The sequence below is a fragment of the Procambarus clarkii genome, chromosome 25, assembly GCF_040958095.1.
Source record: "Procambarus clarkii isolate CNS0578487 chromosome 25, FALCON_Pclarkii_2.0, whole genome shotgun sequence".
In the NCBI taxonomy this organism is placed as follows: Eukaryota; Metazoa; Arthropoda; class Malacostraca; order Decapoda; family Cambaridae; genus Procambarus; species Procambarus clarkii.
In genome coordinates, this window is record NC_091174.1 from 24,599,109 (window position 1) to 24,663,406 (window position 64,298).

A 64,298-nucleotide genomic window follows, 5' to 3' on the forward strand; every position below is an offset into this window, starting at 1 on the left:
ATATATATATATATATATATATATATATATATATATATATATATATATATATATATATATATATATACATATGTGGCTGACCTGTTAAGGTAATTTGGTGAATTTGTGGTGAAGAGTGAGTAACGTCGCTGTCAGGAGTGACAGCTGACAGTTACTATAGAGTAACGTAAATTGACGGGAGTAATTATCGTTCCGTGGGGTCGCTAATCACTTGCCCAAGTTGACCGACAGTGTGTTATCTCCCTAATGTTGCACATTAGTGTTTAATAGCTGAGAGCTACAGGTGAGGTTAGCAGGTACGATCTATAATTATAGTGTCACGATGCCTAGATTGTTTTTACTGTAGTTTCAGTAATTTGTCATTACAAATGGGTTGTAAAGTACTGGGCCGTGTTCTAATTGACTGTTATTTAACCACCGTGTGTGTCATTGCAAATGGGTTGCAAACTGTTGGGCCATGAGTATTAATAGTGTTATGTGATCACCGTGTGTTATTACTGTAGTTCAGTAAATGGTTTGGGGCCGTGTTTTAATGGCTTAGACCACCGAGTGTGTTATTTAGTGGTGTTCTGCAGTAATTGTAAATTGCAAACGGATTGTAATCTTTTTTAAATCATCGAGTGTTGAATTATTGTGTCATGGGTGAACTCGTCATTGGGACTAGTACTTTTTTTTTTTTTTTTATAAATTACACAAATACAAGAACACACAAAACAACGAAAATCTGTACACATCAAGTATACCAATGAAGGAAGAGTACACAGGGATAAACAGTCTGTACACTAAACAATAACAGTAACCGCAAAACAAACACAAGCGCTGAACAAAATAAAAACGCATTGAAGCAATGGGCTAAACAGTACAGGGAAATAAGTGCTAAAACAGTACATGGAACCAATAGGCTAAACAGTTCATATCTACATAGCAACACAGAACATGGCAAAGAAAATTACATGAAAAATAAAGAAAACAATAAAGTACATAAATAACATGTAAACACACCTGGAACCAATAACATAAAACATACACAGACGTGGATACAGAATCACGGGCACAAAACCACGCCTACCACACACACAGAAGAACAAAGGAGCATAGGACCATACACGCGCTCCCCAGGAAAATGACATACACTAAATGACAAGAAAGTATGTACACACACACACTAAACACACTCTAAACAACAAGACAAACACACTCATACCACCCACACCACCACGGCACACCACACAGCACCCAAGCACGCAAAATAACGGGTCACAGGCCAAAGCGAAACACGGCCACAAAAAGAACAGTAGAAAACAGTACAGCAGAAAACCCAGGCCCACCCACGCAGGAGCCAAAACCCCCATCAAAACCACACACCCACACGCATACGGACACAACCGGCACCCGGAGGTACGGAAACACACCACACACACACACAGGAGCAGCAGCATCTCAAGGGGGGAGACACACAATCACACGCAACCCCCGCCAAGGACACCCAAAGAAGCGGAAAGGGAGCGCATAGCAAAGCAAACCCCGAAACCCCGCAACCCCTCTAAACCCACATCGAAACCCCAACCCCACCCAAGACGAGAACATCACCTTCCCACCAAGGCACCTACCGACCCAAAGGCAACCCCACGAACATAGGCATCTGTGAACCACCGACCAAACTCCGGAAAAGCGCGCTGCAACCACCACCAGGTAAACCGCATGCGCCCCCGCAAAAATCCTAAAATTCGGGCAACCCCAAAACCCTCCCGCCTCCCAACCCACACACAAAACACATAATCAGCAACCAAAACACATAATGTATTACGCACCCACTGCGAATAAGCCGGAAAATACAAAAACAAAAACTGCAAAAATCACCCGACAACCCGGACCACAAAACACCTCCAGGACATCCCGAAACCAGTCCACCAACCCCTGTAACCGGACATAAAAATAAAATACATGCCCCTGCGATTCACTTAAACCACAATGAACACACGCCCCAGAATCACGCAAGCCAAGCATACACAACCGCTCATTTGTCGCCAGCGACAAATGCAGAACCCGAAACAGCAATTCACGCTGCTGAGGCGCCAAGAACCGTGCCCCCAAACACGACCAGATACCACCCCAATCCCAACACGGGAATAAGCCCTCCACTCGAGGCCGCACCCGGGGCAACAACACCCCATACACAGCCTTGCACGAGAAGAACAGAAACCCAGGATGGCGGCAGAGCTCCCGAAGAATCCCCACGGCCCAAGAATAAACAGGGGGGGGGGGGGTATACAAGGCCACCTCCTGACAAACCACCAAATCAACCAAAAAACTGAAGCGAAGCGAGCAGAAGAAAAACACCCAGTGTATTCAACCCACCACCGAGAACCAGCCCCTGACGCAACGAGACCCAGAAGAGGGCCTTGGCCATCATGAAGACGTCAGGAATGCCAACACCCCCCTCTCTCACCCCCTAACACCAACGTCGAACGGCGCACCGGTTGATAATGCCCACACCATACATATCTGTACACCACACTCTCCAAACTCAAGGCCTTCCGACGATCCAACGGGAAACATCGAGCCACAAACCAGACACGCGACAAGACCTTACACGCAACAAGCAGTCCCCTCTGATAAATCGTCAAAGGACGACGCGACAAAAGGCCAACCGCAACACCAACCGACCGAGAGACAGCACCCCAATTCCACTCCAAGGAGTGGTCATAGGAGGCAAACCAAGTAGCCCCAAGAACCCGAATCGAGGAGACCACCGGAAACCACGACCTATCCCACACCAGGCGGGAGGCCCACTCACCGATCCCCATCAACCCCGACTTCGCCCGATTAAGAACGGCCCCCGTAGCGGACTCAAACCGCAGGAGAACGTCCTGGACAGCTCCAACAGAACCCTCAGAAGCTACAAACAGAACGGTGTCGTCAGCATACCCGCAAATGGGTAGCCGGAGACCGGATGGCAGACAAGGAGGCACAATCAAGGAACACGCTTTCACCGCCCGGAAAAGAGATTCCTGAAAAATCACATACAAAAGCATGGACATGGGACACCCCTGACGAACGGAACGGCTAATAGGAAAAAATGAACTAAAAACCCATTCACACAAACGCGACTGCGACTCCGGACATACAACAAACGGACCCTCCCCACAAACACCACCGGAAAACCAAGCCTCTCCATAGCACTAAAAACAAACTCTAAGGACACCCGATCGAAGGCCTTGGACCAGTCCAAGCTGATCATAGCCGCCGAAAGCCGATACACGGACGCATAGAGAAGCACGTCACGAAGTAAGGCATTGCAATGCATCAGGGCACGGCCAGGCACACCACGAAATTGCTCCATAGAGACCACCGACGCAACGACACCCCGACATCGACGCGCTAAAACCTTAGAAAGAATTTTATAATCAACATTTAAGAGCGTTATAGGCCTCCAATTGGAAAACAACTGCAAATCGCCCGGCTTTGGAGCAGCCGCACGATCCCGTCACAAAAGGAATCAGGCAGAGCACCCAAACGCAAACACGCCTGCACCACTTCCAAAAGCACCTCCCCCAACACATCCCAAAAGGTAAGGTAGAACTCAATGGGCAGGCCATCCGCACCCGGCACTCTCCCAGAACGAAACGACCGAACCACCTCCAGGAGCTCCACCGTGGAAACATCCTGCACCAACCGGTCACACTCCGAACGCGACAAACCGGGGAAGCACCTGTCCAAAAAGGAACCCACGAGCACACTATCCCCACGCACCTCCCCATAGAGTGCCTCCAACTCCTGCCGCGCGGTAAGCAGAACACCCTCCGTGCTAGAAATCACAGACCCATCAGGCAGCCGAAGGCCCTTGAGAAGAACGGAACCCCTAGCAGCCTTCTCCCTCCCTCAAAGAAAGGGAGAGAGCCTCTCCCCATCCACCCGCTCAGCTACACGAGGACGCACGCGAACACCGTCAGTCAACACCGCACGCAAATCACAAATACGCTCCTTACACTCAGCAATCTCACTAAAGCAGTCAACCCCAGCATTCAACTGCACATATAAAGAAGACAAACGCGCCTGAAGTAACCGCAGCAGACCAAACTCCCGGCAGCCTCCCGCTTAGCAACAATCCAAAAAAAACCTCCGACACTCCACCTTACACCACTCCCACCAAACGAACAAAGAGGAGAAATCAGCCTTCCGGGCAACGATGCCAACCCACCAGGCCCGAAACTGCGCACAAATACGTGGACAACACAATAACCGACAATTTAGTTTCCACCACCCAGGCCCCACCCGCACCAGACTCCGGACACCAACCCGGACAACCACCGAACAATGATCCAAGAAAGCCACCGGGACCGTGCGAAAATAAAAAACCGAACACTCCCCACCAGAAACATAGAACCTATCCAACCTAGAACTCGCCCCACGCGCAGCGAAGGTATACTCCAACGAGCCGCCACACAAAACAGCCGCATCGCGAAACCCGCACGCACGCAAAACCTCAATTAAAGCGGCCGAAACATTCCGAGGGTGAGCACTAGAGCAATCCCTCACACACGTAACACAATTAAAATCCCCCCCAAAGATCAAATCCCGCGTATCATGCCGCAGGTTTGGCAAAAGCCCCTCCCGAAAAAACAGCTCCCGGTCCTGACGATGCGCCACCCCAGAAGGGGCGTACACCGTCAATAACAGAATCACAACCACCAAATACTCAGCCCGAACAAACAAGACCCGCCCTTCTTCATCCATTTCCGTGTTAAGCACGGAAATAGGTGCCCTCCGCAAAAACAACATCAGCGTTCCCCCAAAGGACGTCCTCGGCGGGTTCAACACAACATGATACTCAGCACACAACCCCTGCAACACAGACACATCCCGAACATTGTGCTCTTGGATCAGAGCCACATCCACCCGCTGCTCCTGAAGCACATCCACAAGGCCCAATTGGACCGTCAAAGCATTCAGACCACGAACATTCAAAGACGCACAAACAATAGCGGGCACCATCGAACCAATTAAAGACCCCCAGCCCCTCCAGGACCACCCGAGGGCACAGAGCCACCCACTGCAGAGGCGCCGTCATCATCCTGAGGCTTCAACTGCCGCCGGCTCACCGTCGGGGAATCCACCATAATGCTGGGCCTCTGATCCCGCAGGAAGCGGACAGTGCCGGCATCACCCAGCGAAGCACGCCGAGACCCCGCTGCCACTGACCAGGTATCACCGACGTCCACCATCGACGAGGAAATCTTGCTGCCATCCGGCACTGCATCACTTCCGGAATCCATATCAGACACAGGAGAATTAGGAGGAGGAGGGGGGGCACCACCCAAGGCACAACTCTGCGAAGCCTCAATCCGTTTGCCAGGGGGCTCTCTACTGCGTGAGCATGCCCCCACAACGCGCTTCCGGCGAGGAGCAAGGGAGGTCAACGCCCCCTCATGGAACGCACCCTCAGGGGGAGCAGAAAGCGGATTCGCAATGCATGCAACAGGAATGCCGGCACCAACGACGCTTCCATCACCCTCAGCGAACGCACCGCCCACAACGGGAGGCACCGAGACGACACTCCCAACACCAACGAAGCACCAGGAACAGGATGCACCTCCACATCCACCGGAAGTAGAAGATGGGAATCAGGAGCAGCCACGTCCTCCACCACAGCCGGCACAGGAGACACCACAGGCACAGACGAACCAGCAGGCACAACAGTCGCAGGTGCACCACCAGGCACAACAGTCGTAGGTGCACCACCAGGCACAACAGTCGCAGGTGCACAAGCAGGCACAACAGTCGCAGGTGTACCACCAGGCACAACAGTCGCAGGTGCACCACCAGGCACAACAGTCGCAGGTGCACCACCAGGCACAGCAGTCGCTGGTGCACCACCAGGCACAGCAGTCTCAGGTGCACCATCAGGTACAGCAGTCGCAGGTGCACCACCAGGCACAACAGTCGCAGGTGCACCACCAGGCACAACAGTCGTAGGTGCACCACCAGGCACAACAGTCGCAGGTGCACCACCAGGCACAACAGTCGCAGGTGCACCACCAGGCACAACAGTCGCAGGTGCCCCACCAGTCACACCCCCATGCCGAGGACCGTCCAGGGATGCACCATTCTCACGGAGGGGGGGGGGGGGGGAAATCCCCCACACTGAATACAGAAGCAGTCTCCATTCGAGGAACCTCACACTGGGCAGCGTCATGGCCCTCCTCCTCACAGCGGAAGCACGTGCGGGCCTGCCCTGGATAGAAAACTCGGAGCGGAAGACCACAGCACATAACCTTAGAGGGGATGGACTCCTTGAGGCGCATATGTAGCGTGCGAGTACCTTGACAGAGGCCCCGCAGCCGCCCGGCACTAAACAAGTTATACCGATGACGCAACACCGTACCATACCTCGCAAATACAGAAGAAAGCTCCACCTCAGGAAACGTAACAGGTACCCCGTGCACGCTCACAAAGGTCAGTGGACCCCACGGATCAGAGACAGTCACAGACACAGCCAAATGAGGAAGGGGAGTCGTCCGCTCGTTCCAACACCCCACAAACCGCTCGTATCCAGGTGACGTGGCAAACGTCACCGCCACGTGAGTGGGAGAAAATTTCTCGAGACCGAGGAGATCCTTAATATCCACCTTCAGGACATCCAAAAGCGCAGCCGCCACAAGTTCCCAATCCACCGGCGCAGAGAACTCCAGCCGAGCAGTATTCACACGGCGGATGCGGCCACCACCGGCCGCCGCCATATTGCTGACCCCCGCCCCAGTCAGCTGGCACCCCACATCAACGAGCAACCACCACCAGTCAGCGACAAACAGCTACTGGCAGCCAGAGCCCGACGTCCACGCCCCCCAGAAGCAGAGGACGGAATCTTGGGACGAGTACTTGGTGTTATTATTCTGTTTATTTGGTTATCATCGAAGTCCAGTATTCAGTGAACGTTGATTGAGAGGGCAATTAATGTAACGTCACCAAGACAACACCCATTGCTTAGGAGGAATTGTCCATAAGACAAATTGAGTTAACGTAAGATACGTTTGGGTTCATTATTTCCAAGGAACAGCTGTTTTGGTCTGTGAGGGAGCCTAGCCAAGCAGCCACTTTCGGCGAACTGGTGTTGATGTGGCGAGCTTTACCATGGAGGATATCTTCCTCCTATTGTGCGGGTAAACTCCGTGGGTCTGGAGTTCACTGGTCGTGATGGATATGCGGACATAGAAATGGTTATGTGCGACATGCTTGGTATCCCTGTGATGGCCATCTACGGTGTTGAGCTTGTAACTGCCCACCGGATTGTTATCAAGTTCGTGTTGGAGGAGGAGTACCGTGACTTCCTCCGTCGTTATGAGGGGCATTCGTTACCGTTGCCGGGTGGTGCCATCTCTGTGTCCATCTCGGATCATAGTGGTGCCCTGACTTATGTCAGTGTGCATGGGGCGCCCCTGGAGTTTCCCGAGGACCTCCTCCGACGTTACTTTCAGAGGTTTGGAGCAGTCATCAGTATGCGGGTGAACACGCTCTCCTCAGGGGGGTATGCAGGTAGGCGGACGAACATTCGCACCTTGCGGATGCGCCTGCGGTCGGATATTTCATCTTTGGTCCGGCTTATGGGGTACTATGTCCGGGTGTACTATGCCCGGCAACCCCGTACCTGTTTCCGGTGTGACCTGATGGGGCATCAGGCTGCCGGGTGCAATGCGGCTCCAGTTGTTCCCGTCAAATTGTTCCGAGAAGAGGATTTCCCGCCGCTCCCTCTGGAGGAGGACTCCGGGGGTGAGCAGGTGAATGTCCCGTTAGTTGATGAGGCTCCCCCAGCGTCGCCTGCCGTTCACCCGGTTATTGCAGACCCTCCGGATGTTGCGGTGCCGTTGGATGATACTCCTGCTCATGTCACTGGCCCTGCTGCTCCCGTGGGCCTTCCTGGTGCTCCCTGTGAGGCATCGCCGTCTGCTCACTCGTCTTCGGCTGCTGAGCCTGGCCCTGCATCCTCACCTCGGGTCCCGGCTGTGCTAGGTGCTGGGGTGGCTGCGGAGCCTCCTGCTGTGTATGGTACGGTTCCCCCTGTGGTAGAGGCTGCTGCCGTTCTGCGTCGGGCGTTGGTTTGTCCGGCTGGTGGTTCCCGTGTTTCTGTGTCCACTTCCGGTTCTGACAATGTCCGGCCGGTGCCCAAACGTTTCCGGCGTTCGTCTTCTGCCTGGGCCGATGTTGGGGAATTCAGTGACTGTGGGTCTTCGGGTGTTGACGGTGTGGTTCTGGATACGTCGCTGTCTTCGCAGTTAGTAGTGGCGGAGGTCCATGTGCCTGGTGGTGCTGGAGCTGGTGTCTTTGACGTGCCTTCGGTTCTTTCTCCTCCAGGGGACTCTCCGAAGTCGGGGGTTGGTGGCTTTCGCTGCCAGGGATGGTGTGGATCCTGGTGCTCGGCATGGCCTGGTGGTGATATTACGGAAAGATGCACGCTGTCACGTGAGGGTGCGCATTGGGAGACCAGGGGACGTGGTGCCGGCGTCCGTGATGTCATCGGGTCATTGGTCAGCAATTGCTGAGTTGATGCTGGCTGACGGCCCGGAGAATTTTCATGGTGAGCAGGTTTCCTGTATGTGTGCCCGAGTGGCAGTTTCTCCCCTCCTCAGTACTACCATCTGGGTCCCATGTTTGCAGGTGTTTTGTTGCCAATGTTCCGGATGTTACGGCTTCCCCGGTGGATGGCCGAGACGCTTGGTGGTGGATGGTGATGACGCTTGGTGATGGTGGATGGTGGACGCTTGGTGATGGTGGGAGGCATTTAATGTGCAGTTCCCGAGGACCTATTTTCCAGAAAAGTATGTCTACTGATTTCTTGTTTATGTGCTTTATGACGTGATGTATGCCCCTCTGGCTGTTTGCTTGCCCTACTGTGTTTTTGTTTTTGTTCATGTATCTGTTGTGTTGTTACTATGCCATGTGTGTTATTTTCTGCCTTGCATGTTGTATTGTTATGATTTTCTTGTGTTCTGTTTCATGTCTGTTTTGTTTTCATATGTTACAATGTTTTGTTGTCTTGTCATTATTTGATTGATATGATTGCTTGTTTTCTCTTTTGTGTTATGATCTTGTCTTGATGTAATGCTGTGTTATGTTGTTTTATTGTGTTTATTGTCTTTAACTTGCATGCTTGCATGTAAAAATAAAAAAAAAATAAAAATTCAGGCGAACTCAGATAGTATTGCAGGAATTCCGGGAGGGTTGAAGTTTTGCATTTAAGTACTGTCTGTTGCATACTATCTGTCAGTTGGACAGGTAATTAAGGGTTCACGGAAGTCAAGGTAGTTAACTCCGATCAAGGTTGATCGACTCACACGAAGGCTAAAATTGTTTCATTAATCTGACGTCGGTTATTAATATCTGTCAGTTGGACAGGTAATTTGATTGACTCGTGGGAGAGTAAAGTCATTGTTAAGTAACGTAGACTTAGTGATTAGTTATCGGTCTGTGGGATAGTTAACTAGTCACCTGAGATAATCGAGGTATGGAAAGCCCCAGAGGGAATTCATTTCGTTGATGTCATAATTGTCGAGCCAGTGTGAAAGGTAACGTATTTGTGTATAATTAACTATTGATCTTCGAGATAGTAATTAATTGCTCGAGGGAGTTAAGGGTGATTGCCGTCCTCTTAGCACTTTGGATATAGAAATTGTTGTAAACTCTCGAACTGACGATAGTAACCGATAACGTAACTCGTGCTGTGATTAATCAGCTGTCCGTTGTATAGGGATTAATGGGGGTTACTCACTAAATGTTTGACGTGTAAAGTATTTGTGTAATTCCAAGTTACAAGTGACAGTTGTACAGTTTGCCTTGTCTGTGGTAGACAAGATTTAGTTAACGTAAAAGTTATTATTAATATTAATGTAATCAATTAGTCATTGATTGCTGATCGTCCGAGGGACGAAGTGTTACCATACGAATTGAATTAAGGAGATTTGCTGGAATTGCCAATAACCCCATTAATCATTGTAATGTCATGGATAGGATACTTTTTTTATTGTATTGCAACTGTTATTGCAGGGAAGGGCTGCAAAGAGTGTAAAGTAACATATAGGTTACTGGAGGCGTGTCTCCTAACCTACCTTGTTGTTGTTGTTGTTGCATTAGTGATTGTACACTTAGTATGTTTTGCTTGATTGATTTCACTGTGAACACTTAGTATGCTCAAATGAGTTCATTTATGCAGCACAACGCAATTGCAGGTAGGATCCTGTAGTCATATTCGTGGCTGGTTTCTAGTTTTTGTAAAGATATCACAGGAAGGATTTCGAGTAACGTTAGTGATATGTTTCGTTGTTGTAGTAGTTAATACTTTGTTGAATAAACTGTGTTGTTATGTTGAACGCTGTCTTTCGTTACACCCCACACTTTATTAATTTACATTTGTTCTGCCATGGTGCCTGAAATTAATAAATTTGGGTCATTCCATGTGAATTCACCAAAGGCCTCCCACTCGACCCTTTCTAAATCTAATTAAATTTTGTAATAAAGTAGCTCTAAACCCCAAATGAAATTGTGCAAAATATTAGAGCTCAGTCTGCTTTGATTCTTAAATAATAGGTCCATGTTCAATGGGCTCTCATCCTGTTAATGCGTATATATCATAAAAAGAGCCAAATTTTACCCTTTATCAAATCACGTCTAGGGCCCAGAGAGGTGTGAAATTTGGCCTACCAGGGCAACGTTTTGTGCAGAATACAGCAGTGTAATCAAAAAAGTAGTTTGGTAGCCATTCAGCTACCAATCCATGCTAAAATCACTGCCAAATTTTGTCGTGAGAAATTTGGATCCCAATTTGGAGACCGCTTACTCATCACCAAAAGGTCTAAACGCCATGATCTTTTATAACGATGTATAACAAGCATAATATTATGGAGTGATGCAATAGCAACTCTGTTGTATCCATATGTCCAGAGGTGGCCCACTTGAAAGTTGGCCAAAAAAAATTTGGTGCAAAACTAGCCAACTTTCGAGGCTAAATACCTTAATATGCGCTATTCCCAATTTGGTTTTGAATGACACCATTAGATAGAGCAGATTTTTCTATACAAGGGTAACTTTTATTTAAGAACATAAGAACAAAGGTAACTGCAGAAGGCCTATTGGCCCATACGAGGCAGCTCCTATCTATAACCACCCAATCTCACTCATATACTTGTCGAACCCGCGCTTGAAACAATCGAGGGACCCCACCTCCACCACGTTACGAGGCAATTGGTTCCACAAATCAACAACCCTGTTACTGAACCAATATTTACCCAAGTCTTTCCTAAATCTAAACTAATCAAATTTATACCCATTGTTTCGTGTTCTGTCTTGTGTTGATATTTTTAATACCCTATTAATATCCCCCCTGTTATGTCCATTCATCCACTTGTAAACCTTTATCATGTCACCCCTAACTCTTCGCCTTTCCAGTGAATGCAACTTAAGCTTCATTAGTCTTTCTTCATATGAAAGATTTCTAATTTGGGGAATTAACTTAATCATCCTACGTTGGACACGTTCAAGTGAATTTATATCCATTCTATAATACGGCGACCAAAACTGAACTGCATACTCTAAATGGGGCCTATCCAGAGCAAGATATAGGTTAAGAACCACACCAGGTGTCTTGTTACTAACGCTTCGATTAATAAATTCCAGTGTCCTATTCGCCTTATTACAAACATTCATGCATTGATCCTTTTGTTTTAAATTCTTACTAATCATAACTCCCAGATCCCTTTCGCAATCCGACTTCGCAATCTCAACGCCATCTAGCTCGTATCTTGTAACTCTATCATCATTACCTAGCCTCAGAACTTTACATTTATCAGCATTAAACTGCATTTGCCAATCCTTTGACCATTTCAAAACCCTATCTAGATCAACTTGAAGTGATAGTGAGTCCTCCTCCGAATTAATTTCCCAACCGATTTTCGTATCATCGGCAAATTTGCAAATGTTGCTACTCAAACCTGAATCTAAATCATTTATATATATTATAAACAACAGAGGTCCCAGGACAGAGCCCTGAGGTACTCCACTAACATCATTATCCCACTCTGACTTAACCCCATTTATACTAACTTTCTATTTCCTTTGGAATAGCCATGCCCTAATCCAACTTAATATAGCACCCCCAATACCATGAGCTTCTATTTTTTTAATTAGTCTTTCATGTGGAACTGTATCAAAAGCTTTGCTAAAGTCAAGGTACACAACATCACAATCCTTACCACTATCAACTGCCTCAACTATGCTGGAATAAAAAGTTAGCAAATTTGTTAAACATGAACGGCCATTTGTAAAACCATGTTGCGACTCATTTATTAATTTATGTTTTTCAAGATGGAGACGAATTGTATTTGCAATTATTGATTCAAGTAACTTTCCCACAATAGACGTTAGGCTAATTGGCCGATAGTTTGACACAAGTGATCTATCTCCTTTCTTAAAAATTGGTATCACATTAGCTACCTTCCATGACTCTGGCACTCTGCCTGACTATTGATTTATTAAATATGGTAGACAGTGGCTCGGAAAGCTCCTCTTTGCATTCTTTAAGCACCCTGGCAAACACTTCATCCGGCCCTGGGGATTTGTTTGGTTTTAGTTTTTCTAATTGTTTAATTTCATCCTCCCTGGTAACTGCTAGACTAGTCAACCTGTCCTCATCCCCACCCACATAGACTTGTTCGGCTGAAGGAATATTGTTAAGTTCTTCTTTAGTAAATACAGATATAAAATATTTGTTAAAAATACTACTCATCTCCTTGTCATTATCCGTTATTTGACCTGTCTCAGATTTTAATGGACCTATCCTTTGCCTAGTCTTAGTTCGATATAACTGAAAAAGCCCTTTAGGATTTGACTTTGCTTGCTCTGCTATGCGAACTTCATAGTTTATTTTTGCTTTCCTAATCTCTTTTTAACATTTCTAACCAGTTGTATGAATTCCTGTTCTAAACTGACTTCCCCATTCTTAATCCTTTTGTACCAAGCTCTCTTTTTACCTATAAGATTCTTTAAATTATTTGTTATCCACTTTGGGTCATTAGTATTCGATCTATTCAATTTGTATGGTATACTACGTTCCTGTGCTTTGTTCAGAATATTCTTAAATAAGTTATATATTAAATCCACATCGAAATCCCCTTTTACGTCACCTATCGCTGGGTTCATGTCTCGCTCCAAGACCGGCCCACACCCCATACCCAAGACTTTCCAATCTATTTGACCCAAAAAAATTCTTAGGCTATTAAAATCAGCTTTTCGAAAATCTGGCACTTTAACAGAATTTTCTCCTACAGGTCTATTCCATTCTATGCTAAATCTGATTACTTTGTGATCACTGTTCCCTAGCTCACTCCCTATTTCGATGTCATTAATTTGTGTTTCCCTGTTAGTTAACACTAAATCTAAAATATTATTTTCCCGCATTGGTTCCTTAATGTGTTAATGTATTAATGTGTTGCGTAAGAAAGCAATCGTCAATTAATTCTAGAAAATCTTCTGCTTCACTATTCCCTGTTTTGTTCACCCAGTTTATTCCACTAAAATTAAAGTCACCCATGACATAAATACTGTTAGATCTAGATGCTCTAGATATTTCATCCCATAGATGCTTTGCTTCCATTCTGTCTAAATTTGGTGGCTTATATATAACTCCTATTATAATATTATTTGCTTTTTCGTTTAATTCTATCCAAATAGGTTCTGTGTGTGGCTCAGTTTTGATTCCCTCTGTGAGACTACATTTCAAATTGTCCCTAACATATATGGCTACTCCCCCTCCTCGTCTAATATATCTATCTGTGTGAAATAGTTTAAATCCATTTATTTGATATTCAGCTAATAGTTCTCTATTTTCTACATTCATCCACGTTTCGGTAAGTGCAATAATATCTATTTTTTCTGTGCAGACAAGAGCATTTAATTCGTTAATTTTATTTCTTAGACTTCTACTGTTAGTGTAATATATCCTAAGTGAATTGTTATTTTGAGGCCCTTTTTGTTTCCCTGATCATTTTGCCAATTCTTTTCTCCCACGAACACATACTTTTATTACCTCCTTCCTCCAAATCAATTCCCATACCTCTATCTACTAACAGTTTAAACCCAAACAAACACCTCTAACCACCTCAAAAACACCTCTAAAACGCCTCAACTTAAATAACCAGATTTAAGTTGGGATCTGAATTCCTAGTTCAGCCAGAGGACTCTGAAAATGACATACCTTGGTGCGATATCGAAAAAATCAAATTATGATTCTCCATCATCTTTGTGCACTGATCATGACTTTTTTTCTTTTCATTTTTTCCGGGACACATTCGACTAAATTTGTCACCTTCAAAAAACTGTACTACCCTTTCCTTCATTTCCTCAGCAACTGACTGGCACTGTATTTACTTAGGAATTGCTAATATTCCTTGTTCATCTTTCAGCTTCCTAGTTTCGTGAACCATATATTCTGAAACTTTGAGTTGAACGTTATATATGCCAATATAGGATATATAACAATGAAAACCTCTTCATGGTTGAAGTCTTCCGTGTTCCCAAAGAAGAGCAGATTTTTCTAAATATTTTTTAACATTTTTTATTTTCGTCAAATATTTTCGGAACTTACGACCCCTTAATATTAACATTTCCCCACACCTCAGCCCAGTTAAACATAGGAAATGCCTCCTCTACCGCAGGGAAAGCAAAAGGCAACAGTATTTCATAAACTCGGCTACACGACAGCATCACATAATCCTTTTTATGGCAAATGGGTCGCAATATGTCAGTTTTACATGAATAGCATGAGGGATCACATAGGTGACGTATGCAGGTATTTGCACGCAGTTTACAATAATAAAGCCCCCATTGTGCTCAAACCATTCCAATTAATCATCTCCTTTAGAAATGTGACACTCAGAATAGTCAACGACTTGTAAGACACATTTTGGATGCCAATCCCTCCTCTCGTCTCATTCAGACATAGTGTCCACTAGGCTGGTACCTTCTATACCGTATATAACTAAAAAACACTTCATCAAAACAAGTGTTTAAACAACAATTCTGGGATGCTCTCGGATGCAGGTTCGAATCCTCATCACGGCCTTTGTGGATTTGTAACACTTCATCAATTTTCATCCTCACCATCCTACTCAGCAGCAGACAGTGAGCTACAAACAACACTTTTGACAGCACCTTACAATTCACCACCCACTGCCTTGTGGTACTGGGTCTGTACCATGTCTTCTCTTGCTGACTAGATAGACATCGTGTGGGAAAATTTCCCCACATCACACTTAAATTCTTTGGTGCAACATGTAGGAATGAGAAAACCTACTGTTGCTGTGACAATTCAATATAAATAAAAATAGTTAAGTTAGTCGACAGATGGTGAATGTGGTAAACCTCTTTCAAGAAAACAAGATTATTATATACTGCATCGCTCACATCTCGTACCAAAATAATATTACTTAGTTTAATATAAAACCCCACAGTTGGATGACTGAAACTAACAAATTACACTTTCTTAAACTCTACTGAATTATCAGTAACTAGCACCTTCTAGTTACACAATTTCAGCAAAATTTCTCTTTCCGAATCCCATAGAGAATCATGCCGTGAACGGGAGGGGGAAGAGGGAGTTGGCCATATTACTTATAGAACACATAACTCTAGCCAGCATAAGTCAATTATTGATTGTGATACACAGAACATACCGCTGTATTAAAATTAAATGCCCATGAACACGGAGCCCCTTTGACCATAACAACAACAGGGAAGTGCTTGCTATATCTGTCTATTCCTTTATCTTTGCTCATTTTGGCCAATTAGGGAAGTTGACAAGGGTTTGGTGACCAGGCAGCATGAACCCCAGCCCTACAGAGTAAAAAAATAACTCGAGATGATTGAGTTACTCAATATATATCAATCTTAAATTATTGCATGGCTTTAATGTAACCTCTCAGCAAGCTGGAAATCAGGACAACACTTGAAGTGATCGGGCTCACCATAGCCCATGCTGCTTGGGACTTTTTGTTCCAGGTAGCGAATCTTTAACAACAACAACTAGAAGTGAGAAATTGTCCTACATGTTGAGGTGGTATCAGCAAACGAGATGACGCCATTAACTCTGCAGTGAAAATCCATGTGTATCTCATCTGACTCCTATGACAGTCGTAGCCTTTAAGTCAGATAAGCTAACCATTTAATTATTTTCTAACCATTCTTCCTGAATTACATAAAATTATGGTCCTTTGAACTGAGATAATCTAGGAACTAGACTATTCTTAAGAAATTTACCAGTTCATTTCCCCCAAAAAATATAGTCCTCGACAAAACAGATGAACCAGAAATAATACTTGGTTCATAAATTCCAGAAAATGACTGGTTTTTGAAACACAAATAAAAATTATGGTCCATTAAACCGTGATCCTTGTGATCAATAAATGAGCGAGAGCAATAAATTAAGCAAATAAAAATAACCAGTCAAAGCATATAGCTAAATACCAGTAGCCTAAACTCATAAATTCTCAACAATATCAGTGCATGTAGTAGTGTCACAAAAATTCAATAAATGTATTATTATTGCTCCAAACCTCAATACAGGTAATAAATACAGGCTGAAATATGTGTACCAATAAACAGTATGCATCATATGTACTTACAACCAAAATTACTACTTCATTTCACTGAGCTTTATTCCCCAAATTCGTGGTGTTTAATTTTGCAGTTGTAGCATATTTGTAAATTCCAACCAAATTGTGGCTTCGCTTTCACAGTTTATCCGCTGAATTTGTGGTGTTTAATTTCATGGAACATTAGGAAATCAATTAAACTCTAACCAAATAATAAAAAATGGGTACTGCTGCAAAAAAAAAAAAAAATTGTACTAATGTTCAAGGTAGCTATTGTAGTATATAGTCAAATACCTAGACGAGGTAAGAATATTCAGGTCCCCTAATGCTATGGCTCATAATTTCTATAATAATCCAATTTCATCTGCATCTCTTAACTGGTCTCATCACTTAACAATTATCTACCTGGGGGTTATGACATAGATCCATCATGAGCACTAGCCGAGAACATAAATGATCTCAGAGTATAGTAAACTCCTTTAAAGAAAATAATTCCATTGTCATGTTTACTCCATTTGAACCCCGCCAACTGCCGGAAAGTAACTATTGAGGGGTGAGCACCGAGTTTTATACACGTACTGCCAATACTATTAATCATCGTCTTAGAAGACGAGTGTGTATTGGTGCAACTTATATCCACCTTACTGCTCGACCATTCCATGATAATTTACCTCCAGATGAAGTATAACTCTCACAAGAATCTCAAGCATATGTCGCTAACAAAATAATAAGCACTATAAAATATCACCAAATGTTTGAGAGGCTACCAAGCTTAAGTGAATATTTATATTTCTGTAAGTAAGAGAAACATTTAACTTAAAAAATAAAATAAAATAAATAAAATAATATTGCACTTTGTCCTATTGCACAACATTATATTGTTGCCAGGATGTTGATGGTGATGTTATGGCATAGATGGTAATGTTACACAACATTAGCTAGTTGCCAGCCCACATTGGGGTAGGATATATTACCATTGACTGGTGTTGTAATAAATAGTGAACAGCCTAGTCTCATTTAATTATTGTGAAGACTCTTATAGGGTGGGACTATTGACAACATGAGTTGTGTTGTACATACTTATATAACCCTTATATTATATTACCATATACCATTATCTAATCGTGTATATATATTTCTATATAATCATATCAACTTTGAGTGTTAGTAAGTATCACTATACCATCCAACATCAGTAAAGAAAAGGTATTCTGAGGAATTTCATCAGTGGCACTAATTACCACTCAGTGTAACCCATATATAATTATATAAAATTTCCATTTAATTTTCCAACCTCAACGGAAGTAGGATTATAGCCTAGTGAAAGAAAATTTAACCCTAGGTTACTATTATTAATACTTGTTCATGATTTATGAGCAAATATCCCTGTTATTTATGTTTTGGAATTATGAGACCATCAAAGCCTAACCAAGCAGCCAGGATGCCTAGTTCAGATACAAAACTGAAATGGACCGTGACAGGACTTAAGAGTAATTTAACTGGACAGATCAATAAATGCCATGATCTATCTCAACAATCTCCAGTTGATTATGTTCAACAGGAAACCTACTTTCAAGTACCATCAAGTAAATTTGAGCAAATCAAACAACATAACAAATTATCTGGCTGAACTTGCCAACACCAACTTAACAACGGAAGAATTAGATGATATTATGGGTGATCTGGCTCGTTATGAGGATGACACTCATGTCAGGTTGCCAAGAACAGCTTCCCCTAATACTACTCAACTAGAAGTTAAACGGTCTTTCCCACATTCTCTGGATCAGAGGACGAAAATTGGAACAATTTTGGGAATGAATTTGTTGACACTGTGGATTTGAAACCTGCAATCCCTAAAACCACCAAATTCACATACCTAAAAGGTCAACTTAAGGGTGAAGCTGAAATGGTAGTAGCAAATTTAACTTTAAATAGTGATGGCTATGCTCTTTCAGTTCAGCTCCTTAAGGATAATTATGCGAACTATGAGAGAGCACATATAGTCAATAAATTGCTAGAATTACCCCTAACTAATCAAAACATTGACAAAACCAGAACGGGACATTCGTCCTGTACAAACTGCTACACAGCAGTGCAAATTGAAATTGATCCAATATTTTAATAATTCTGCTGTGGAGTAATGAAGTGTTCGGTTAGTCCTAAACAGTGGACTCCAACCCTTGTTTCCCCCCTCACGGAATTATGGGGGGAAAATTCCCACACATTGCACTTAAACTCTTTGGTGCATCATGTAGGAATGAGAAAACCTAAGGTTGCTGTGTCAATTCAGTATAAATAAAAACATTTAAGTTACTCATTAAAATAGATGGGGGTTTGTGGTAAATATCCTTACAGAAAGCGAGATTATTATGTACCACATCGCTCACATCTAGCACCAAAATGATATTACCTATTTAATATCAAACCCCACAGTTGAATGACTGAAACTAACATATAACACATTCTTAAAATATACTGAATTATCAGTAACTAAAACCTTTCAGCAAAACTTCTTCCAAAACCCATAAAGAACCGTGTTGTAGAGGCATCTTCTGAAAGGGAGGTGGAAGAGGGAGTCGCCCATATTACTTTTAGAATGTGTAACGTAAGCCAGCACAAGTTAATTCCTGATCATGATACATGGAGCGTACTGCTGGCATTAAAAGTAAACGCCTATGAAAACGGACGTCTTCGACCAAGACAGCAACAGGGAAGTGCTTGCTATATCCATCTATTCCTTTATCTTTGCTCTTTTTGGTCAAATACAGAGGTTGACAAGACTTTAGTGTTCAGGCAGCACGAACCCCAGCCCTACAGAGTAAGTTCACCAAATAACTCAAGTTGATTGAGTTATTTAATATATATCAATCTTAAATCAGTGCATGGCTATAATGTAATGTTTCGGAAGGCTGGAATCAGGACAACACTAGAAGTGAGAAATTTTCCTACATGTTGAGGTGGTATCAGCAACGAGACGACGCCATTAACCCTGCACTGGAGACACACACATGTAACACACCTGACTCCTATGACTATCGAAGCCTTCAAGTCAGATAAGCTAATCATTTACTTATTTTACTAACCAATCCTCTTGAATTAACCTATTTACTGTTTAATTATGGTTTAATATAAATAATGAATGATTAACCGTTTAATAACGGTGAAAATAAATATAACATAACCCCCCAATTTTGCGTGAAGAAAAGTTTACTAGTGAATTCAATTTGAAATCACACAGTCTGCTTTTGAAGAAATCAATTAATAATAATAAATAAATAAATACAGTCTATTTAAGTAAATAATTAATAAATAAATTCCCACCAATAGATATTCCCACACGTCACTACACTTTCGCCTCGCAGGATATCCTCCCAATCTCTCCTCAATGTCTACTCATAGGGCTGACACCATTTCACCCCAAGGATCTTAAGAAATGCAAACCACCCAAATCTAAGCACCACCCTAGTGGGGCTTAGAAACAGGGACTGGGAAAATTGTTGAAGAAATACAATGGAGCTAAGGAGAAGGTGCTAAATGAGAGATGAGAGAACTTTTTAAGCTTTGTGAAGAAGTACGAAAAATTCAATTAAAGGTGGCAGGAAATAATGACAATGTTAATAAAGGTTAAAAACTACAAAAGGTAAATTAAAGGTACTGAGCCCTGGAAATATGAATAAATGAACCTAAGTAGTCACAGAAAATTAAAAAAAAATAAAGAAAAAATGGTGGGCGTAGCGAAAACATGAAGGAGCAGACAAGCAGGATTATCCAAAAAGAGAGAGAATATTATTCAATGTCTTCCAGATACTCACAGGAACAATGGCTGAGTGTTTATGAAAAGAAAGGTAATCAGCTAAATGTATCATTGGAATACTATGCCTATACGAGGCTGAAAGAGATTTAGTAGAAGTTTACAGACTGGGTTCATATGCAACAGACAACAATATAGGAATTAAACCACTCAAAATGTCATTTGTAAATGAGGTGGCACCAAGAATCCTGATGAAATTTCAATGTAACCTGAGAGGTATGAAAGGCTACAACAAGGTATACTCGAATATGCTATGAATAAAGATGAATTACAGAGGAAGATAAAACAGTGCAAGGAAAAAGCAAAGAAGGAGAGAGAGAGAGAAGTTAAAGGTGTGGGGGGAAGAGAGAAAAGGGCAGCAGGGGGGAAGGAACATTTCCCAGCTGCCTCACAAGTAATGAGTCTAAAGTCATGGCATGAGGAGGAGGAGGAGGGCGTACGATAGAATACACCATGAACAACAAGGAAGTCATACAGTTACAACCAGTAACAGTGTTAACAATAAGTAATTTGCCTCGGTTCTACACCTATAGCTTTCCCTCTAACCCCTCAACTGCCATTTACCATTTCATGAATCCCTTTTTCCACACTCATTCATAACTCTTGAGTCTTCACTTCCTTAATTCCTGCCCTACAGCACATATCCATAGTCTAATCTATACCAGCAAATCCCTTTCCTTTCCCTTTCCTTTAACAATTATCCCATTGAGCATCACTACCTCACTACCCTCCACTCCCAAACACTCTCATACAACCAATCTTTCCACCCTTTCCATACTTTCTGCAGAGTATCATTAAAAAGCCATAAATCCAGTACACTCATGCAGATGGAATGTTAAACAAAATAAATGAGCTATAACAAATTACTCATGAAACAATCGCTGATGTAATAGCAATAATAGAAACTAAAATAACTGATATGCTCACTAATTCACTAAATGATCCAGTCAGGCACCGGCAGTCTCAGTTAGGCGCAGGTAGTCAAAATGATAAGGTGTATCAGCTGTAGCTTCGATTGTGTCTTGATAATAATAATGGAAGGGGTAGTGAGGGAACTAATGGATTTATGTGGAGCTCTGAAGACCGAGTTTGATTTGCTGTAGGAGGAGCTAAGGCAAATGAAACAACGTGTCTACCCTCAAGTGGAAGCAAAAGAGAACAGCATTAGGAAGGCTTCTTCTTGAAGTGTCACAAAGGACAGGAGAATTAAGAAGACTGTGACAAAGCTCCCTACAGCTGTCCCTAAATGCCTCCAACTCATTCGCCGTGCTGCAAGACGAGTGCTGTAAGAAAACTGCAGTTTACCCAAAAGGCAAGGAAGGGAGCGCCGGTACAGGAAGTAGGAAAACGAATTTTGGTTGTGGGTGATTCACAGGAGAGGTATTTGCATAGAATTTTTTGCCATAGATAGGGGGGAACAGGTTTAAGGTTCACTATCCGGGAGCAGGAATTGAGGATATTTGTAAAAAACATGAATGATAATATGGCTAGAAATGAGAACAAACCCTTTATTTGTATCAGTGCCGGTGGAAATGATGTAGAACGAGTTAGGAGTGAGGCACTGATACAGAGGTTTACGACAGCCAGAGAATTAGTTAGGAGCAAGGGAGGAATCACGATCATATGTTGCATTCTTCCAAAAAAGGGAGTTGGAAATGAATGTTTGTGGAGGGCACTTGGTGTCAATTGTCGACTGGACAAATATTGTAAATCAAATGCAATATCATTCATTGATAACTGGGAACACTTCTATGGAAGGAATGACATGTATGCTCTAAATGGGGGTTCATTTATCTAGGGCTGGGGTTCTTGCTGTTGCCAACTCGTTGGAATCTCTGGTTGGAGGGGATTGTTTGGGTTTACATTGTTAGTAGATAGTGGTATCGGAATGTAAATTGGGAAAGAAGGCAATATAAGTATGTGTACGTGGGGATTCAAATGACTTTTCAACAATATATGTTAAACTAATTGGCCGATAGTTTGACGCAAGTGATCTGTCTCCTTTCTTGAAAATTAGTTCCACATTAGCAACTTTCCACGACTCTGGCACTCTGCTTGATTCTAATGATTTATTAAATATGGTAGACAATGGCTCGCAAAGCTCCTCTTTGCATTCCTTAAGCACCCTGGCAAACACTTCGTCCGGCCTTGAGGATTTGTTTGGCTTGAGTTTCACTATTTGTTTAATAACATCCTCCCTGGTAACTGTTAAACTAGTCAACCTGTCCTCTTCCCCACCCACATAGACTTGTTCGGCTGAAGGCATAATGTTCTGTTATTATTTAGTAAATTCAGAGATAAAATATTTATTAATAATACTATATATCTCTTTGTCATTATCAGTTATCTGACTTATCACAGTTTTCAATGGACCTATCTTCTCCCTAATCTTTGTTCAATATAACTGAAAAAAAATTAGGATTTGCTTGCCCTGCTATACGAACTTTGCAGTTTCTTTTTGCCCTCCTTATCTCTTGTTTAACATTTTTAACCAGTTGGACGAATTCTTGTTCTAAACTGATTTCCCCATTCCTAATCATTTTGTACCAAGCTCTCTTTCTACCTATAAGGTTTCAGATCCTTTGTTATCCACTTCGGGCCATTATTATTCGATCTATTCAATTTGTATGTTATACTACGTTCCTGTGCTTTGTTTAGATTTTTTCCAATAAGTTATATTTCGAATCCACATTAAAATCCCTTTTTACATCACCCAACGCTTGGTTCACATCTCCCTCCAAGACCAGCCAACCCCCCCCCCCCATGCCCAGGACTTTCCAATTTATTTCAACCAAAAAATTTCTTAGACCATTAAAATCAGCTTTTCGAAAATCTGGCACTTTAACAGAATTTTCTCCTACATATCTATTCCATTCAATGCTAAATCTGATTTCTTTGTGATCACTGTTCCCTAGCTCACTCCCTATTTCGATTTCAATTATTTGAGTTTCCCTGTTAGTTAACACTAAGTCTAAAATATTATTTTCCCACTTTCGTTCCTTAATGTGTTGCAAAAGAAAGCAAGTAAGTTAGTAATTATCAAAAGAAGGCACCAAACTGGGAAGGCTATGTAGCACCATCAAATGTGTGGGATAATCAGAGGGAGATAAATATCACCAAGGATGCCAATACGAGAATAAAAACGCATAAGGCGAACGATATCAAAAGTATCCGAATCACGAAGAATTCTATCGAGGGACAAGCAACCATGGGGGGCAGTCGGAAAACAAGACACACGCTAGTCCCGGAAGTCAGGACATTCATCAAGGATATGCACGACTGTAAGAGGGACAATGCAATATGAACAAGAAGGAGCAGGGCAGCACTCCATTAAGTGACCATGAGTTAAGTGAGTATGGCCAATACGCAACCTCACCAGAGCCGTTTCTCATCGCCGGTTACGGTGGTAGGAGGACGACCACAAGGACACACAACTCTTAATAGTATGCAGTTTGTTACCAGTAACAGAAGACCAACAAGCCTGCCAACGGGTAAAGATAGAGGAATGGATAACTGGGAATAAGGAATACCTTTACGAGAGATGGGATTAAGAAAGCAATCGTCAATTAATTTTAGAAAAACTTCTGCTTCATTATTCCCTGTTCTGTTAATTCAGTTTATTCCACTAAAATTAAAGTCACCCATGACTCAAATACAGTTTGACCTAGATGCTCTAGATATTTCATCCAATAGATGCTTTGCTTCCATTCTAAGTTTGGTGGCCTGATTACAACTCCTATTATAAGATTTTTAGATTTTTCGTTTAATTCTAGCCAGATAGTTTCTGTGTGTGTGTGGCTCAGTTTTGATACCCTCATTGATAGTACATTTCAAATTTTCTTTAACATATATATCTACTCCCCCTCCTAGTCTAATATATCTGTGTGAAATAGTTTATATCCTTATAAACAAATCCACACGGGTCGTGGCGAGGATTCGAACCTACGACCAGGAGCATCCCAGACACTGCCTTAATCGACTGAGCTATGACATGGTAAAAGATTTGAAACCGAAGTTCTTCTGAACTTACTTGATCCCGCAGCTTCTCCGAAACACAAACCAGGGTTTTACACAACTCCCCCCATGCACTCGAGCTGTGTCAATAGGCCATACTCCATCTTCGCCCTTACATCATTACACACAGAAATCACAATAACGTGATGCATCAAATGAACAAATCCACAAGGGCCGTGACGAGGATTCGAACCTGCATCCGGGAGCATCTCGGACGTTTGTTATTTATATCCATTTGATTGATATTCGGCTAATAGGTCTCCATTTTCTACATTCATCCATGTTTTGATAAGTCCAATAATATTTTTTTTTCTGCTCAGACAAGAGCATTTAAAACGTTTATTTTGTTTCCTAGACTCCTACTGTTCGTGTAATATACTTTAAGTGTATTGTTATTTTGAGGCCCTTCTCTTTCCCTGTTCATTTTGCCAATTTGTTTCTTCCCATAAACACATACTTTTATTACCTCCTTTTTCCGTATAAATTCCCATACCACTATCTACTAACAGTTTAAACCCAAACAAGCACCTTCAACCACAGGTTCCAACGAGTTGGCAATAGCAAAAACCCCAGCCCTAGATGATGAACCCCATCCCGAGCTTACATGTCATTTCTTCCATAGAACATCTATGGAAGAAATGGTATCACAAGTATCTATGAATGATAATGCATTTGATTTGCAATATTTGTCCAGACGGCAATTGACACCAAGTGTTCTCGACTACCATTCATTTCCAACTCCCTTTCTTGGAAGAATGTAACATATGATCGGGATTCCTCCCTTAATCCTAACTAATTATATGGCTGTCGTAAACATCTGTATTAGTTCCTCACTCCTAACTCGTCCAACACCATTTCCACCGGCACGTTCACGTCCTGTATTCGAATTGTACCTTGGTAAATACGTCACTCACGTACAACAAATTCAAATAATTCCTTAAACAACCTATACATCTTATAAATCCCGATCTAGGTCTAATTGTAAATCAAATTCTGATAAAAAATAATAATATTTTCGTCATAAAATCGACCTTCTTGTGTGAGAGAGAGAGAGAGAGAGAGAGAGAGAGAGAGAGAGAGAGAGAGAGAGAGAGAGAGAGGGAGAGGAAGGAGAGAGAGAGAGAGAGAGAGAGAGAGAGAGAGAGAGAGAGAGAGAGAGAGAGAGAGAGAGAGAGAGAGAGAGAGAGAGAGAGAGAGAGAGAGAGAGAGGGAGAGGAAGGAGAGAGAGAGAGAGAGAGAGAGAGAGAGAGAGAGAGAGAGAGAGAGAGAGAGAGAGAGAGAGAGAGAGAGAGAGAGAGAGAGAGAGAGAGAGAGAGAGAGAGAGAGAGAGAGGGGGAGAGGAAGGAGAGAGAGAAGGGGAGAGAGAGAGAGAGAGAGAGAGAGAGAGAGAGAGAGAGAGAGAGAGAGAGAGAGAGAGAGAGAGAGAGAGAGAGAGAGAGAGAGAGAGAGAGAGAAGGGGAGAGAGAGAGAGAGAGAGAGAGAGAGAGAGAGAGAGAGAGAGAGAGAGAGAGAGAGAGAGAGAGAGAGAGAGAGAGAGAGAGAGAGAGAGAGAGAGAGAGAGAGAGAGGGGAGAGAGAGAGAGAGAGGAGAGAGAGAGAGAGAGAGAGAGAGAGAGAGAGAGAGAGAGAGAGAGAGAGAGAGAGAGAGAGAGAGAGAGAGAGAGAGAGAGAGAGAGAGGAGAGAGAGAGAGAGAAGGGGAGAGAGAGAGAGAGAGAGAGAGAGAGAGAGAGAGAGAGAGAGAGAGAGAGAGAGAGAGAGAGAGAGAGAGAGAGAGAGAGAGAGAGATAAGGAGAGAGAGAGAGAGAGAGAGAGAGAGAGAGAGAGAGAGAGAGAGAGAGAGAGAGAGAGAGAGAGAGAGAGAGAGAGAGAGAGAGAGAGAGAGACTCTGACTGACTGACTGACAGAGAAACAGAGATTGCCATCGCCAGGTGTCCCTAACTAGTAAATACTAAAGCAATCAATTAATTGTAATCAAAGTATCTTCTGTTATGGCATACCACCATCTCTATCGTTTTATTAATTACTCCACATATTTATAAGAACCTATCAATACACACATCTCTATATTATTATCTCCCAGTTGCTGTCGTGTCCGTCATCGTAATAGAAACAAAAATTCTTTCGAAATTAATAGACTCTATGGAAGTATTAAAAATAAATCACTCATGTTAATGGAATCATTTGAAAGCTTACTTATATGCAATAAGAACGCTGTGTTTTTTTATTTTCTCTCTCACCTTGATAAAGATGACAGGTATCTGAGGATGGAGTTCCTTCAGGCGAGAGTCAATCAGGATGGAATTTTCAACGTCCCATGAAGCTCCCTCTAAGAAGAGCCCATGCACGTAGGCTCCCTCCCTGGGCGCCGACCTGCAGGGATGAGACATGTGTACACCTGCTCGTTGCTGAGCTCACAATAACTAAACAAGATGCAGTATATGAGAGGTAAAAGGAGTGCAGACCACAAAGTAACCAGAATTGTAGTGAGGTTAATTATGGTGAGAGTGGCCAGCCGCACCTTACAGCAACGGCCAGAGTGAATGTTCTCTAGGGCGGGGTGGCCAACTTTTCGTCAGACGAAAACCATATTTTACTAAGTGATGATTTCACAAGACCCGACACTGTATTATGCACAGTGTACACTCAATTATATCAAGAATAAACTTACAGATTGTTTCATTAATTGAATTGTTTAGAAGACAGCATTCAGTAGCATAAAAGGGAGCAGGTTCCTCACTCATTCTTTAGAGCGTCTGTTACACAATGTCGTTATGCTCATAATATATAACAAATACAAATAAATTAATACAGAACTTTAACAATCAATAAAATTTAAAGAAAACTAATTTTAAAGCGAAAATTAGAAAACCAGGTTAAACGTACGTGAAGTCTTCCTTGGTCTTCTTGGTGACGTCGCACTGGAGGCACATCTGGTCGAGGGGCATCTCGGACTTGCGCGCGGTGCTCTGCATGATGGCGGTCAGGAAGCTCTGGGGGTTGAAGAAGCCAGCCAGCCACACCGACGGCGGCACCTGCCACACCCACCACAGGGTAAGTTCTCTCTCCGCACTCCTCACCCATCATCATCTTGAGGTTATCTTGAGATGATTTCGGGGCTTTTTAGTGTCCCCGCGGCCCGGTCCTCGACCAGGCCTCCACCCCTAGGAAGCAGCCCGTGACAGCTGACTAACTCCCAGGTACCTATTTACTGCTAGGTAACAGGGGCATTCAGGGTGAAAGAAACTTTGCCCAATTGTTTCTGCCTCGTGCGGGAATCGAACCCGCGCCACAGAATTACGAGTCCTGCGCGCTATCCACCATGCTACAAGGCCCCCCCCCCATCATAGTCTTGTTTTCACACTATCCCCCGTGTTTACTCTACATTATCCCTTGTGTTTACTCAACATCATCCCTCGTGTTTAAGTCAACATATCCTTAGTGTTTACTCAACATTTCCTCGGATGTTTACCCAACATCACCCCTAGTGATTACTCAACATTATCTCTATTGTTTACTCAATATTACCCTAGGTGTTTACTCAACATTACCCCAGGTGTTTACTCAACATTACCACAGGTGTTTACTCAACATTACCCCAGGTGTTTACTCAACATTACCACAGGTGTTTTACTCAACATTACCCCAGGTGTTTACTGAACATTACCACAGGTGTTTACTCAACATTACCCCAGGTGTTTACTCAACATTACCACAGGTGTTTACTCAACATTACCCCAGGTGTTTACTCAACATTACCCCAGGTAATGTTGAGCAAATCTTTTAGTGTTTGGTTTGGTCAACATTATCCCTAATTTTTTACTCAACATTTCTCAAGATGTTTACTTAACATTATCCCTGGTGATTATGTGGCAATATCTCTGGTGTTTACTCAACATTATCCCTGGTTTTTACTCAATATTAACCAAGTTGTTTACTCAACAATACCCTAGGTGTTTACTCATCATTACCCAGGTGTTTGCTCAACATTACTACAGGTGTCTACACAACATTACCACAGGTGTCTACTCAACATTACTCCTGGGGTTTGCTCAACATTACCACAGGTGTTTACTCAGCATTATGTAACGGTTGATTCCCGATTGATTCAGCCAGTAACGGCTGATTGATTCCACAGGTGTTTACTCAACATTAACTCTGGCGTTTACTCAACATTATCTCTATTCAGATGATGAGTCACATTAAGGTGGCTTAAGAATGTTGACCAAACCACACACTAGAAGATGAAGAGATGACGACGTTTCGGTCCTTCCTGGACCATTATCAAGTTGATTGTGATAATGGTTCTCAATCAACTTGATTATGGTCCATGATGGACCAAAATGTCGTCTCTTCATCTTCTAGTGTGTGGTTTTGGTCAACATTATCCCTATTGTTTCCTCGACATTCCTCAAGAAGTTTACTCAACTTTATACTTGGTGATTATGCGAACTTATCCCTGATGATTTTGCGACATTATCCCTGGTGTTTACTTATCATTATCCCTGGTGTTTACTTATCATTATCCCTGGTGTTTACTTATCATTATCCCTGGTGTTTACTTATCATTATCCCTGGTGTTTACTCAACATTATTCTTTGTTTTTACTCAATATTTCTGTGAGGGGATGGAATTTTTCAGCTAAGCTTCTAGACTGTGGGAGTGCAAACCGTTGCTGTGCACCCTGATACAGTGCACAGTCGTGCACTCTTTTCTAGATTTCCGTACTTCTTCCACGAAACCTCTCTTGTTTGGTGTCTATGTGTAATCTAGCTCCAGACCATTCCACTGAGACTACAGGGGCCGCTGTAGCTACTCTGTGAGCAGAATTACAGACATAGGCATGTTTTACATGAAAATATGTACAGTGAGGAGCAGGCAGGATGTTTGCGGTCATAAGCCAACGGTTCCTAACTGGTGTCAAGCAATGACTTGTAAGTGCCGTGATGTCACGTGACCCAAGGGGAAGCCCTGGTTGGTAGAGGCATCTTAGGCCGAGCTGGCGCATTTCCCTGTGAATGGTCATGTCAAAGACAGAGGGGAAGAAGCGGGTTGAGTTTCCGCCGCGTCTCCTCAAGCATTCTGGACGTGGTGTTGTCAAGCTAACACGTGCAAGATATTGTGTGTGGCCGGCCACCCACGACAATCTCTGTCATCGTGGCGTCAACAGCCATCTTATTATCCGTCTGATACCCACGAGAATGAAGCAAAATCTGATTTGCACGAGTGTGGGATTAATTTGGGATTGATGAGATCAGTAAAGTAGAGTCGTGACCACGTGATCTCAAACAGGGGCAACGGGACTGTTCTGTGTGATCTGCATGTATTGTCAGCACTTGGGGTCATCCATTCTGATGACTAAGATACCTGATATGAGGTGGGATTGAGGAAGGTTTCTCAAGTGTTGAAGAAGCTTTCTGTGGTAATTTTAGTGAAATTACAGTCCACCTAGGAGGACATTGTCTCCCACCTCACCATGTCCCCATTTCCCACGACATCACACCCGGTACGAGTGCAGCCCGCTCGTGTGTGTATGTGTTCGAGCCATCCAAAATGAGTCTTGGTGTGAGGCTGCCAGCCTCCAGCGACTCGCTGTGCCGCCACCCTGTCGTCGCGTCACCGTGTTCACCATTCACCACCCCGTATTGAAACACCAAGTCATTCTCTGTTGTCTCCATACCCACGTGCAGGAAGTTTGGGTGAATCTTCAACTCTTCAGTACTATAGCTTCAGTGCATGAAAGGGAGTGGATGGAGAATGAGAGAAGACTGGTTAAGTGAGTACTCATATTTCTGTAGTGGTGATGATGTCTAAACTGATTCGTAGTCAGGGGTGTGGCTAGCGTTCTCATATTAAGTACTTAATTAAGTGAGAGGAATCTCTGTGTGAGATTGTACCTGTAAATGAACGACAATCAGAGTGTTCGGGGGTGGGAACGGCTGTCAGTTAGGTCGTCAGAGTGTGTATGAATTACACCTGGGAACAACTGAGAGTCTGAGCTAGGAGTATTGTGTATAAATTTGTGCAGTTTAATTATACCAGACTGTATCCAGTTTTTGCCTTGTATGTGTTTATCTCATTGCAGGTGTATCCAGTATCTGGCAGAGGTAAGAGGTCGGTAGTGACACCCTGTTCTGTAATTACTGTGTTAATTGACACATTACAGTGTCGGAATTATTGTTTGGGATCATTAATTCTATGTGTTTTGTGTGATTTTGGGCAGTGATAGTTATATACATATATATTTTATTAGTGAGCTGTGTAACCCATGTACCTGGGTACTGTGTTTGCTTGTCTTTGCGACAAGGACTTGGTGTAACCATTAATTGTTCATTGGAGATTCAGTGAGAGTTAATTAGGGGGTAATTAACGTCACCAAGGGAATTCACGTTATTGTGATGAGAGCTGTCGCGAGTGGCAGATTGAGTTAACGAGAGTGTTCAGTATTAATTTCCTGTCCGGTTGACAGTAATTAATTACTCAAGTTAATTTGGGGTAATTAACATCATCAAAACATCATCATCATTAACATCATTTCCGCGAGCGCTTTGTCATGGGTTCGTATCCTGCCGGGGAGGATTTACTGGGCGCAAATCCTTAACTGTAGCCTCTGTTTAACGCAACAGTAAAATGTGTACTTGGTTGTAACAACGATTCTTCGCGGCGGGGATCGTATTCCAGGGACCTGCCCGAAACGCTACGCGTACTAGTGGCTGTACAAGAATGTAACAACTCTTGTATATATCTCAAAAAAAAAAAAAAAGTTTCTACATAGTTTAAATTCATATGGTTGTTGAACGCTGTTTTTGCGGATAACAGTGATTGAGTTAATATCAGTCGTTCAAGTTGATTACCTGTCCTTGAGACAGGTAATTAATTACGCAAGTTAATTAGGGGTAATTAACGTCATTAAAAGTGAATTCACAGTGTTTTGACTAGCTGTCGTGGGCGACAGTATTGTGGTAACGTAAATCATTTTGGATTAATTATGTATGTTGCATGATAATTAGTCACTCAAGTTAATTAGGGTAATTAACATCAAATGAATTCATATAGTTTGATGCTATCGGTCGTGCGTGACAGTGAGTGACAATGCGTGACAGTGAGTGACAATGCGTGACAGTGAGTGACACTAACGTAGTGCATTCTGGATGTAATTATCTGTCCGTGGGACAGTAATTATTCACTCAAGTTAATTAGGGGTAATTAACATCATCAAGCAAATTTGACATAGACATGTTTGGAAAGCTGTCAAGAGTCACAGTATTGTTAACGTAAATTCGTTTTCGATTAATTAGCTGTCCGTTTATAGTAATTAATGTAATTACTCATGGAATGCTGGATGGGTCAAGTGATTGAGTAATTATGATTAGTGAGTTATTGTGTTGATTGTTTGACTGATCTGAGGGAGACTAGGTTGTAATTAACGTAAAATGCTTTGTTGCTAACTGACAACTGACAGTCAATTAACGTAATTAATCACTGAGATCAATTAGTGTAACTTTTATACTATTGTTTGATAGTCATCTTGAGAGACGAGTGATGGGGTAACTAATGGGGTTACCGGAGTTTGTCTCATGACCTGCCGTGCTTTGATTTCACTGTAATTTAATTGCAGAGTGCTGCAAGGGTTTTAATTACAATTTGCATCCTAAGTGAGCACGCTGATTGTTTGTGTCCTGGTTTGGGTCTCGGAGAGGCTGCAGGATCCAAGTAAATTAAGTAAAATTTCCGGTTGCAATTCTTATACCATGTCGTAGCTCAGTCGATTAAGGCAGCGTCTTGGATGCTCTCGGACTTAGGTTGGAATCCTCAAAACGGCTCGTGTGGATTTGTTCATTACCACTGGTGTCTACTCAACATAATCTCCGGAGTTTACCCAACATTACAAGAGGAGTTTACTCAACATTACCCCTGGTGCTTACTCAGAATTACCCAAGGTGTTTACTCAACATTACCCCTGGTGTTTACTCAACATTACCCCCAGGTGTTTACTCAACATTATCCCTGGTGTTTGCTCCACGTTACTACAGGTGTTTACTCAACATTATCTCAGGTGTTTACTCAACATTTCACTAGGTTTTTACTCACCATTACTCCAGATGTTTACTCAACATTATCCAAAGTGCTTACTCAACATTGCTTCAGGTGTTTACCAAACATAGTAAACCTTCACATAGATATCAGGAATACCAATTCCATCCTCTGACACCCTGAGACATAACGTAGACTGACGAATTGGATGATACCGGCCACACCACACATAACGATACACTAAACCCTCCAAAGCACGAGCCTTCCGCCAATCCAAGGGAAAACACTGTGCCACAAACCAGACCCGCGACAAAACCTTACAAGACACGACAATCGCCCGCTGATAAATAGTCAGGGCCCTTTGCGACAACATCCCTACAGCCACGCCCCCCCCCCCCCGCAAAACTGCCTCCCAATTAAACTCCAAAGATTGCCCATACGACCTGAACCACGTAATCCCCAGAACCCGAATGGACTGAACCACCGGAAACCACGATCCAGACCACACCAAACAAGAGGCCCAACCCCCTAACCCCAGAAGACAGCACTTCCCATGATTGACCAAAGCCCCTGTAGCAGACTCAAACTGAAGCACCAGATCCTGAACTGCAGTCACAGAACCCTCAGAAGCAACAAACAAGACTGTGTCGTCCGCGTAACCACAAATCTTGAGTGACAAGCCATTCAGCAAACACGGCAAAACAACTGAATGACAGGCACGCATCGCCCGAACAAAGGGCTCCTGAAACAGAATATAGAGAAGCATCGACAGAGGACACCCCTGTCGAACCGAAGGCCGAACAGCGAAGGGAGCACTAAGGAACCCATTGACACACACCCTTCTACTACAACCAGTGTACAACATCCGTATCTTGCCCACAAACTGGGGCGAGAAACCAAACCTTTCCAGGACCCGCAAAACAAACCCAATTGGCACTCTATCGAAAGCCTTGAACCAATCCAAGCTGATCATGGCTGCGGGAACACCATACTCCTCCACATAGAGGAGCAAATCCCAAAAGGGAATTGCACTGCACCAAGGACCTACCCGGAATGCCACAAAACTGACCCCAAGAAATTACCGACCCCACCACCGAGCGCAAACGTCCTGCCAACAACTTGGAAACAATCTTGTAGTCCACATTTATCAACGTAATAGGCCCCCAATTCGCAAAAAAAAACGTAAGTCCCCCGGCTTTGGAAGAAGCTGCACAAGACCATCATATTGCGAATCAGACAGAGACAAACTCCGAAGACAAAAATCGAACCACCTCCAAAAAATCGGCACCAGGCACATCCCAAAACTTGACATAGAACTCAATCAGAAACCCATCCGACCCCGGAACCTTACCACGACGAAAGGACTGTACAACCCCCCAAAGCTCCAAAGAGCTAACCTCCCGCCCAAGACCCACACAATCCATTTCCAACAACCCTGCTGTACAGTGTTGGAGGAAGGACCCCATCAACCCCTCATCCCCCGCAACCGTCCCATACAAAGACTCCAATTGTCAGACCACCCGTGTTCGACAAAACCGAACCATCCGGCCGATGAAGACCTGCCAACAGAACAGAGGCACGACCCACCCGGTCCCTTCAGTCCCTTCTCAGTAAAAACTGTGAGAGCTTCTCACCACAGAACTGTTCCTCCACCCCAGCCCGCATATGTACCCCCTCAGCCATCTCCTCCCGCAGCCCACAAATGAGATACTTACACACCGAGAACCTATCTAAACCCTGATTTAGCAACCCATACAGGCGAAATAACTGTGCCTGCAAGACCCGGAACAGACCAAACCTTCCCGCCGCCTCCCGCTTCGCCAGCACCCGAAAAAAGACCGACATTCCACCTTAGTCCACTCCCACCATTCCAGAACCGAGGGAAACGCCCCCTTCCGAGCGGCCAAGACAGCCCACCGGGCCTAGAACTGGGCACATACAACCGGGCAATTCAGCAACCCACAATTCAGCTTCCACCAGCCACGGCCAACCCGCACCTGGCTGCGAATCCCCACCTGCAACACCACCATGCAATGGTCCGAGAACCCCACGGGAACCGTCTGCAACGAAAAAACAGACCCCACCCCCAGTAGGCACAAAAAACCGATCAAGGCGAGAGCAAGCCCCACGCGAGACACAGGTGTACTCCAAAGGATCCTCTAGCAACACAGGTGCATCCCGAAACCCGCAACTCTTCAAGGTAGCAGCCAAAGCCGGCGAGATATTTACCAGACGAAGACTATTGTTATTCCGCGCCGACGTAATACAATTAAAATCTCCCCCAAAAATCATCTCCCTCGTATCGTGCTGCAAAAAAATGCAGTACGTCATGAGAAAAGAAAACCTCCCGGTCCTGCCTCTGCGCAGTCCCAGACGGCGCGTACACGTTCAAGAGAGAGACCTCAGACCCCAAAAAGAATACCCGAACCAACAGCACCCAACTACCCTCGTCCATCTCGGTGTAAAGCACGGAAATCGGGGCCCTCTTAGAAAGCAGGATCAACGTACCCCCACGCAAACCACGCGAAGGGTTTAACACCACCGTAAACCCCTCAGTCAACACATGTAACAACCCCACCTGCTGCACATTGTGCTCCTGCACAAAAGTCACATCCACCCTCCAATGTTGTGCTGACTGCACATAATATGTTATGCTGACAAGACATAGGTTTTGTTGACTGGCCTTTATGTGTTGTGCGGAATGAACATTATATGATGTGCTGACTAGACATTATATAGTTTGTTGACTGGACTTATATGTTATCTTGACTGGACATAATGTTGTGCTGATTCGTCATTAGCTTTTGTGCCGACTGGGTATTATAAGTGGTTCTGTCTGGAAACTAAAATGATTTACTGACTGGACATTATATATTGTTCTGACTGGACATTATGTGTTGTGATGACTGGACATTATGTGTTGTGCTGATTGAACATTATGTGTTGTGCTGACGGGATATTATATACAATATGGTGACTGGACATTATATGTTGTGCTAACTGTATATTATGTGTTGTGCTGGGAGTTGCTCCTGAGCTACCGTGCAGTGAGGACGTGTCGCCTGCTCGCTCCGGTAGTTTGAGGTGGTTGCCGTTTTCGCCAGCAGGGGGTGTGGGTGTCTCTACCCTCCCTGCTGTTCCTGGTGGTGTGGACGTGGCGCTTTTACGATGGGCGGCCCTCTTCCCCCTGTCGTGAGGGTAAACTCCATTGGATTGGAGTTTACTGGCCGTGCTGGATACCCGCTGGTGGACGTGGTATTGAGTGCCATGCTTCGTGTCCCGGTTGGGGACGTATATGGCATTGAGCTGGTAACTGCTCACCGTGTTGTTGTCAAGTTTGTGGGTGAGGCGGTGTACCGTGCTTTCTTACGGAGGTACGAGGGACGTACTTTGCAGCTACAGGACGGCACCGGGTCTGTGACAATTTCAGACCGTAGTGGTGCTGTGACGTATGTCAGTGTTCATGGCGCCCCCATGGAGTTTCCTGAGACTCTCCTCCGGCGATTCTTCCAGAGGTACGACTCCGTCGTCAGTGTGCGGATGAACTCACTGTCGTCTGGCACATATTCGGGTGTGAAGACCAACATTCGGACCCTCGGGATGCGACTGATGTCGGACATACCGTGCTCTGTCCGGCTGTTGGGGTACTACATGCGTGTGTTTTATGCCCGGCAACCCCGTACTTGCTTCCGGTGTGGCTTGTTGGGGCATCAGGCTGCCGGGTGTACTGCTGTTCCGGTCGCTCCTGTGAACTTGTTCCGTGAGGAGGATTTCCCGCCGCTCCCTCAGGAGGAGGACTCCGGGGGTGAGAAGGTGAGCGTCCCGTTCGCTGCTGCGGCTCCCCCAATGTCACCCGACGTTCCCCCGGTTGTTGCAGACCATCCTCCGGGTGTTGCGGTGCCGTCGGATGTTCCTCCTGACCATGTCTCTGGCCCTGCTGTTCCCGTGGACCTTCCTGGTGATCCCTGTGGTGCGTCGCCGTCGGCTTCCTCGTCTTCGACTGTGGACCCTGGCCCTGCGTCCTACCCTCGGGTTCCTCCTGTGCTGGGTGCTGGGGTGGCTGCGGTGCCTCCTGCTGTGTGTGGTCCGGTTCCCCCTGTGGTAGAGGCTGCTGCCGTTCTGCGACGGGCGTCGGTTCGCCCGGTTCGTGAGGCCCGTGGTTCTGGGTCCGCCTCCGGCTGTGAGGATGTGCGGCTAGTGCCCAAGCGGTCCAGGCGTTCTTCTACTGCTTGGGCTGATGCGGAGAACTTCGACGCAGGTGGAGCTTCGGGAGATGATGTGGCGCCTCCCGGTGCTTCGCGCTCTACGTCGCTGGTGGTGGCTGACGTCCATGTGTCTGCTGTTGACGATGTTTGTACCTATGATTTACCTCCTGTTCTTTCTCCTGCAGAAGGTTCTCCGCAGTGGGGGGTGGTCGCTCCTCCTGACGTCGATGGTGAGAGTTCTGGTGCGCGCCGAGGCATCAAGCTGGTACTGAAGAAGGATGCCAAGCGTGGGGGGTCCCGGCAGGAACAACGTCCGGTGGTTGACACGGAGCGCTGTGGGGCGGCCGTGGAGGCTCCCAGTGCACTGCCCACTGCCCGGCCTCGTGGGAAGGTGCCTCTCCCTCTCGTCTTGGCCTCCGGCGTGGTGCATAATGCTCAGCATCCTTTGCGGTTTGACATTGTTGACCGCGTGCATCCTGTTCCGTGGTGCCCTTCTTCCATCTGGGTACAGTGGGCTCGGTGTTTTGTTGTGGGTGTGCCGGAGTTGATGCCTGATCCTCGTACTGTTAATACTGTGCCTTTTCCGGATGACGTCATGTTACTGTTGGAGGCGTATTGTGTTCGGTTCCCGGCGGCGGAGTGGCCGGATAAGTATGAACAATTTGAGTAGTCTGTGTGCTGGCTGTGACCTGTGGTTTGTTTGCAATGTATTGTACCTATTGTGCGCCCTTCAGGCCGGTGTTGTGTTTTTCATGACTGTTGTTTTGTTGTATTTATTGTATTTCCGTTACCCTTCTGTCCAGTATTGTTGTTTCTTTTTCCTGTGTTTCATTGTGTTAATTTTCATTGTTGTGATTTTGTTGTTGGCCCTTCAGGCCGGTATTTAGTGTATTTGTGTTACTTTGTGTTAATTTGCTTTGTGCTTTTGTATTTTTTTGTTGTCTGATTGTTTGTTATTGGTTTCTTATTTTATTATATTTATTGTATTGTATTTATTCGCATGTTCGCATGTAAAAATAAAAAAAAAAAAAAAAAATGTGTTGTGCTGACTGGACATTATATGTTGTGCTAACTGTATATTATGTGTTGTGCTGACTGGACATTATATGTTGTGCTAACGGTATATTATGTGTTGTGCTGACTGGACATTATATGTTGTGCTAACTGTATATTATGTGTTGTGCTGACTGGACATTATATGTTGTGCTAACTGTATATTATGTGTTGTGCTGACTGGACATTATATGTTGTGCTAACTAGATATTATATGTTTTGCTGACTAGACATTATATAGTTTGCTGATTGGACTTAAATGTTTTCTTGACTGGACATAATATATTGTGCTGATTGGTCATTAGCTTGTGTGCATTCTGGGTATTATAGGTTGTTCTGACTGGACACTAAAATGTTTTACTAATTGGACATTATATATTGTGCTGACTGGACATTATGTGTTGTGATGACTGTACATTATGTGTTGTGATGACTGGACATAATATTTTTTTTGACTGGATATTATGTGTTGTGCAGACTGGGCATTATATGATGTGCTGACCGGACATTATGAGTTTGCTATCTGGACATTATGAGTTGTGCTGACTGGACTTTATATATTGTCTTGACTGGACATTATATGTTGTCCCGACTGGACATTATATGTTATGTTGGCTAGACTTTGTGTTGTGCTGACTGGACATTATGTGTTGTGCTGACTGGACATTATGTGTTGTGATGACTGAACATTATATTTTGTGCTGACTTGACAATATATGTGGTGCTGACTGGAAATTATGTGTTGTGCTGACTAGACATTATGTGTTGTGATGACTGTATATTATGTGTTGTGGTGACTGGACATTATGTGTTGTGATGACTGTACATTATGTGTTGTGGTGACTGGGCATTATGTGTTGTGGTGACTGGACATTATGTGTTGTGATGACTGTATATTATGTGTTGTGGTGACTGAACATTATATGTTCCACTGACAGGACATTAAATTTTGTGCTGATTAGACATTATATGTTGTGCTGACTGGACATAATATATTGTACTGACTGGACATTATGTGTTGTCTTGACTGGGCATTTAATGTTGGGCTGATGTAACATTATACGTTGTGCTAACTGGTCATATAATGTTGTGCTGACTGAATATTGTATGTTGTGCTGACTGGAATTTATATGATGTACTGACTGAACATTAAGTGTGTACTGATTAGAAAATACATGTTGTGCTGACTGGATTTAATGTGTTTTGCTGACTGGACATTATGTTTTTTTCTGAGTGGACAATATATGTTGTGCTGACTGAACGTTATAGGTTGTGCTGAGTGGACGATATAGGATGTGTTGACTGGAAATTATATTTTATGCTGACTGGAAATTATATTTTATGCTGACTGGATATTATATTTTGTGCTGACTGGTCAATATATGTTTAGGTGACTGGATATTATGTGTTTTGCTTAAGTTACATTACATGTTGTTCTGATTGTTCCTTATATGTTGTGCTGATTGGACATTATATGTTTTGCTTACAGGACATTATATATTGTGCTGACTAGACATTACATGTTGCGCTAAATGGCCATTGTGTGTTATGCTAATTGATCATAGTGTGTTGTTCTGACGGAACATTATGTGTTGTGTTGACTGGGCATTATATGTTGTGCTGACTGGATAATATATTTTATGCTGACTGGACATTTTGTGTTGTGCTGACTGGACATTATGTGTTTTGCTGACTGGATATTATATACGATATGGTGACTGGACATTATATGTTGTGCTGACTGCACATAATATGCTGTGCTGACAGGACATTATAGGTTTTGTTGACTGGACATTATGTGTTGTGCTGATTGAACGTTATATGTTGTGCTGACTAGACACTATGTTGTTTGCTGATGGGACATTATGTGTTTTGTTCTGAATAGACATTATATATTGTGCTAACTGGATATTATAGGTTATACTGACTGGACATTATATATTGTACTGACTGGACATTATGTGAGGTGCTGATTTGACATTGTGTTTTGTCCTGGCTGGACATTTTAAGTTGCGCTGACTTGACATTATATGACGTACTGACTGGACATTATGTGATGAACTGACTGGACATTATGTTGGTGTGGACTGGACATTAAATGTTGTGCTGACTGGACATTAAAGGTTGTGCTGAATGGACATTAAAGGTTGTGCTGACTGGCAAATATGTGTTTTGCTGATTGTACATTATAGGTTGTGCTTATTGCACATTATAGGTTGTGCTGACTGGACATTTTATGTTGTGGTGATGACGTTATATGTCGTGCTGACTGGTCATTATATGTTCTGCTGACTGGACATTATATTGTGTGCTGATTGGACATTATATCATGTACTGGACGTTTTGTGTTGTGTTGACTGGTTGATATATTGTGCTGACTTTGACATTATGCGATGTACTGACTGGACATTGTGTTGGTGTGGACTGGACATTAAATGTTGTGCTAACTGGAGGCTATATGTTGTCCTGACTGGACATTTTATGTTGTGCTGACTGGATATTATAGGTTGTGCTGACTGGACATTATAGGTTGTTCTGACTGCATATTATATGATGTACTGAAGAGATATTTTTTATTGTGCTGACTTGATATTATATGTTGTGTTGACTGGGCATTATATGATGTACTGACAGGACTAATTGTGCTCTGCTGACTGGAAATTATATTTTATGTACTGATTGAACGTTATGTGTTTTGCTGATTGGACATTATATGATGTGCTGACTGGACATTATGTGTTGTGCTGACTGGACTTATTATTTTGTGCTGACTTGGCATTAATGTTGTGCTGACTGGATATTATGTATTGTGCTGACTGGATATTATATGTGGTGATGACAGAACATTATGTGTGGTATTTACTTGAATATATGTATAGTATTTAGTGTAGATTATATGTGTTGTTGCCTGGACAATATATGGTGCCGACTGGACAATACATGTGGTGATTATTGGATAATGCATGTGATGTTGAATGGACAATTTATGGGTTGTTACTAGGCATTATATTTGATGACATTACGGTACATGTGGTACATATTGAACATCATATGTGATGCTGTTAGTACAGTACATGTGGTACATATTGAATATCATTTGTGATGTTGTCTGTTCAGTACTAGTGGTACATATTGAACGACATATGTCATGCTGTCTGTACAGTACTTGTGGTACATATTGAACATCAAATGTGATGCTGCTGTTTGTACAGTACATATGGTACATATTGAACATCATATGTGATTCACAGTGAAATCACATTGATGTGAAGTATCAATGAGACAATCAGTAAGAGCCATGAAGAGGATTCGAGCCCGCACACCTTTTATACCCCCCAATCAAACACTCTTGACCACTACACAATGACATGGTCAAAAGCAATGCAACCTGGGATTCAACTGAGTCTTCTAGGGGGTCCTGAGGCTTCCAACTGAACCCCAATCAGGTTTTCATGCAATGCCCCCCCCTCATGCATCCTCGTTTATAGTCCACAAGTCCTACCGCCGATGCTCCTCCAACTCCAGAGAGCACGGGGAGCAATGCATGAAACCCTGATTGGTCTTCAGTTGGAAGCCTCAGGACTCCTAAAGTATTAATTGGGATCCAAGGTTATAATGCTTTAGACCATGTTGTAGTGTAGCACTCTAAGGCGTTTGCTAAAACCAAAAGCAAAACAAATAAGAACAGAGTTCAGAAACTGCTGGAGCAAGACAAAACCTGCAACAATGGAACTACGCTGAATAAATCAACACACCAGCCCGCCTCACCACCTCACACTGCCACCCAGCCACATCCCCTGCCGCTCCAGATCTTGGAGCAACCACTAAAGATCTTTCCCCTGCCGCTCCAGACGTTCTCGCTCTTGATGTTGCAGGGCCCAGCACCTCTCTTGATGTTGCAGGACCCAGCACCTCTCTTGATGTTGCAGGACCCAGCACCTCTCTTGATGTTGCAGGACCCAGCACCTCTCTTGATGTTGCAGGACCCAGCACCTCTCTTGATGTTGCAGAACCCAGCACCTCTCTTGATGTTGCAGGGCCCAGCACCTCTCTTGATGTTGCAGGACCCAGCACCTCTCTTGATGTTGCAGGGCCCAGCACCTCTCTTGATGTTGCAGGGCCCAGCACCTCTCTTGATGTTGCAGGACCCAGCACCTCTCTTGATGTTGCAGGACCCAGCACCTCTCTTGATGTTGCAGGACCCAGCACCTCTCTTGATGTTGCAGGGCCCAGCACCTCTCTTGATGTTGCAGGACCCAGCACCTCTCTTGATGTTGCAGGACCCAGCACCTCTCTTGATGTTTTGGCAACTCCCAACTTTCCCACAAAGCGTAAAGGTACCCAGAGCAGTGCCACAAAACGAATGAAGTTATATAAAGAAAAAAATGCCAGTGAAAATGACAATGACAGTGACAGTGAGAGAGAAATTAAACGGGTATGGATGGCCAATACATAACCTCGATAGAGCCGTTTTCCACCGCCGGTTACGGTGGTAGGAGGAAGGCCATGGGGGCACACACTACTCTTAAGAGCACACAGCTTGTTACCAGTAACAGAAGACCAACGACCCTGCCCCTGCCAATGGGCATGGTTTGAGAAATGAATAACTGGGCAGAAGTCGAAATAATGAACACCTTTGTGGGAAATAGGACAAGTGCGGATAGCCTCCATAGCGGCAGCATTCGCACGTTCATTTAAGGAAACACCAATATGGCTGAGAACCCAGCAAAACTCTACTTTCTTAAATCTGCTGGAGATAAGAAAGAGCAAATGTTGAATTTCGACTACCACAGGTTGGACTGGATTAAATAACTCTTAGAGCCATGAGGGCATTGCAAGGGTCAACGACAAAAGAAGATTGACAGCGAGAAAGAAGTTGATGAAAAACATACAAAATTGCATAAAGTTCGGCCGTGAAGATGCTAGTCTCCGGGGAAAAGCGACACATAAAGGTGTGGTCAGGAAATACAATGGAGTAGCCTGGTTGATACCTGGTTGATACCTGGTTGATACCTAGTTGATACCTGGTTGATGGGGTTCTGGGAGTTCTTCTACTCCCCAAGCCCGGCCCGAGGCCAGGCTTGACTTATGAGAGTTTGGTCCACTAGGCTGTTGCTTGGAGCGGCCCGCACACCCACATATCCACCACAGCCCGGTTGGTCCGGCACTCCTTGGAGAAATAAATCTAGTTTCCTCTTGATGATGTCCACGGTGGTTCCGACAATATTTCTTAAGCTTGCTGGGAGGGTGTTGAACAACCGTGGACCTCTGATGTTAATACAGTGTTCTCTGATTGTGCCTATAGCACCCCTACTGTTCTTCACTGGTACTATTCTGCATTTTCTTCCATATCCAGTATCTTCCATTTTCTTCCACTCCAGTACGTTGTTATTTTACTATGTAGATTTGGTACTTGACCCTCCAGTATCTTCCAGGTGTATAATATTTGATATCTATCTCGTCTTCTTTCTAGTGAGTACATTTGGAGGGTTTTGAGACGATCCCAATAATTTAGGTGCGTTATCGTGTCTATGCGTGCCGTATATGTTCTCTGTATTCCCTCTATTTCAGCAATCTCTCCTGCTCTGAAGGGGAAAGTGAGCACTGAGCAGTATTCAAGTCGGGACAACACAAGTGACTTGAAGAGTTCAACCATTGTGATTGGATCCCTGGATTTGAAAGTAGGCCGAGAAGTGCATTCTGGCTACTAGGTACGACATATATATATATATATATATATATATATATATATATATATATATATATATATATATATATATATATGTCGTACCTAGTAGCCAGAACGCACTTCTCAGCCTACTATGCAAGGCCCGATTTGCCTAATAAGCCAAGTTTTCCAGAATTAATATATTTTCTCAAATTTTTTTCTTATGAAATGATAAAGCTACCCATTTCATTATGTATGAGGTCAATTTTTTTTTATTGGAGTTAAAATTAACGTAGATATATGACCGAACCTAACCAACCCTACCTAACCTAACCTAACCTATCTTTATAGGTTAGGTTAGGTTAGGTAGCCGAAAAAGTTAGGTTAGGTTAGGTTAGGTAGGTTAGGTAGTTGAAAAACAATTAATTCATGAAAACTTGGCTTATTAGGCAAATTGGGCCTTGCATAGTAGGCTGAGAAGTGCGTTCTGGCTACTAGGTACGACATATATATATATATATATATATATATATATATATATATATGTCGTACCTAATAGCCAGAACGCACTTCTCAGCCTACTATTCAAGGCCCGATTTGCCTAATAAGCCAAGTTTTCAGGAATTAATGTTTTTTCGTCTACCTAACCTACCTAACCTAACCTAACCTAGCTTTTTTTGGCTACCTAACCTAACCTTACCTATAAATATAGGTTAGGTTAGGTTAGGTAGGGTTGGTTAGGTTCGGTCATATATCTACGTTAATTTTAACTCCAATAAAAAATAATTGACCTCATACATAGAGAAAAGGGTTGCTTTATCATTTCATAAGAAAAAAATTATAGTAAATATATTAATTCATGAAAACTTGGCTTATTAGGCAAATCGGGCCTTGAATAGTAGGCTGAGAAGTGAGTTCTGGCTACTAGGTACGACATATATATATATATATATATATATATATATATATATATATATATATATATATATATATATATATATATATATATATATATATATATTCTCTACTTTTTTTCTTATGAAATGATAAAGCTACCCAATTCGTTACGTATGAGGTCAATTTTTTTTTATTGGAGTTAAAATTAACGTAGATATATGACCGAACCTAACCAACCCTACCTAACCTAACCTAACCTATCTTTGTAGGTTAGGTTAGGTTAGGTAGCAGAAAAAGTTAGGTTAGGTTAGGTTAGGTAGGTTACGTAGTCGAAAAACAATTATTTCATGAAAACTTGGCTTATTAGGCAAATCGGGCCTTGCATAGTAGGCTGAGAAGTGCGTTCTGGCTACTAGGTACGACATATATATATATATATATATATATATATATATATATATATATATATATATATATATATATATATATGTATATATATATATATATATATATATATATATATATATATATATATATATATATATATATATATGTCGTACCTAATAGCCAGAACGCACTTCTCAGCCTACTATTCAAGGCCCGATTTGCCTAATAAGCCAAGTTTTCCTGAATTAATATATTTACTATAATTTTTTTCTTATGAAATGATAAAGCAACCCTTTTCTCTATGTATGAGGTCAATTTTTTTTTATTGGAGTTAAAATTAACGCAGATATATGACCGAACCTAACCAACCCTACCTAACCTAACCTAACCTATATTTATAGGTAAGGTTAGGTTAGGTAGCCAAAAAAAGCTAGGTTAGGTTAGGTTAGGTAGGTTAGGTAGACGAAAAAACATTAATTCATGAAAACTTGGCTTATTAGGCAAATCGGGCCTTGAATAGTAGGCTGAGAAGTGCGTTTTGGCTATTAGGTACGACATATATATATATATATATATATATATATGTATATATATATATATATATATATATATATATATATATATATATATATATATATATATATATATATATATATATATATATATGTCGTACCTAGTAGCCAGAACTCACTTCTCAGCCTACTATTCAAGCCCCGATTTGCCTAATAAGCCAAGTTTTCCTGAATTAATATATTTACTATAATTTTTTTCTTATGAAATGATAAAGCAACCCTTTTCTCTATGTATGAGGTCATTTTTTTTTTTATTGGAGTTAAAATTAATGTAGATATATGACCGAACCTAACCAACCCTACCTAACCTAACCTAACCTATATTTATAGGTAAGGTTAGGTTAGGTAGCCAAAAAAAGCTAGGTTAGGTTAGGTTAGGTAGGTTAGGTAGACGAAAAAAACATTAATTCATGAAAACTTGGCTTATTAGGCAAATCGGGCCTTGAATAGTAGGATGAGAAGTGCGTTCTGGCTATTAGGTACGACATATATATATATATATATATATATATATGTGTGTATATCACGAAAATAAACACGTGATTAAGAATGTGACAATGTCAGACCACGGAGGAAAAATGAAACAGGAAATTTCCTTAAGTACTTTCGTATATTAAATACATCTTCTAAAGATGTATTTAATATACGAAAGTACTTAAGGAAATTTCCTGTTTCATTTTTCCTCCGTGGTCTGACATTGTCATATATATATATATATATATATATATATATATATATATATATATATATATATATATATATATATATATATATATATATATATATATATGAAAATGAAAACTCACACCCCAGAAGTGACTCGAACCCATACTCCCAGAAGCAACGCAACTGGTAACTACAGGGCGCCTTAATCCACTTGACCATCACGGCCGTCAAAAGGAAGTGATAGCCGAGGCTATTTGAGCCACTTCCCCGACGGCAACTCGGATGGTAATCTTGGGCATAGCATTTCACCAAATCACCTCATTCTTTGGGGCACACGTGAGGAACACAAATGCGAACAAGCCTGAATGGTCCCCAGGACTATATGCGAATGAAAACTCACACCCCAGAAGTGACTCGAACCCATACTCCCAGAAGCAACGCAACTGGTAACTACAGGGTGCCTTAATCCACTTGACCATCACGGCCGTCAAAAGGAAGTGATAGCCGAGGCTATTTGAGCCACTTCCCCGACGGCAACTCGGATGGTAATCTTGGGCATAGCATTTCACCAAATCACCTCATTCTTTGGGGCACACGTGAGGAACACAAATGCGAACAAGCCTGAATGGTCCCCAGGACTATATGCGAATGAAAACTCACACCCCAGAAGTGACTCGAACCCATACTCCCAGAAGCAACGCAACTGGTAACTACAGGGTGCCTTAATCCACTTGACCATCACGGCCGTCAAAAGGAAGTGATAGCCGAGGCTATTTGAGCCACTTCCCCGACGGCAACTCGGATGGTAATCTTGGGCATAGCATTTCACCAAATCACCTCATTCTTTGGGGCACACGTGAGGAACACAAATGCGAACAAGTATGGGTTCGAGTCACTTCTGGGGTGTGAGTTTTCATTCGCATATAGTCCTGGGGACCATTCAGGCTTGTTCGCATTTGTGTTCCTCACGTGTGCCCCAAAGAATGAGGTGATTTGGTGAAATGCTATGCCCAAGATTACCATCCGAGTTGCCGTCGGGGAAGTGGCTCAAATAGCCTCGGCTATCACTTCCTTTTGACGGCCGTGATGGTCAAGTGGATTAAGGCGCCCTGTAGTTACCAGTTGCGTTGCTTCTGGGAGTATGGGTTCGAGTCACTTCTGGGGTGTGAGTTTTTATTCGCATATAATCCTGGGGACCATTCAGGCTTGTTCGCATATATATATATATATATATATATATATATATATATATATATATGTCGTACCTAGTAGCCAGAACTCACTTCTCAGCCTACTATTCAAGGCCCGATTTGCCTAATAAGCCAAGTTTTCCTGAATTAATATATTTACTATAATTTTTTTCTTATGAAATGATAAAGCAACCCTTTTCTCTATGTATGAGGTCAATTTTTTTTTATTGGAGTTAAAATTAACGTAGATATATGACCGAACCTAACCAACCCTACCTAACCTAACCTAACCTATATTTATAGGTAAGGTTAGGTTAGGTAGCCAAAAAAAGCTAGGTTAGGTTAGGTTAGGTAGGTTAGGTAGACGAAAAAACATTAATTCATGAAAACTTGGCTTATTAGGCAAATCGGGCCTTGAATAGTAGGCTGAGAAGTGCGTTCTGGCTATTAGGTACGACATATATATATATATATATATATATATATATATATATATATATATATATATATATATATATATATATATATATATATATACATATATATATATATATATATCCAAGACATGAGGGTGTCAGTGATTAACCCCCAAACGTTTAGTAGAATATTCATACAAAAGGGGCTTACCAAAGAGCGACAAGAAGGGACGAAGAACGACCTGCTTCTGAGTAAAAGTCATAACACAAATCTTAGATGTAGAGAACTTTAAGTCAAGATTGGTGGCCCAAGACGACACGGCATCAATCGCAAATTAATGCCGCCGTTGGAGGAGAGGCAAGTCATCACTTTGGCAGCAGAGGGTAAGATCGTCAACATAGAGAGTTGAGAAAATCCCAATGTGAAGGGAAAAAAGAAGACCATTGGGTAACTAGGAAAAAATAGAGTAGTGTTCAGAACACTATCTTGTTGTATACCGTCGTATTGCCGAAAAGAGGCAAAGAGAGAGGGTGGTACCAAGCTTTATTCTAAAGGAACGACTAGAGAAAAAGCTCTGGAGGAAGAGAGGGAGAATGCCATGTAGGCCAAAAGAATGGATTTGGAAGAGAATATGGTATCTCCAGGTGGTGTCATACGTCTTTTCTAGGTCAAAAAGGACAGCAACAACGGAGGTCATCGCAGCAAAGGCAGTACGAATCCACCAAGTTCACTAAGACATCAGTTGTGCTGGGACACTTGCGAAAACCAAAATCAGAAGAGGAGAGGTGGTGATAGCGTTCCAAGAACCACATCAGATGGACATTGACCCTGCATCCAAAAAGATTGCAGACGCAACTAGCTAGGACAATAGGACGGAAGTCCTTATGGGATATCCTTAGAGAACCCGGTTTTCAAATAGGAAGAACAACCGCCTCAAGTCAATTCTCGGGGACTGACGACGACTTCCAGATTAGGGTATAAAAATTCAATTAATGCTGAAAGGTGCATTGGAGGGAAATGGTGAAGCACCTCATAATGAATGTCATTATGTAGGTTCTACGGCCCACTGGCGTAGAACCACAGAGGGCCAGAGCAGACTGGAGTTCCATGAGAGAGAAAGGGGCATTAGAGGGAAGCTGGAGATGTGGGCTAAAATATAAGGGACAATGATTCAATATAAGGGAGATTCAAATAGGGACTTACGAGAAAGGAAAGAGGGAGAAAGATGTGAACCGGGGCTAACAGCCGAAAAGTGTGAACTCAGTTCGGATGCGACCACACCGGATCTGCCACAATAGAACCATGGAGATGAAGGACTGGCGAGACATCTGGCACAAACTCACTTACTATCTTACGGATTTTCTTCCAGCTCTGAGGGAGACGAGTGTCAATCGTAATGGTTATCTTGAGATGATTTCGGGGCTTTTTAGTGTCCCCGCGGCCCGGTCCTCGAACAGGCCTCCACCCCCAGGAAGCAGCCCATGACAGCTGACTAATTTCCAGGTACCTATTTTACTGCTAGGTAACAGGGGCATAGGGTGAAAGAAACTCTGCCCATTGTTTCTCGCCGGCGCCTGGGATCGAACCCAGGACCACAGGATCACAAGTCCAGCGTGCTGTCCGCTCGGCCGACCGGCTCCCTGGTGGAGACATAAGATTTCCACCTTTCACGCTTAGCCGTATAGATGGCTCTACGGGCTACCGCACTTACCTTCCGAAACAAAATAAAAGAATCAGCCGTCCGTAGGTGTCGGTGTTTCTTCAGGCTGCACGCTTGCAGCGGACAACCCGAGCACAGTCTGCATTCCACAAGGGAACGCACTTGAGTGTGCCCTGGAGGTAGAGCGAGGAACAGAGCAGAGAGCAACATAGAAGATGGTTTCATGAAAAAGGAGGCGGGCTCGGGAAAGAGCCAAATCAGAGAGGTCGGAAAGAGTAGTGTGTAGGGCAAATAAATTCCTGTCAGCATTGGCAAACTGCGACCTAGGGAAGGAGTGGGGAAGGTGAAAAGAGGAGGTGAAAAGGATGGGAAAATGGTCACTGTGATGGAAGTCATCATAAACCCGCCACGTGAAATCAAAATAAAGAGAAGATGAGCAGAAAGAAACATCAAGACAGGAAAGGGTGCGAGTGCATGAGTCAACATGAGTGGGTTCACCAGAATTCAGAAGAGAAGGCATGATTTTAACGCTCAGAATTTAGGAGACGGCAAGAGTTTAACTGTCAGCATGCCTTAGAGGTTATGTAGACAGTTAAAATCACCCAAAAGGAGCATAGGCACCGGTAATTAGTCCAACAGGTGTTTAAGATCAGGAAGAGAGAGCATGAGATTTTTGGGGACATAAATGGAACCGATTGTTTACCATTTACTCACAAAGATACGGGCCGCAGAACACTGAATGTGCGACTGAAAAAGTAGGGGGACGAAGGGAATATCATTAAGGATCAAGAGACCAGTAGAGTTATGAGCCCCACAAAAGTTGTAGTGGGAAAGAGAAAGGAATAACTGCGGAAGTGACCAGGATGGATGCTAAGCATCGGCTCCTAGAGACAGACACAAAGCGGTGAAAACTGTATGATCAGAAGTTGGAGTTCATAGAAGCTGGCATAAAACAATGAATATTCCATTAACGAACAGACATTCTCAAAAAATACAGATAACAGAAACAGAGATAACAAGGGAGAAACCAAGGCAAAGAAGAACACAGTATACTAAATAAGATCAAGATCAGGGTCAGAGAAATCGTGGTTATGGAGCAAAGATAAATCTAGCAAAGATGATGAAGTTAAGGAAGCGGGAGCATGGGCCAGAGGCGGACTGACACAATCCGGAATGAGAGAGGGGCGGTCAAGGAAATCGGAGGGAGGAAGGACAGAATCAAGGGAGTGCACGTGATCAAGGGAATCATCCGAGAGAGAGAATGAAGGACCATGGGAACCTCTATAGCTGGGTCAGGCGACTGTCAGTGAAATGGGAGGGTTGCAAGGATATAGTCGGAAGCGAAAGGCGAGGAATATAGCGATGCCCTCTTACCCGCCAGTGAGGACGAAGTAGAGGAGCCTGGTAAAGGTTTCTGACTTAGAGAGACTAGCGTACTAGCAGCAATGTACTGGGCAACAATCAACAGGAGAGGGAGAATGGAAGCTGTCAACATGAAGATTTCCAGGAGGAGGATGTACAACGCCCTAGACGGAAATGCATTGTGGAGAGCCAAAAGACAGAGGGGAGTTCTAAAAGAAGGATTAGGGCGATAAGGGGAAGAAGGCACAGGAGACAGGGAAGACTGGGAAGGAAGGAAGCACCAGGTGGAGAACCATGAGGAAGACCCACTGGCCTAGAAGGCAAAGGAATAGAAGATGGGGAGGTGGTGGAGGTGTCGGGGTTCAAAGCCTGGAAACAGTTGCAGAACTTTTAAAGTGGTAGAGGGCGAGGAGGAGTGGAACGCCATAAACGAGCATAAGATATGCCTGAGAAAGAGGAAAGACAGCAAATCTGGCGTCTTGGAAAAAGATAAACGATCGCGATGTTTCAAATTAAGGATGACTTCCTCAAATTTGTAATGTAATGCGTGGGAGAAGGCAGGAATGGCGTCACTGCAATTAATGCAGTGAACTTGGAAAGACGAGCACTTCGTCTTAGAATGACCCGAGGCTCCACACAAGGGGCATAGAGACACCTTACTTGTGCACATGAAGGGACCAGCCCCGAGTCTCCCAACCGAGTGGTTGGGAGGAACCAGCCCTTGATGTGGTACTTTGAAGTTTTACCAAGAGTGGCCGAGAGTTGTAGCTCCGGCGCATTGTGAGGGTCACTGAAGTCATGTGAGAGAGTGAAAGACTAATAGTGAGGTCCCTAAACATTAGGGTCGGCAAGTGAGGAGGGGCCCAGAGCTAATTACCAGGGCGTGTAGCTGGAAGGCACCCCTGTTAGGTAGACTGAGTAACAAAATAATTGTATATAGCGTCACAGGTAAATTGACCAGTGATGGAGATCCAGGCAGTTCGAGAACAGTTGAGCTACTGGCACATGGTGCAGGAGTTCCCAGACGTCGTCAGACAGATGAGTCTCCAAGTTCCAGATTCGCTAGGCGAAACAGAACAGGTATAATGACGTTGCGTGAGGCGAGAGGCTGAGAGGGTGCTGATTGGTACTTGGTTCTCAATGGGAAGGCCGGGTTGTCTGGTGGGTGGGACCCCTGTTTGGTAGAACTGGGAAGTCTTCTGGTTAGTCGATGGGAGCTGAGGTGATGGATGCAGTGTCAGATGCGCCGGTGGAGGTAGTGGAGGGATCGGCTTGCTTGAGTTTAGCCAGTTTCTGGATGAATTCTTGTCTGCGGGGGCAGTGAAGGAAGTCGCAGGGTGGGTTCCTTTGCAGAGCAGGCAGCATAGTGTCTGACCTGCAGATTGTGTAGTGGTGGTCCTTGTCGCAGAGACTGCACTTCTGGACTCGATGCTGGCACTTGTTGGTGGGGTGTGAGCACTTGTAGCACTTGAAACTTTGTTGTATTTCGTAGAAGCGTTCCTTCACACGGTAGGGTGGGATCTTGATGTCAAAGCAACTGAATCCTTGCATGGTGGATTGGGTAGCTGCGGCCTAGTTGGTGAAGGTGATCTTCATGGTTAGGCACTTGCCGCCAGCACCTTCAAGGAGGGAATCAGAGAATGCTTTAGTTTTCTTCTCGCATGCTATTGGCGATACCATCCACGCCCATGACTGTGACCCATTTGCTTGTCTCGCTGATGAAGACTTCTTGCGGCTTGGAATGGGTATGGGAAGTGGGTACGGAGTTTCGCGTCAAAAATGCCGGCGTCGTGGTCTGTTAGTCGTTCAAGGTTCGTCTCGCTCTCGAAGTATAGTATAAGATCCTTTCCTTCCTGGTTCATGTAAATTGGTCTAAGCCTGCGATGTCTTTGGGGATCCTGAGGAGGTCGCTCCTGTATGAATGCGTGGCCGTCGAGTGGGGTAGTCTTGACTTAAAATCGTCTGTGGCCCATTGTATCCACTCCTTCAATGGGTAGCAGTGGCAGTGGATATCTTGTGGAGTCAAGCTTGTTCAATCCGACAATACACATAACATTAGGAGGCCTTCCGTCTTTTCCGTGAATGCAAAGGATGAGAGTGGGGGCTGACCTCCTAGGTAATGCACCTTGCCAACTATCACACGGTGTGGAAGTGGACCGCCTGCTCTGGTGGCGAGCGTGCAGAAGACCTTTTCTGTGATTACAGATGAGGTACTGTTATGAAAATTCCCAACACAAACATTTATTTTAGTGGAACTGGATTTATCATTACGTGGAGTAGGATACTGTGAATAATTTTGAACAAGCCTCGAAGAGACGGATCCACGGATACATCACATGATTATATTTGAATGATACACCACTCAAAGACTAGGCAGTAAGTAGCCCATAGGCTACTATTAATATGAACGGGAGAAGTTTGGTTTGTATTACCTATTATCACAAAGGGATTGACTATTTCCAGGTAGTATATGTATATATATATATATATATATATATATATATATATATATATATATATATATATATATATATATATATATATATATATATATATATATATATGTATATATATATATATATATATATATATATATATATATATATATATATATATATGTCGTACCTAGTAGCCAGAACGCACTTCTCAGCCTACTATGCAAGGCCCGATTTGCCTAATAAGCCAAGTTTTCCAGAATTAATATATGTTCTCAAATTTTTTTCTTATGAAATGATAAAGCTACCCATTTCATTATGTATGAGGTCAATTTTTTTTTATTGGAGTTAAAATTAACGTAGATATATGACCGAACCTAACCAACCCTACCTAACCTAACCTAACCTATCTTTATAGGTTAGGTTAGGTTAGGTAGCCGAAAAAGTTAGGTTAGGTTAGGTTAGGTAGGTTAGGTAGTTGAAAAACAATTAATTCATGAAAACTTGGCTGATTAGGCAAATCGGGCCTTGAATAGTAGGCTGAGAAGTGAGTTCTGGCTACTAGGTACGACATATATATATATATATATATATATATATATATATATATATATATATATATATATATATATATATATATATATATATATATATATATATATATATATATATATTTATATGTCGTACCTAGTAGCCAGAACGCACTTCTCAGCCTACTATGCAAGGCCCGATTTGCCTAATAAGCCAAGTTTTCATAAATTAATTGTTTTTCGACTACCTAACCTACCTAACCTAACCTAACCTAACTTTTTCGGCTACCTAACCTATAAAGATAGGTTAGGTTAGGTTAGGTAGGGTTGGTTAGGTTCGGTCATATATCTACGTTAATTTTAACTCCAATAAAAAAAATTGACCTCATACATAACGAAATGGGTAGCTGTATCATTTCATAAGAAAAAAATTAGAGAAAATATATTAATTCAGGAAAACTTGGCTTATTAGGCAAATCGAGCCTTGCATAGCAGGCCGAGTACGACATTCTGGCTACTAGGTACAACATATATATATATATATATGTATATATATATATATATATATATATATATATGCGAACAAGCCTGAATGGTCCCCAGGACAATATGCAACTGAAAACTCACACCCCAGAAGTGACTCGAACCCATACTCCCAGATGCCACGCAACTGGTATGTACAAGACGCCTTAATCCACTTGACCATCACGACCGGACAAATGAGGTGATAGCCGAGGAGTTTTCAGTTGCATATTGTCCTGGGGACCATTCAGGCTTGTTCGCATTTGTGTTCCTCACGTGTGCCCCAAAGAATGAGGTGATTTGGTAAAATGCTATGCCCAAGATTACTATCCGAGTGCCGGCGGTGGGGTGGTTCAAATAGCCTCGGCTATCACCTCATTTGTCCGGTCGTGATGGTCAAGTGGATTAAGGCGTCTTGTACATACCAGTTGCGTGGCATCTGGGAGTATGGGTTCGAGTCACTTCTGGGGTGTGAGTTTTCAGTTGCATATTGTCCTGGGGACCATTCAGGCTTGTTCGCATTTGTGTTCCTCACGTGTGCCCCAAAGAATGAGGTGATTTGGTAAAATGCTATGCCCAAGATTACTATCCGAGTGCCGGCGGTGGGGTGGTTCAAATAGCCTCGGCTATCACCTCATTTGTCCGGTCGTGATGGTCAAGTGGATTAAGGCGTCTTGTACATACCAGTTGCGTGGCATCTGGGAGTATGGGTTCGAGTCACTTCTGGGGTGTGAGTTTTCAGTTATATATATATATATATATATATATATATATATATATATATATATATATATATATATATATATATATATATATATATATATATATATATATGTCGTACCTAATTGCCAGAACGTACTTCTCAGCCTACTATGCAAGGCCCGATTTGCCTAATAAGCCACGTTTTCCTGAATTAATATATTTTCTCTAATTTTTTTCTTATGAAATGATAAAGCTACCCATTTCATTATGTATGAGGTCAATTTTTTTTTATTGGAGTTAAAATTAACGTAGATATATGACCAAACCTAACCAACCCTACCTAACCTAACCTAACCTATCTTTATAGGTTAGGTTAGGTTAGGTAGCCGAAAAAGTTAGGTTAGGTTAGGTTAGGTAGGTTAGGTAGTCGAAAAACAATTAATTCGTGAAAAGTTGGCTTATTAGGCGAATTGGGCCTTGCATAGTAGGCTGAGAAGTGCGTTCTGGCTATTAGGTACGACATATATATATATATATATATATATATATATATATATATATATATATATATATATATATATATATATATATATATATATATATATATATATATGTCGTACCTAGTAGCCAGAACGCACTTCTCTGCCTACTATTCATGGCCCGATTTGCCTAATAAGCCAAGTTTTCATGAAATAATTGTTTTTCGACTACCTAACCTACCTAACCTAACCTAACCTAACTTTTTCGGCTACCAAACCTAACCTAACCTATAAAGATATGTTAGGTTAGGTTAGGTAGGGTTGGTTAGGTTCGGTCATATATCTACGTTAATTTTAACTCCAATAAAAAAAATTGACGTCATATATAATGAAATGGGTAGCTTTATCATTTCATAAGAAAAAAATTAAAGAAAATATATTAATTCAGGAAAACTTGGCTTATTAGGCAAATCGGGCCTTGCATAGTAGGCTGAGAAGTGCGTTCTGGCTATTAGGTACGACATATATATATATATATATATATATATATATATATATATATATATATATATATATATATATATATATATATATATTATTAAATATGACCGAAAAAGTAAGATTAATAATTCTAACACGAATTTTCTCAATGTTTCTTATAATCTTTTTCACTGTTGATGGTAACTGAAAAATTAATTCTCCAAAATTCATTTTTATTTCTAGTCTGACGTGACACTTGAACGCGTTTCGTAATAACTTATTACATTTTCAAGAACTTTTTGTTTACACACACACACAACTATAACCTGCAAACACTTAAACAGAGTTCTTACTGTGCAATGATTTAAATAGCTTTCATTTTTCATTTTATACCCGTATTTTGCGTGAGGTGATATGTTACAACAGTTTTGGATGAGGTGAACAAAACTTTCAACACAGGATAGAACACGAAACAATGGGTATTAGACTGCAGAAGGCCTATTGGCCCATATTTCTTGATGCTTCTATATTGGTGCGGAGTCTTGAAGTTTTAAGAATGTAGTTGTGCATTAATTGGCTGTTGATTGCTGGTGTCAACTTCTGAATGTGTAGTGCCTCGCAGATATCAAGCCACCTGCTGTCGCTGTATCTATCGATGATTTCCATGTTTTTTGTTAAGACTTCTCTGGTGATGGTCTGGTTGTGGGAAGAGATTATATGTTCCTTAATGGAGCCCTGTTGCTTATGCATCGTTAATCGCTTGGAAAGAGATGTTGTTGTCTTGCCTATATGCTGAGATTTTTGAGGCTTACAGTCCCCAAGTGGGCATTTGAAGGCATAGACGACGTTTGTCTCTTTTAAAGCGTTCTGCTTTGTGTCTGGAGAGTTTCTCATGAGTAGGTTGGCAGTTTTCTTGGTTTTATAGTAGATCGTTAATTGTATCTTCTGATTTTTGTCTCTAGGGATAACGTTTCTATTAACAATATCTTTCAGGACCCTTTCCTCTGTTTTATGGGCTGTGGAAAAGAAGTTCCGGTAAAATAGTCTAATAGGGGTACAGGTGTTGTGTTAGTTGTCTCTTCAGAGGTTGCATGGCGTTTCACTTTCCTTCTTATGATGTCTTCAACGAAACCATTGGAGAAGCCGTTGTTGACTAGGATCTGCCTTACCCTACAGAGTTCTTCATCGACTTGCTTCCATCCTGAGCTGTGGCTGAGAGCACGGTCGACATAAGCGTTAACGACACTCCTCTTGTACCTGTCTGGGCAGTCACTGTTGGCATTGAGGCACATTCCTATGTTTGTTTCCTTAGTGTAGACTGCAGTGTGGAAACCTCCGCTTCTTTCCATGACTGTTACATCTAGAAAGGGTAGCTTCCCATCCTTCTCCATCTCGTAAGTGAAACACAACACAGAATTCTGTTCAAATGCCTCCTTCAGCTCCTGTAGATGTCTGACATCAGGTACCTGTGTAAAAATGTCATCAACATACCTGCAGTATATGGCCGGTTTCAATTTCATGTCGACTAAGACCTTTTGCTCGATGGTACCCATGTAGAAGTTCGCAAACAGGACACCTAAGGGAGAACCCATGGCGACCCCATCTACTTGCTTATACATGTGCCCATCCGGGCTCAAGAAGGGTGCCTCTTTAGTACAAGCTTGGAGTAATTTCTTTAGAATGTTTTCTGGTATGTCAAGAGGAGTACAGGCCGGATCACGATACACTCTGTCTGCTATCATCCCGATTGTTTCATCCACAGGTACGTTGGTAAACAGTGATTCTACGTCCAACGAGGCTCTTATTCCTGTGGCCTGTGTTCCCCTCAGTAAGTCAACAAATTCCTTTGGAGACTTCAGGCTGAAGGTGCAAGGGACATAAGGAGTCAGCAAGCCGTTGAGTCGCTTCGCCAGTCTGTACGTGGGTGTGGGTATCTGGCTGATGATTGGCCGAAGTGGGTTTACAGGCTTGTGTGTCTTGACATTTCCATATGCGTATCCAGGTTTGTATTTCTCAATATTCTTTGGCAGGTGGAGTCCGGATTTCTTGGCATTCACAGCTTCGATCAATTTGTTGACCTTTGCTTTCAATTCAGCCGAATTGAATGAGGGTCAGAAATCGGCACATAAACGAACATGAATATAATTTCGTCCACGATTAAGCCCCATACCTCTCATGATGCTACAATTAAAGGATATGACACCCGTCCAGACCTCTGCCAGGTACCCCCAAGGGTACATAGTGGATGCACCCAAAATATTAAGATTGACCATGCAATTGTCACTTTAAGAATTGTCATTCCGTCGAGATCGGGCTCAGCAACAAAGGCAAAGTCTGACAATAAAAACGTCCCCTCGCTCAACGTCAGGTACCACAGTTCTACAGGTGATAGAAAGTGCTTCCCCAATCACCTGACGTCAAAACAGAAGATATCGGAAAGAATATTCAGGATCGGCCGAGTCGGCAGGAAGGAACAATCAGAAAGGAGAAGAGGTGGGGAAGAAATATGAAACATGAGGAAGAGGTAAAAGCAACCAGCGAAATTAGTGAAAACAGCAGCAAGAACATAAGGCTTCAAATGGAAAGAAGACATGCTGTCCCATAGAGCATCACACTCCGACAGCCGCCCACTAAGCCCCCTCATGACGACAAAAAGCTGGAAAATGAGGGAGATTAAACAAACAAATCACCGAATTCTTCCGTGTACGACTTAGATAAACTCAGAGTTGGGCTCCTGATCTCTGAACGGGTCACTATTTGTTTGTTTCTACAGTACCGCAATTCGGCTTCCATTGTCAAGCGTTGAATCAAATGTACATATCCTTCTACTATTTTTAAAAGTTTTTTGAATCCTCTTAAAAACTGCATTTTTATAATCTGTAGTGAAAGGCATAACAAAATTAAATATTTTTCAGATATCAGCAGGTAAGCAAAGACAAATTGTCTGCAATATAGGTAGTTATTTAATATATCTACATGCATGCGTATCTTCGTGTTTTTGTTCTAAACATGTTAGTAGCATAGTTTATTGTGCCAGAACCTTGGAAAGTCAATCATTTATCACAAAATCTGATAAGAAATGAAGACAGAAGACAAAATAGAGGTTTGGTTTTACTAATAAGAAAACCTGGAGAAAATATCCTGACATGAAGGAGGAAGCACCGACCTGGAAGTCTCCGACCCATGTCTCGAGTTCCTTCATCCTGAGGAGGAGGTCGGCGTACCAGGCGGTGAGGCCATAGGCTGAGGCATAGGCGCGGGCTGTCCAGCTCTCCGGCACCTGGTCCAGGAACAGTGACTCACACAGCTCCTCCATTGCCGACGTCATCTTCAGCTCCCCCTGGCAAAGTTATCTTCCTTCAGTATTGGGATTGATCAATTTTTTAATCTTTGCAGCAGCAATAATACATAATATATTATTAACTAACAACGAATATTGTTCATAGCAGATATTACTTAGAACTAGGGGATACTCATGGGATATATGTCCTACAGGGCACAAGCAAGGTAAGTATCAATACAAGAACACATAAACATTCATGTTTAGTTTAGCGGAATAAATTCGGGAAAGTTTTCAGTCTAATTTGAAGTTTTATTGGCTTAAAGGTCCCAATTGCAAAAAAATATAATATAGTAATTATATATAAATATATACTTATATATATTTTGTTAAAGACGACAGAAAGTCATAGATTTGTGATTCTGGTACGAATCTTCTCGATATTCCTCATGTTTTTCTTCACTGAAGCTGGAAGATTAATAATTAACTCTCCAAAGTTCCTTTTTACTTATTATTTAGGTCTGACGCCTAGTGATGCATTTCGTAAGGTCTCACCTCACTTTCTCAAAGACAAATTCTTCTGTTGTTGTTGTTTTTGATTGAGGTACTCAAAACATAGTTTGACTATGAACATAGCTTCTTGCATAGACGAAAAGAATGCTTCTAGAGGTCGTGAATGGTTTTCCCAGTTTGAGTCTTAGATCAACACGTCATCTATGAAGACGTATTCTCTACGTCACGGAGTACGATAATCATCAATGGCTGAAATGTAGATGCGGCATTTTTCAATCCAAATGGCATCACTTGACACTTAAAAGACCATTAGGAATCACAAAAGCACAAATAGGTTTGTCACGGTCTGTCAGAGGAACCTACCAGTAGCCCTTGAAGAGGTCGAACTTCATTAGGTAGGTGGCCCTACCGAGGATATCAATGCATTCTTCTATCCTCGGAAGGGGATATGTATCTACTAATGTTACCTTGTTAACCTGTCTGTAATCAATGCATAACCTATGCTTATTACCAAGCTTGGTTATTAGCAGAATGAGGGACGACACGGACTAATACTTCGGGCGATCAGATTATGTTGGAGAATGTAGTCTTACGTCTTATCTCACGTCTTACCACCACCTTCTTGCAGGGATTTAGTCGGTAGGGATGTTGCTCTATCAATCTCACACCCTCCTCAAAGATAACGTCGTGCTTTAAGGCGGACGTCAGACCAGGAGTACTTCCGAAAATAGACTTGTATTGCATTATTAACTCTTTGAGGGATCGCTGTTGCTCCTCTGGCACATGAGTCAACTTGGTAGGTAGATTCAGAAGAATCTGAATTCGATGCTACTTGCTTACCAACATCCTCCATTTCTGCTTTTTTTTATGTTTGTAGTGCTAAGGATATAGTTACTAGCATTAACTTTCTTGAGAATAGGGTAAGGACCAATAAATACATTTGGTACACAGACTTCCTGTGAACGTTGGAGAACAGATCAGTACTACAGTACAAAGCGACACCCAGGGAATTTCTACCTGAAAACTCCCTGGGTGTCGCTTTGTTGTCGTATCTCTTCTAGGTAGTTACCTGAGATTGTAACTGGTTCTCTTTGGCTTGTTCCCCGTGCAGAAAACAACCTGTCTTTGTGCGTAGATAACCAGTCCAGCGCATCTATGTTGCTGTCTTTGTCAGCCCAATGGTCCTTGATAACGTACAATGGTCCTCGCACTGTGTGACCATACTCCATTTCAAATGGAGATAAGCCTAGAGACTCATTCAGCACTGATCGTATGGCAAAGAGGAAGTAAATACAAAAGACACAGAAGAAATATCTGGCTAGACGATACAAAATTTTTGCAAGCCTGCAATGTCCATAATATAATCCAGCATGGGCTGTCTCCATCTGCTTGGTTCTGAACACTGAAGGCACGACTACCTGCGTACCTACCCGTGGAGTCAAGGGGTATTTGTGGATACCTCCGGCCCAGTAACTTGTCCTTTCAGAAATACTGGTCACCTGCCTTCGAACTGGTCTTGATGGTGTCTGCAAGAGCTTTCACCTGGGGGTCCTTCTCTTGCTCGGCTCGGTAATCAAGGTTGCTCTAGTCCAGAGCTTCAGTTCTGGAGTAGAGTCTAGAGAGTAAGATGGAGTACTATAGGCAACCTGTGGGGTAGGTGTAGGGTTAAAAAAATTATCCAATCCCAGCTAAGTCTTTACTTGGGATCTGGTTTGTACTGCTTTTACTGGCTTCACCACATCTTCTACTGGATCTGCAACAAGTATGAGATGGTTATTGTCCAAACCAAACGCTAAGTCATTGGCCAGTATTACCTCAATCCCTTCAATAGGTCTTCTACTGCCAATGTACACCTGCTATTGAAATATAATGATTCCAAGTGAACCTCTATTAAGGGGGTAACATAAAAAGTGGAGGGAAACCCATGTAATAGACCCCTGTGCTTTCCTACAGTAGGCACTTCCTTGGGTAACGAGCTCTTCAAAATCAGAGAGTCAGCTGCTCCACTATCTCGGAGAATTACTACTGATTTTTCACACTGGTCACTCGATACATACCCTTTCGAAGTGTATGGGGCAAACAATCCTGGTTTCTCCCTCCTATTTATCCATATGGAGTGGGTTCCCACAGGCGGTGTCACACAACTTAGCAACATAACTTTCCTATGAGGGTCGTTACCTGCCCTGCACTTAAACTTAGCAGACACGCATCCTTTCTTCCAGCATGTCCAAAGCACTGTCTCTCCTTGGACTTGTTCGTCATGGACTACCTGGGGTTTTCTTCATGGCACCATGTGGAACGGCTCTCTCCTACAGTTTATACTTTGTAGAAGGTTACCTTGCGGTTACCTTGAAATAGCCTAAGCTACTCTATTCTTTTGAAATGTATTTTCTTGTCTCAATAAACATACTTGACTTTGATCCTTGAGATGGTTTTGGGGCTTAGCGTCCCCGCAGCCCGGTCCTCGACCAAGCCTCCTCGTTGCTGAACTGGTCAACCAGGCTGTTGGACGCGGCTGCGAGCAGCCTGACGTTTGAAATTACAGCCTGGTTGAGCAGGTATCCTTTGGAGGTGCTTTTCAAGTTCTCTCTTGAACACTGTGAGGGGTCGGCCAGTTATGTGTAGTGGAAGCGTGTTGAACAGTCTCGGGCCTCTGATGTTGATAGAGTTCTCTCTCAGAGTACCTGTTGCACCTCTGCTCTTCAACGGGAGGTATTCTGCACATTCTGTCATGCCTTCTGGTCTCATGTGATGTTATTTCTGTGTGCTGGTTTGGGACCAGCCCCCTCTACTATTTTCCACGTGTAAATTATTATGTATCTCTCCAGCCTGCACTCAAGATAATACAGATTTAGGCATTTTAGCCGGTCCCAATAGTTTAGGTGTTTTACTGAGTGGATTCTATAAGTACAGGATCACTGCACGTTCTCCAGGTCACCAATTTCAAGAAAGATGAGGCAAGACAAGGAAAACAACAGAGATGAGACAGAGACTTTCCTTTCTTGTCGTTCTTTTTTCCTTTCTCCTCGTTCTTTCTCTAAGTAAGGTTATGAGTAGATCTTGGGAACATATCTTGTAGAAGGCATACGGGTTGAAATGTAGTCTTCAGCCATGGTGGCTACAGCACCCAAAGTCTCTACTTGCTGTTCCTCCACATACGTTTTCAGACGACCTGATAGATACTCCTCGAAATCTTCTAAAAGGATAAGTAGTCCCAGCTGTTCCTTAGTCTCAATCTTCCGAGACACTCACCATTCGTAAAACAACCGCTCCTTAATGCAAGCGAACTCCGTAAAAGTGTGCTTTGCTGTTTTCTTATGGTTATGAACCTTCTGCATATATGCTTCAGGAACTAACTGGTAAGTTAGTACCTGAAGCACTAACAACAGATAAAGCACAACAGATGGTTCTGACATCATCACACCTCCCCTCCTAAAATAATTGGGGTTGAGTGCACTCCACAGATGGTGGTCGACATCGTCTCATATCTATATAAATAAAAATGGAAATGTTCGTTTGTTCAAAATCACTAATCTCTGAAAGTTTTTAACTGATTGCTTTGAAATTTTCACACAACGTGCCATTCGCATCCGAGCGGGTTTTTATATACATACTATATAGACGTCACATCTGTGACAATAAAAATCATGCTTTTTTTGAAAAACTATGTTTTTCTTGAGAGGGAAAGTTTTGAAACCTCTCTACCGATTCCTTTGAAATTTTGATGCAACGTTTTCATTCGAATACGCGCATGTTTTTGTATACCTACTATATACATGCCTCACCTATGACAGGAAAAAACATGCCTTTGTGAAAAATAGCACCATCTATTGGACGTAAGAGCAGCACATGCTGTAATCTTCGAAAGTTCCTCACCAATGGCTTTGAAATTTTGTCAAAACATTATATTCGAATACGCTCTAATTTTTATATACCTGCCATAAAGATGCTACACCTGTGACAGGTAAAAACATGTTATTTTTTTAAACAGCACCATCTGTTGCACGTAATAGCAATAAACACTATTCTAAATAAGTTATAATTCCATTTCAATGATTTTGATTGCATTTATAAATTGAATTTTCATAGATATCTATTTTCATTTTGATTTATACATTTTGTGTGACATTGCGTTGGAATTGAGCTATGTTGTTTACCATACTGTTCATTTTGTAAGTATAGATGCCACATCTGTGACATGTAAAAGCATTCTTTTTTTAAGAAACAGCGCCATCTGTTGCAGGTAAGAGCAACACACGCTATACTATATATGTTACAATTTCAATGTCTCAATGTCTCTAATTTCATTGATAAATTGCATTTTCATGGATTTCGATTTTTTTTCATTATGATTTAATAATTATTTTGTGTGATATTGTGTTGGAATTGAGCTGTGTTGTTTACCATACTGTTCATTTTGTGAGCATAGTTTATTTTTTTAATTTTTCATTGTTTTTCATTTCGTTTTTTAACTGCTTTCCCTATATTTCAGTGACAGAAACATCAGATCATTTGATGTTTCCAATTTTCTGATTAGAACATCAGGTCATTTGGGAGTGCATCAAACGAGTGAGTGAGGAATAGTGGAGAGGACAAGACGACAGGAGTGGTGGATGCTGGGGAGGACGAGGGGACAGGGGAGTGGTGTAATGGTGGGGAGGACGAGGGGATGGGGAAGCTGGGGATGGTGGGGACGAGGGAAGAGGTGAATGGAAAATGGTGGGAAGGACAAGAGGACAGGGAAGTGGGGGCTGGTGGGGAGGACGAGTGAGGGAATGGTAGGGAGGAAG

At 42.7% G+C, this 64,298-nt stretch overlaps 1 protein-coding gene across 1 annotated transcript; it reads right to left on the reverse strand.

Annotated features, from left to right (window-relative positions):
• Positions 1–25,281: 25,281 nt before the first annotated feature.
• On the reverse strand, positions 25,282–59,044 carry LOC138368469 (dynein beta chain, ciliary-like). Its single transcript, XM_069330986.1, has 4 exons — positions 58,882–59,044; positions 27,343–27,491; positions 26,697–26,829; positions 25,282–25,335 (listed from the first exon to the last, which is right to left on the reverse strand). The coding sequence occupies exons 1-4, from the start codon at positions 59,041–59,043 to the stop codon at positions 25,282–25,284; spliced, it is 498 nt and encodes a 165-aa protein (XP_069187087.1). The 5' UTR covers position 59,044.
• Positions 59,045–64,298: the final 5,254 nt, after the last annotated feature.

What these genes read in the sequence shown, in the direction of transcription:
- LOC138368469 (XM_069330986.1), bottom strand. Translation starts at nt 59,043, where the DNA reads ATGACGTCGGCAATGGAGGAGCTGTGTGAGTCACTGTTCCTGGACCAG. An exon ending in CATGGGTCGGAGACTTCCAG is followed by an intron (nt 27,492 to 58,881) that starts GTCGGTGCTTCC and finishes TGGGTGTGGCAG; the next exon opens with GTGCCGCCGTCGGTGTGGCT. An exon ending in TACCTGTCATCTTTATCAAG is followed by an intron (nt 25,336 to 26,696) that starts GTGAGAGAGAAA and finishes ATTCGAATACAG; the next exon opens with GACGTGAACGTGCCGGTGGA.